This window comes from Callospermophilus lateralis, chromosome 16, assembly GCF_048772815.1.
Source record: "Callospermophilus lateralis isolate mCalLat2 chromosome 16, mCalLat2.hap1, whole genome shotgun sequence".
Classification (NCBI taxonomy): domain Eukaryota; kingdom Metazoa; phylum Chordata; class Mammalia; order Rodentia; family Sciuridae; genus Callospermophilus; species Callospermophilus lateralis.
Window position 1 is genome coordinate 47,523,449 of NC_135320.1, and position 69,892 is coordinate 47,593,340.

The 69,892-nt window shown below is 35.0% G+C and overlaps 1 protein-coding gene across 2 annotated transcripts; it reads left to right on the top strand.

Moving 5' to 3' along the window:
* Nucleotides 1-35,471: 35,471 nt before the first annotated feature.
* Osgin2 (oxidative stress induced growth inhibitor family member 2) lies at nucleotides 35,472-60,318 on the top strand. 2 transcript variants are annotated; one of them, XM_076835530.1, is made up of 6 exons: nucleotides 35,472-35,603; nucleotides 42,024-42,178; nucleotides 47,945-48,081; nucleotides 48,570-48,761; nucleotides 55,800-55,891; nucleotides 58,432-60,318. In XM_076835530.1, exons 1-6 carry the CDS (start codon nucleotides 35,560-35,562, stop codon nucleotides 59,462-59,464), a joined length of 1,653 nt encoding a protein of 550 aa, XP_076691645.1. In that variant the 5' UTR covers nucleotides 35,472-35,559; the 3' UTR covers nucleotides 59,465-60,318. The 2 variants fall into 2 exon arrangements, with proteins under 2 accessions (XP_076691645.1, XP_076691646.1); XM_076835531.1 differs by lacking the exon at nucleotides 35,472-35,603 and adding an exon at nucleotides 35,786-35,996.
* Nucleotides 60,319-69,892: the final 9,574 nt, after the last annotated feature.

Below are 69,892 nucleotides of genomic sequence, written 5' to 3' on the forward strand. Positions count from 1 at the left end.
AACTTTGTAGAAAAAATTTAAAATTCAGATATGCCAAATGAGGAAAATAACCTTACTGCTCAACTGTTTAGAAATAACTCAACTTTTTTTTTTTTTTTTTTTTTTTGGTACTGTGGATTGAACCCAGGGAAACTTAACCACAGAGGGCATCTTCAGCTTTTTTATTTAGAGACAGGGTCTGGCTAAGTTGCTTAGGGCCTCACTAAGTTGTTGAAGCTGGCTTTGAACTTGTGATACTCCTGCCTCAGCCTCTCTGAGTCTCTGGGATTACAGGTTTGCAACATCACGTCCTACTGATGCTTTCTATGTTAACATATACCTCTTAAAATTTTTGACAAAAAAATAGAATATTATTATTTCTAAACTCTCATATAAGCAATCAATAAACCATCCCCAACATTTCTAAACCTGAGTCATACTCCACTGTGTATTTAAATCATATTTATTGAAATAATTCATACTGTTGGATATTTAGGTAATTTTGTATTAGGGCTATTAAAAAGCTTCTTATAGGTATATGATTTATAAGACACATATTATTTTCTTATATTTTAGTTTCCTAATCTAAAATTCCAATTTTTATAGATTAAAACTTCTAATTTAAAAAAGCTAGTAAAGTAAAAATACATTCTTCATTTCCTCAACATCTAATGAAACATTGTCCAAATCTATTACCATTTTGATGAACCTCAAAATCTTAATATATCTTTCCAAACACTTATGCCAAAAAGCCATTCACACACAAACACAAACCACCCTATGTCATTTTGTTAAGGAGGCTCCCTGAGTCTCTGGCCTAGATCAGGTCTTTGTTATATTGTCTCATCACAATTTTATTTGTCCTTTATGGTATTTTTTCATCATTATAGTTACGTATTTCATAGAATGATGATTTAAGTCCACTTGTCTTTGAGATTCACAAGGGTAGAAATCATGTCTGTTAATTCAGTGCTTATCAAAAAGCATGCACTCAGTAAAACATTTCTTGAATAAATGGAAAGGTGAGGATTTTAGAGAAGAAAGTGACTGGGGACCAATGAAGTCCACCATCTTGGGTGGGCAAGTTATATGGTTTAATGTTCTATGTTCCAAGTCCTAACTCTACAGGACTCCCAGAAGGCTTAGCCTCAGTTATTAACTGTTTCCATATTTTGTCACTTCACCTCATATTGAGCCATAGTTTTGAGATCCTATATAATAGGGCCAAGGCTTTGAAGAAGGTTTTCTGTTCATTGATCGTCTATCTGCAGATATTGCCAATCCAATATTCCTCTCTGACCTCTTTAGATTTGTGGTTTTTCATAACTTCTGAGACATGTCTGAGACATGAGAATCTTCTTATTAAGCTGCCTCCATCACAAAGGTCCACATCCACAAAACACAATACTCAGTCATCTCTCTTTAGGCCTTTTCACCTCCCTAGAAGGTGCAGAGAAAAGTAAATTCTCCCTGCTCAGTGACCTTCGATTATCTCTGTCTTCTTCCACCACCAGCCTATAGAAACCTCATTATTGCTTAACTAAAACAGTAGAAAAATGGGCAAAAGTTAATAGTTTACACACACACACACAAAGAAAATACAATTTTTTTTTGTACCAGGAATTGAACCCATGGTACTTAACCACTGAACCATACCCCATCTCTTTTTTATATTTTATTTAGAGATAAGGTCTTGCTGAGTTACTTAAAGTCTCAGTAAATTGCTGAGGCTGGCTTTGAACTTGCATTCCTTCTGCCTCAGCCTCGCAAGCCGCTGGGATTACATGTGTGTGCCACCACACCTGGCACAAATGGTTCTTACACATATGAAACAATGTTAAACCCAAATTCCAATCAGAGCCATGAAAGTGAAAATTATGAGATATCATATTTTACTTTTAAAAATTACAAAGATCTGGAATGCAAGAGAATACAATTCTGATGGGAATATATATCAATCCCATTTTAAGGCAGATTAAAATCTGGTTGAAAATTCTTTCTCCCCAGTCCCAGTTGTTGTAGGACTTCCAGCCCAGGTGCCAGACACAGGAGTGAAGAGGGCTTCGGATGACTGTCCTCAGCAGCCATCTGTCTAAAACAAACATATGGAAACTCCGAGTCAAAACCATCCAGCTGAACTCATAAACAGAACAGTGAGAGAAAATTGTTGGGTTTTTATTTTATTTTATTTTAGTTGTAAATGGACACAATACCTTTATTTTGTTTATTTATTTTTATGTGGTGCTAAGGATCCAACCCAGTGCCCCATGCATGCAAGGCAAGCATATTACCACTGAGCCACAATCTCAACCTGGAAAAGGTGCTTTTTATTTAAAAAGTTGTATTAGTTCATATATATGATTTCATCCCAGAGTAAAGTTTTCAAGTAAGTCAGACTGGTATAATCTTCATTTTATAGATGAAAAAATTAAGATCTTAAAATAAGGTGACAGTGGCAACCCCACATCTTCTCGGTGCATAAGGCCTCGGAATGACAATCTGGCCAGGAGGACCAGTTTTATAGACACTGCTGTATAATCAGGTATACTGATTTTACTTAGACCACACATAACTCGAGTTGCTAATATCCTCCCAAGACCACCACCCCCACAACTTCCCCTGTACTCCATCCCATGAAGGGGCTTGCCCAACTGCTCCCAGTCACTGTGTCACAGAGCTCTCACTAGAGACAGAACTCAGCTCAGTCCTCTGACCATTTCGGCCTCAGATTGGCACTAGGTTTGTTTTTTGGAAATATTACACCTGTTGAATCGACACTATCTTTTTAGTGAACACTCTACCCTTAGTAAATCAAGAAAAATAATGCATTCTTTTAAAATAAGGTATTTCATCAAGAGTTAGTGTTAAGGTCTGTAAACAAGTCAGGATGGCACCTGGTATTTTGCCAGGGAAATGTTAGAGTCTGTAAACAAGTCTGTATGGTGCCTGGAAAAATGCCAGAGGGAGTGGTTTGTGAAGTAACAAAAGCGAGCCATTAAGTGTGGAGATTCCTTATTGGTTGACTGCTGTATCTATTTTATGCTAATTAGATAAGCTGTGTAAAATGTATAAATACCACTCCTGTCCTACAATAAACGGCTTCCACTCCTGCTGCATCAATGTACACAAGTTATTCGTCACCCCCCGGTTATTTTGCCCAGCCAGCCGGGCTGCGGCAAGTTAGGAAACTTTATTTTTTGACATCTATTTTGTCTACATAAAAGGAGTAACTAGTTACTATTATCATTGTTATTACTAGTACAAATCATAAGGCAAATGCAAGATTCATTTACTGATCTTTTTGCTCTGTGCTATGTAGTACAGTAACTTCTGTATACAAGATATGTCCATTCCTTTCAGCAGCAATGTTAGACAAATATCATCTCTCCATTTGATAGATGAGAGACTGAGACTTCAGAGAAACTAAATAACTTGTTTAAGTTCATACCATTCACTAGAACAGAGTCATCATTTAAAACCAGGTGTTTCTGACTATAAAGCACTACTATTTCTCCTGGATCACTCCACCTCCCTGGATTAATTGTTAATACTGCAATGACAAAAGAGACAGAATTTGTCTTACACATGAAATATATATGTGTCCTTAAACACAGTAGGTCTTATTCATTTTGTATCCCCCATATCTAAAAAAAACTCCTAACATGTAACCAGAGCTCAATAAACATTTTATTAAAGAATCAATTTTCAAATTTGTTGAATATGTTAAAATATATTTCAAAGAAAGTCTATTTGATGACATTTCAACTTTTCTGGATCAACAAAAGTCCTGCCTAAAGAGGAAAAAAAAATCTGTCAGGCAACAGTTTTTACAAAATATAAACCTTTCTTTGTTTCTAATAGCTGAGCTAAATGCAACTTTCTCACAGTTGGGGAAGGATCATGAGGCCACTCAGTTCCACCCTGGAATGGAATGCCCACTTGTTGCTTGTTCAGGGAAATGATGATGCCAACTATTCTTTGTCTTTGATATAATCAGACTCTGAAGTTTGTCCAGACCTCTCGGTTCAGGCTGCCAACATTGGCAGCATGGTTTCCAGATAATTGACCTTGGTTCTGCTGACTCGAAAGTCAACTCCTAGAGGCAGACAGGACTCCTATTCAGACGGGACCAATGTTCCTTAACCTTTTTTCTTGGGGGGATGGGGGAAAGTGAGGAGTGGGGAGTGTGCTCATGAAACTCTTTGAAATAAAAGGGGATTCATCTGAACCCTGAAGCCAATGTCCATGGATACCCAAAATAAGATTTTAAAACTATACTATTTTGCAAAATAAATAATTTCTTTTCCATCTTCTTAAATATTTTCTACTCAAAATGACTTGATTTGGGTAAGTCATATCTTCCGGTGGCTTCTGTAACAAAATGCAAGATAACAGAGTGATTTTTGATATTCTTTATATCCCCCAAATAATTTTTTCAGCAGCAACTTGCTCTAAACTATTCTTCACATTCTGTTATTAGACTTAAAACATTTGGAGAACGTTAGTATGCCCATCAAAGGAAATGTAAATTAAGATGAAAAGGTATTGGGGTCTGGAAGTTTGTATAATGCCAGTGTCTCCCACAAAGAAATCACAACAATACAATTTTACTTATGTGATTTTTTTAAAGGTTTATTTATTTATTAAAGTGCTGGGGATTGAATCTAGGGCCTCACATATGCCAGCAAAGTGCTCTACCACTGAGCCACACCCCCAGCAATACAATTTTATTTCTACTGACCAAGCTTGAGAAGGCATCACAAGCTTGGTCAGTAGAAATTTTCATACCCAAAGCTTGATTTAAAATCTTAATTATTGAAAGGTTATAATTTTTTTCTCACACATTTAATGGTGGCAATATGTACCGAGTAATGGAATAAGAAGTGCCTGCTCTCAGGGTCAAGACAGTACCCAGGTCACAATATTTACAAATGTTTTAGACTTTGTTAATATCTGTGGCTACAGATAGTACACATAGTGTCCCCAAGCACTTTCCTGGCTAAAGCAGTTTGGAAACTATCTTACTCACAAGGCATGTTTTTTTTTTTTTTTTTTTTTTTTTTTTTTTTTTTGCAACATAGAACCCTGTGAAGATTTGCAAGGCCAGGAAGGATTGTACCCTGTCTGGATTTCTAGATCAGAGGTGGAGTAACAAAGGCATATGAACTTACAAGATCATAAGACTGTAAAGATAAGATGTTTTATCAAGTAGTGTTGAAGCAAATTGTTAAAGGCCTCCTGTTTCTTCAGGTAAATATTATCATTTTACCATTTTGCAACTGAGGAGGCCAATCTTTGGAAAATTTAAGTAACTTCACCCAAAAATCACCTGGTCAAAAGTGAAAAAAAAAAATAACTCAACACATAACTCCATATCCTCAAACCCATATCAACCCCAACATACTTTAACTGAATATATGTGAAAAATACTATTATTTAGTTAGTTCAGATACTATGGGAGGCAACATTAGTGTGAATGATTCAAAATGTAAATTTAAAAAAGTGTTTTCATAAACTTTGAAATGTGTTTCTATAACCACATTTGGATATGAATGTTGCTAATCTGAAAATTCATAACATTGCCTTGTTCCCCAAAGCCAGGAGAAATAATTAGCTATCTTGATTTCAAAACAAATTTCATGTATTTTTTCCTTTGGATTTGAAGTTTCCAAAGCCCAAAATGATTTGAATGTATTTGTGGAGATGAAAGAACAGATTTGAAATCAGAATTGTCTGAAATATGTGGTTGTTCTTTTTGCCAAATATAATTTAGTATTATATACAGTAAAGACAATAATATTAACAAGAAAGTACTAGATTTGAGCAATTGAAATTTCCTGGGCTAAGGCAAAACTTTTTTGGATAAGTCTGTATTGTTCATGCATTCATAGGACAGAGCAGGTGACAATTTAGTGACAACATGCCTTGCTAATTCTAGATCACCGAGGAAACGAAGAAATGCTTGGAACTAAAAAGGCAGCTGAACTAATTTGCAATGGTGCTTTAAGACTGAAATGTTACATTCTCAGTAGTCAGCTAAAGATCTTGGGAAGGAGTAGACACATTAAACATTCTGATTAAATATCAGCAAATGTTCAAAAATCACTAAAAATAGCAGGTGATAACAATAGAAAACTTAAATGATTAAAAGTGCTTTATATAACGTGGGTCTGAGGTTTTCATAAGATAATTAAAAACCAAAATTATTCATCAACAACAAAATCAATGCATACTTTTAGAAAATCTAAAATAAATTGTAAAAAAAGAAGTTCCAAGCTTAATATTCTGAAAAGAGCAAAAAAAATAAAACCTCCAAACACAAATAATAACGTTTTGATGTATTTTCTTGCTGTCTTTTTACCAAACATAATGCTTGTGTATTTTTATCTACCTATAAATGAAATCCTACTGAACAACTGTTTTGTATTCTGTGAACTTATCATGTTTTATTTAACAATTCTCCTACAGCCAGAAATATAGAATATTTTAGTGTTTATAAATGTAAGTAAGATTGTTGTGAACATCTTTATACACAGACTTCTCTGCAGTTATTATTAGTTATTCAGAAAATATTCCTAGCAAATGGGTTGTTGCTAACAAGAGAAAGAAAAGATGTAAATCATTTAAAATCTTGTCCACCATTGTAAACCATATTTCATTTGTTCTCTAATGTACTTCCTTTTACATTTTCAAATTTTCAAAATTGAGTCATAGCATACAACCCATGGGTTCAAAGTGCCCTGCAGTGGTTGTCATTCCTTGTGTATTTGAGAACTGAGTGGGAATATATCTGGTGGGAACAACTGGACCACTGTAACCCTCAGAATTTTAGTCAAAGGGCCTGTTAGGAATCTTTTGAAGAATATAAGAATCTTCATTGTTATTTGAAAACACTCCATTGACATTTTTGGCAAGATCAAGAAAGCACATGTTTCAAAATTTAACCCAAATACAATGAGTTTTAGACACTTAGAGCTGTCTTTGAAGGAAGGATGTAGTATTTTACCCTAGATAGTATGGAGGATAAAACTGATGAAAAATGTGGATACTGGGCTGGGGATGTGGCTCAAGTGGTAGGGCGCTCGCCTGGCATGCGTGCGGCCCGGGTTCGATCCTCAGCACCACATACAGACAAAGATGTTGTGTCCGCCAAAAACTAAAAAATAAATATTAAAAAAATTCTCTCTGTCTCTCTCTCTCTCACCTCTCTCTTTAAAAAAAAAAAAAAAAAAAAGAAAAATGTGGATAAAACTCCAAACAACTATGACACAGAGTTGGATTCTGACTAGAAAGACATCTTCTTGTAGTTTACACTTTATACACACACTGATATTATTAATAACAGTTCATGTTTGAAGAATTCTGAAATAAAAAAGTATAAAACAAATGTTACAAATAATAAGTCACTGTGTCCCAGCATATGGCAGTTTTACTTCTTTCTTAGTGATAAATAAAGTTGCATATTAAGATTGAAGGAGGCTGGGGTTGTGGCTAGTGGTAGAGCACTTGCCTAGCACATGTGAGACTTGGGTTCCATCCTCAGCATCACATCAAAATAAATAAATAAAATAAAGATTGAAGGAGCTAAAAATATGCCATGCTGATCATGGTCAAATATTCAGGTTCAAAGCACTTGAAAAAAAGCAGGTGCAAAAGATTCACTCTGACCTTCATGCTATTTCTTATAAGCAAAGATGAGATTCTCTTGGGAAATATGCAACCTCCTTATTCTCAAGGACAACGAGTGGAAACCAAGAGAATCCTATTCAGAACTTATTATAACAACTCTTATCTTTTTAACACTCCCCAGATGTTTCTGTTGCTTCTTCAAAACTTACTTTTCTTTGTCCAATTCAAGGTGTCAGTAACTGGCTTCTCAGAGTCTTCATTTCTTCATGAAAGTTGACTTGCCATGTAAAACTTGTATTAAATAAATGTGTATGCTTTTCTCCTGTTGATCAGTCTCATGTGGGTTTAATTCTTGGACTCTGCTAGGACCCTGAGGGAATGCAGGTGGAGTTTGTGCAGCCTGTACAGGTTGTGACATTTTAGATTCTGAAAGCACGTTGTATGCCAAATTACTTTTCAAAGGTGTTATATCAATTTACAAACAAGCAATGTATGATGGTGGCCAATTCAACATTTAAAGTCATTAAATACATAATATATTAAAAGACAAAGATAAAATAGGATATAAAAATTTATTAACACATTTATACTTATAAAAAACTACTTCACAAATGTCCACAGATCTTTTACATTGTACAGATAGGTACCTAATAAATATTTGTTGATAATAATATACTTAAAGCTCTGATGGCAACAATTTTATAATATGGTACTCTTCATGTAATATTTAAACATTAAGTCTTTAAATATTAAAATTGCCTGCTTTTTAAAAATATTTATAGGAAAGGAAAACTTATAAACTATTTATCTTCATCTTCTTCACAATGCAGCTCGGCTTTTCGAAAATTGTGTCTCTTTGTCAGAATAATACCAGTTGAGTCATGGACATGAAACCGTGTTTGGAGGCTCTGGAGAACATGACAATAAAAATACAAAATAATGGCTGGAAATGTAGCTCAGTGGTAAAGCACACCACATACCACGTGCGAGCCCCTGGGTTTGAACCTCAGCACTATCAAAAATAAATAAATAAATAAAAGCAAAAACTCAATTGTTCCTGAAGGTAATGGAGTTGATAGTCATAGATAAAATCAGACAAGTTTAGGAACATAAAGGCAAATGGCCAATGAACACATTCTAAAATACTTAACCTTATTAATAAATGAGGAATTGCAAATTATAGTAAAATACCATTTTTATTTATCAGACAGAAAGTATTAAAAATATCACAATGGGGAGCTGGGGTTGTAGCTCAGTGGCTGAGCACTTACCTCACATGTGTGAGGCACTGGGTTCAATCCTCAGCACCACATAAAAAATAAATAAATGAATAAATAAAGATATTGTGTCCAACTACAACTAAACAATTACTAAAAAGATTATCTTATTAAAAAATCACAATGGAGGAAAGGATGCTTTTATGTAAGAATTTTGGTAGTATAAAATAATAGTAGCTATCAAAAAAAGTGAAAATATACATATCCTTTGACCTAGTAGTTACAGTTCTTAGTATTTCTCCAATAAAAATCATCACCCAAAGTGGTAAGGATATGTTTGAAAATATTCTTAACAGTATTTTTTTTAAAAAAATTATAAAGAGAATAAATTTAAGGAAAATCAGTTGAGGAATGTTTTTTTAAAAAGTGTGTTATACTCTTTCAATAGAATAAGAGTCAGACTTTAAAATAATAAAGTAGATATATACATAATAGAAGGATGTCAGGGTATGTCATTTAATAAATGAGGCAAATTACAGAATACTACATTAGTCATGATTATTTATGTATTTATGTATTTATTTATTTATGTACTGGGGATTGAATCCAGGGGTGCTTTACTACTGAGCTACATCTCCAGACTTTTTTATTTTTCATTTTGAGACAAGATCTCACCAAGTTGCCAAGTCTGGCCTCTATTGTGTTCCTCTTGCTTCAGCCTCTCTAGTTGCTGGGATTACAGGTGTGTACCATTGCCTGGCAACAATTTGGTTTTTAAAAGAAATATGTCTGGATTGTATAAAGAAGGGTTTAATAGGATAGAAACTAAATTTTTAAAAATTGTTACATCTAAGGAGGCAAAATTGCAACTCAAAGTAGATAAGAAACATGAATCTCAGTAAGATTTGGTAATTTTCAACCATTTCCAAATTTTCAAATGAAAATATTTTTAAATAAAAAGAGATAAACATTTTTTAAAGTGACCAAATATTTCTTAGAGAAAACAAAGTACACAGATTGAAACTAATTTGACAATGTCTCAAGAAGTTCAAATTAAGGAGACAGAGCTGGAAACTTTAGAGCTGGGAAATTTAGTCCAATTTTCTCTCAACTGAAAAATTTAACCCTAAAAACTGAGAGGTGCTATTTTTATTTATTTGATATTTTTAAAATTGTTTTTATTGAGTTGCAATAAATTGTTCACTTATTTAAAAAAGAACTGGTTTTAAATACACATTAAAGTTTTACAAGTTATGGGAAAAAATCACATTTTCTTTTGTTTTAAGTATATATGTGTAAGGGTATATATGTATATATATGCATATATGTGTGTGTGCATGTATATCATATATACTCATGTGTGTGTGTGTGTATATGTGTGTGTGTGTGTCTGGACATATGTGTGTGTGTGTGTGTGTGTGTGTGTGTGTGTGTCTCATAGGTTCAGGAACTCATCATTCATTCTTTCATGCACATTTGCACTTTAATAGAAATCTTATTCAGATGCTCTCTACCAAAGGGATAGAACTTTAATTAGGTATTAGCATCCTACCTCTTTCAAAGCACCGTATATCAGGACAAACATGTCCCAGGTCTCTCATGAAAGCAAGACACAAATAAGGTGAGATATTTAGAGTCTATACAAGTGTCCAGATTCCAGAAAATAAATGACTCGACCAGTGTGCTCATTCATATCTTGCCTGTTTGTTGACAATTCAATTTCCTGCTGATTTTCTATGCTCCAGACTGGGTTCAGTAACCTTACTTTTTTTAAAAAATATTTTTTAGTTGTTGATGGACCATTATTTATTTATTAATTTCTATGTGGTGCTGAGAACCGAACCCAGTGTCTCACACATGCTAGACCAGTGCTCTACCACTAAGCCACAACCTCAGCCCAGTAACCTTACATGTTTGGCTTTGATTCTGGTTGACCTACAAATTCTCCATTGTTTCTGCTGTTTTCACCTCAGCGCACACTTCTGCAGCATTTAGTTTTGCTCCCTTCATTGGCAATTGCTTATTCACTACAACCCAGACTCTTGGAATAACCTGCTAATCCTCAATAGGGACACCCAGAATTCTGCAGAAATTTGAAAGGAGAAAAAATATTTGGAGACTTTACGCTGTCCATCAGGCTGTCAAGAACCCTTTTCTTTGCCCAGAGTTGAATATGGTCCTCTACCCTTTCTCTTTCCTCACTGATTTTAAATTGGCTTGCTTCTTAAGGTGACTAGGTCTTTTGATCAAATTTCTAGCTGAGCAGTCTTTAAATTTGAGTCCAAGAGTCGGGGGAATGGCATTATAGACATCTATTTCATTTAACCAGTTTATTTCCAAACAGCACGTATGACTTTTGCAACATTTAAAATAAAATATATCAACTGAAGACAAAAATGGTGAGGTAGAAAGGCATAAGCCTTTTAAGGGAATCATTTGCCAGATCTTGATTTTCATCTTAAACTGAATCTTTCCTAGGAGTTCTTTATAATGACCTACTTCCCCTGGTACAGAACAAATGCATGCTTCTCAATCATCCCACATTGTACTATAATGCTTCAGGTATGAACACCCCCAGGAAAAACAAAGGGAAAGCATAAAGTATTGAAATTGGTGTTGAGAAAATGAATTTTTCTAAATATTGGGGAGCAAATTGACTTTACAGTTCTTTGATTTTATCAGAATTGATATAGGATCTAATCTATTAACTTATACTTATTTTTAAATAATCTTTAATAATAGATCATTATGAAGAGGGGTTGACATATAACTTAGAAAGACTTCAAAATGACATTGCTACAACAAACTTTTTACATTTGTATTGAAATACATTTGTATTTGCATTTATGAAAACCCAGTTTCTCACCATTTAAAATATATACTTAAAAAATAGAAATGGAATTGATACTGAATCTTGCCTCATTCTATCAACCAATACTATTCATCAATGTAAAACTGTTCTAATCTGAAAAATTGAAAAACAAAACAAATCCACCCACCTCCTTAAGTGATACAAAATTTTAGCTTTTGTTTTTCATAACTGTATAAATTATATGTAAAAGATTTCATTTGTCTAATAAATTATGATTTATTAGAAATTCAGTTGAGAAAAAAATTATAACACTCAGATTTAGGATCGTAATTTTTAAAAATTCAATTAATAAGGACATTGTTGTAGAGAAGTATGATAGGAAGATCAAAATGAGACTTTCAAGTATGTTACATTAAGAGGGTAGGATAGAGCTTAAAAATAGTGTTCTTGCCTAGCATGTATAATGCCCTAGATTCAATACCACAAATAAATAAATAAATAAATAAATAAATAAAATAACATTTAAGTGTGAAGAGAGAGTAGAACAAAAATGAAAAAGACAGGAATTAGGTAATAGATATTATCCTTAATAGTTTGTTCATTTGTATATAAATATCTTTTTAGTATAGAAATTTAAAAATACATGCAAAAGAGCAGAGGTTGTGGTTCAGTGGTAGAGCACTTGCCTCAACTGTGTGGAGTACTGGATTTGATCCTCAGCACCATATAAATAAATAAAACACAGATATTGTGTCCATCGACAACTAAAGTTTTGTAAAAAAAAATAAATGCAAAAATAAAATGATATGGTAAAACTTCATCACCTGGCTTCAACAATTACTAATATTTTGATCATCTTATTTAATCTATTTCATCACACTCTTTTCTGGGTGAAGTTTTTAAATCAAATATTAGATATCTTTTCATAGTAAATGATATATTTGCAAAGTGGGTGATAGTGAGTATCAATTTACTAATTGTACTTAAAGTTAATTAGAAACATTGCAAGAGAACACTAGGAAAGTTTATTTTTAAATATTAATAATGACTATAGGGCTGGGGTTGTGGCTCAGTGGTAGAACACTTGCCTAGCATGTGTGAGGTACTGAGTTTGATTCTCAGCACTACATATAAATAAGTTAATAAAATAAAGGTCCATCAACATCTAAAATAATAATAATAATAATGACTATATGCCTGCAATCAGTATTGATTATAAGATGTACATTTCTCAAGAAAGTAAGTACAATACTTATTCTTTTTCCTTTTAAAAGGTTTGGTTTTAAAAGAATACTACTTTCTAAAATATACATTTTATTTTACGTAAGTATAAATTATAATGAATAAAAATATTATATTTTACCCCTATATGGCTTATGGCATCATTATAGTTAACTTTCGTCAGTTAAAAAGGCAACTAAAAATGGATGAAATAATAAAATGTAAGACCTAGAATTATGAAATTACTAGTAGGAAATATGAGGAAAATGTTTTAGGTCATTGGAATGGAATTCCAACAGGCAAGGGTTTTTTGGTTAAGACAACAAGAAACACAGGTAACAAAAGCAAAACTGGACAAACAGGATTATATCAAAATATAAAGCTTCTTCAAAGGAAATAATGAACAGAGTGACGAGACAGCCTACTAAAAGTTTTTCATAATTTTAGCGTAAATTTACTAGGTAGCAAAATCCAACTAAGATGATGTTATTTATGGTTTTTATTTATTTCACTTCATATAAATATGTATCCATTTTGTTGAAAAAAATTGTTGTTTTAAAAATATTAATATGTTTGATTAGAAGATGCTGCCTCAGATCCTGATGGAAAATTACTTGAATGACAAAAAGCAGTTGTTTCAAAAAACCTTATGGAAGAAATATTACCTCAAGAGTTTTAGATAAGGGGTTGTGGGCCTATATTAATAACTTTATTTGATTTAGCTACAGAAAAATCACAGTCTGCATTTTTAATTAAATCTATTTTTCACTGATACATAAAACACAAAATTATACATATTAATGGGGTACCATGTGATGTTTCAATACATGAATATATTGTGTCATGTTGAAACCCATTTAAATACTTCTAACTCCTCAAACACTTATCATTTCTTTCTGGTGAAAACTTTCAAAATATTTTAAAATATTGTCTCAAATGACAGGATTCTATTTATGGCTGAATAGTATTCTACTGTGTATATGTATCACATTTTCTTTTTCCATTCTCAATTGATGAACCCTTAGGTTTTTGGCTAGTGCTAGAATAAACATGATAGTGCAGATATCTCTTGGACATACTGACTTAATTTCCTTTGCTTATATACCAGTAGTGGGATGGCTGGATTATATAGTAATCCTATTTTTAACTCTTATGTATCTTTCATATTGTTTTCCATAATGGCTAAACTAAGTTCCATTCCTATTATTAACATTTAAGATTTCCCTTTCCTCTACATTCTCACCAGGATTTGTTCACTTTTGTCTTTTTGATAAACAGGAATTCTAATTGGATTGTGGTGATATCTCATCGTGGTTTTGATTTGCATTTTCCTAATGATTAGTGTTGTGAACGCTTTTCATATACCTGTTGGCCATTTGCATATCTTTATTTTCATGTCTTTATTTAATAAATGTCTATTTCTTAAATAGTTTTTTACATTTTTGCTATCAAGTTCTTTGTGTATTCTGGATATTCACCTCTTGTCAGCTGTGTAATTTGGAAACATTACCTCCATTTGTCCATTTTTGCTTTTGTTATCTGTGTTTCTTGTTGTCTTAACCAAAAAACCCTTGTCTGTTGGAATTCCATTCCAATGACCTAAAACATTTTCCTCATATTTCCTACTAGTAATTTCATAATTCTAGGTCTTACATTTAATTATTTCATCCATTTTGAGTTGACTTTTTAACTCGCAAAAGATAGGATTCTAGTTTTATTCTTCTGCATGTGGATATCTAATTTTCCAGACATTCTGTACTTTTTAACCCATATATTGCATTACTTATTTTGCAGTTGGTGGTCTACTCTTAATAAGATGGAATATAATATAAAGCAAATATGCATATTTACACGACTAATGACCACAGATGCAGCAAAAACTATATTTATACTTAAAAAATACTGGAGTTTTTTTTAAAAAATGGAGCTAACACTTGACAAGTTCTTTTTTGTACCCCTTTGGAATTAAACTGTTTTCTCCAAAATAGAACCAAATACTAAAAGCTTGCATTTATTATTAGGCACACTTATGTCTGAAAATAACACATGATTGATGAAATAACTAAACAAGCTCCACAATGGAAATTTTAATCACCTAGATTACTTCCCCAGCTCTCCCTCACTCGTATCCAATATATCCCCCAAGCCTTTAAAGTAATCTTCATTGCAAATAATATAAATGGTATATTTATAGGTAAAACAAACAATAAAAAAAACTTTGTCTTTTAAGGAAAAAAAATGGATTTTTCTACAGGAATTTTCCAAAATAGAAGCAGTATGTCTTCCTCACATTTTGGCTCATGCAAACATTCTATTTAGACAATCTAAAAACATCTCAAATGTTCAATGTAACATCTAACAAACTAAGAAAACCAAAACCATTGTGTATGTCAAAAATACAGAAGTAAGCATGTAAATAACAGAGGAATCATTTCAAACTTATTTCACAATAAATATAATGTTAAAAAAAGAAAAATTAAAGAATATTTATACTAGAAGACTGGATTTATGCTTTTTCTTAGATGTTTAAAAAATCACTTCTAGGTCTTAATAAGAATTATATAAATGATTGGGTTATATTCATCAAGATACTTAAAATTTAGAAAATATCATCATCAGAATGTTAATCAAAATTCTTAAATTTTATGACTTTTGATTGGCAGGAGGTTTGGTTATTATTTTTATTATAATCGATCTCCTATCCCTGAACTGTGGCAATGACTGAATAGGTATGTGTAATAGTCAGTTTTCTGTCACTATGATAAAATACTTGACACAGGATACCTATGAAGTTTGTCCTGGCTCATGTTTCAGAAGGTTCAAGTCCAAGATCAGGCAGCACCATTAGTTTGGGCTTCTGGTGAGGGCAACTCATCATAATAGGAGCACATGTCAGATCAAGTGATCACACCTCAAGTCAAGAAAAAGACAGAAGACTGAGTTTTCACAATCCCCTTCAAGGTCATGCCCCCATGACTTAAGGACCTCCCACTAGGTCCAACCTCTTAAAGATACAAAGTATCTCTCAGCACTTCACCCTGGGGATCAAGCCTTCACATATGGACCTTTGGGGAACACACAACACCAATCACAGCGGCATGAGAATAAGAGGGAGGGAAAATAACATTTTCTCTTGTTTGTCTAGCCTAATTTCTGACTAAATTTCATGGGTTTTTTTTTCTATTATTATTCACATGAATACTTTTTATTGGGCTATACTTTCTCTATCCCTACTCCACGGTGGTAACTCTGTGCCTTCCTTACTCTCACCATTTGTACCTTTCTTACTCTCACCACCTACTAACATCTTCCCACTATTTAGTCCTAGTCCATGATAAATAAGGGACCATGGCAGTCAAAGGTGTCAGAGCAGATATAGTAGCAGCCACTGACTTAAAAACAACAACAACAACAACAGCCATGGCAATACATGCCTATAATCTCATTGATTGGGTAGGCTGAAGCAGAAGGATCACAGGTTCAAGACCAGACTGGCCAACTTAGTGAGACACTTAGTGAGTCTCAAAAAGGGCTGGAGTTGTAACTCAGTGTAAAGCACCCCTGGGTTCAATCGCTAGTACCAAAAAACATCAAACAAACAACAACAACAACAAAAACAAAGAAGCATACCATAGACCAAATTCTAAGTCAACTGAAGACATAAACAACTTTCTCTGGACTATTTCAACACCTTCCATCACCTTCCTTTTAGATTTACATGAGTAGGAACCAAGCAGTAAGAGATGCACAGCTCAGTGCTCACCTCTCTAGTCTTGTCCAAAAATATATATTCTAAAGAAGGCTGCAAAGGAAATCTGCATGAGGAGTTCCATCAGTAGCAAGAGGAAGTACTGATATGTCTTCCTTTAACGTGCTCTCATAACTGCTAGAACTTTATGCTTAAAACAATGAAAAATCGTATCTTGCAGTGTTATATATGTTTTATCATTTCCGACACTCAACAACATTCTAAGGTTAGTGAATCACGAGAAGGAAAACAGAGACGGATATCTGCGACTTACCCAACCATATGACTGGGAAGGACTAGAACTGAGGTTTTCAGAGTACAAGGTTTAGCAAGTGGACTGGAAATGCTGATTCTGAAGATTGAAATCTTGATTTCACCATTTCTGAGCCTCGTGATCTTGGTAAACGATTTACCCTCCCTGTGGCTGTACACTGAGCTACATAATCAGCCCTCAGTTTCCATGGGAGATAAATTCCTGGACCCCTCCAGACACCAAATTCACAGATGTTCCATTCCCACATATAAAATGACATATATTAGCACATAACCTATTCAATCTTCCTTTATATTTTGAATCATCTCTAGATTATTTATAATACATACATAAATACTATGAAAATAGCTATTATATTGTATGGTTTAGGGAATAATGAGAAGAAAAAAGTTTATTCATGTTCAATACAGATGCAACCATCATAGGCCTACCTACATATTTTTTATCTTTATTATCTCAGAGTTTCTGAGGTCATACCTTGTGCTATGGTTCAGGTCTATGTCCCCCAAAGATTTTATACTGGAAGGTTGGTACCCAATTTACATTGAGAGATGGTGGAAACTTTAGAGTTTGGGCCTGAGAGGAGGTATGAAATGATGGGAACATCACTCTCAGAAGGGATTAATGCTCAAATCATGGGAGTGGGTTGGGTCTTATGGGTCTATACAGGTGCTTGGAGAGTGGGGTGTTGTAAATTGGGACCATCCTATGTTTGGCCCCTCCTGCATGCCTTGCCTGCTGCTGCTCTCACATGCGCTACCACTGTGTGGGGTCATCCACTGTTATTATGACAAACCATGAGAACTGAGACACCTTCCCATTCCCCTTGCATAGCAATACAGTTAAATATTCCCTTTTCAAAGCTATATTTTATATTTTCCTCTATTGCCTGGATGAAACTTGAGGATGGGTCCTACTCTGCTTCAATTATGTCCAATGACTGATTACTATAATTAGAAATGAACTTTATAAAAAAATTCCTTGGTATTATGAGGCTTACATGAATTAATTTGTATAATACTCTTAGGAGTATCTGACGAGCATCCTATAAGTGTTATTTATTATTATGTGCCCTCTTCCTTATTCTCACATGGGGCCCTTAGAATCTGAATCTTTGCTTACAACTGCTTTCACCAAATTAACATAATATCTAAGGGATGGTGATCCCAACATGTGGTTCCATTGGCCTAACTTCCAAATTATCCCAGGTCTCATGAAAGATTCATTTAAGGGGGGAATCTCTGGAGAGAATCTCAGATTTGCAATTTCTAGGCTAGGCTGTGGGACATTAGAACTATTTGGAAGTGGCTATGTGTTCTTGGTGCAAATCTAGTCCCTGTCCTGGGGATAGACCCCTCCTCTAATCTCCATGGGGAGTGAAGAGGACTTGCTGAGGTCTTTGAGAAAAGAGAGTTGTGAGCCTTCTCTTCGCTCCCACTTCCCACCCCACCCAGCCCTTTGTGCTCCCATTACAAACCACATTTCTAAATTTTCATTTGGAGCCTTTCTTTTCTTCTTTTTTTGGTGGGGCTGGAGATTGAACTCAGGGGCACTCAATTTCACTGAGCCACATCCTGTTGAGAGCTGCCACATAGGAACCAGCACTCCTTAGCCTTGAGCAATGAGAATGTGGAGATATGGCAAGCCAGCCATTGGCTGCGTGTGTGAACTATGAGCACTGGGCACACAAAGTGGACCGAACCAACGTTGCCCTCTTTTTGGGCAGACAACATATGTGTCTTTTCACTGGCTCTGCCTAGGATCCCAAACAGCACATGAGATGGGCGTGGCCTTCCCAGATGTCAGTCAACCTGATGACAACAAGACATCATGAAGCTAGTCTCAACCCCCTGAAACCTGAGTCCTTGCCTCATTTGAATGGCTTCTCCCCAATAAAAGGATTCAGCATGTGCTCCTCGCTCTCTTTTCTTGGCCTGCCTTGCCCCCTTGTGAGAGCTGCAGCTGAGGAGCAGTCACTGAATCCAAAGAAAAGGTACTTTCTGTGTCTGTGTCTTTATTTATTCCCCCAAATTCACTTAGAGTGACCCTGACAAGTTTAGTCTTGTGACGAGACAACATCCCCAGCCCCATGTATTTTATTTAAGATAGGGTCTCACTGAATTGCTTAGCACCTTGTTGTGGCTGAGGCTGGTTTTGAACTCACAATCCTCCTGTCTCATCCTGCTGAACAGCTGGGATTCCAGGCATGCACCACCGCACCCGGCCTGGAGACTTTATTTTCAAACCCAGCTTATATAGTCTTATTATGCAATTATGAGGTCTATATTTCCAAAAATAAAAAGGAAATGAAGTTTTTAAATATTTTCCTTGATTTTTTTTTCCAGCTGGTGTTTCTATATCTACTTTCAAATCAGATTAGTTCTTTTTTTTTTTTTTTAATATATCCTCTGCAGCAAGTAAGACAACATTGCATCCTCTAGTTCTTTAATCCATTTCAAGATTGTTTGATTTCAGATAAGGAGCTTGCTTTTCTGGTAAGGAAACACTGACCTTATGTGAACTCCCTACTTGCAGCAATGACCAGCATGATGTCTGGTGGAATCTGTGGAAGGGTGGCACCCGTTAGAACTCAGCATGGTTTGTTTTTCCCTCTTTCTTTTGAAGAACTTTCTGTGAGTCCATGGCCATATTTGGAGAGAAGGAACAGAGCTGTAATAGAGATAGGGCCATGACCTTCCAGCTTTCTCCACAGAAAACTGGATTTGATACAAAAAGACCTCAATGCTGAGTCAACCCAAACTTGCTCTTCACTGAGGATAAAAATGCATGCAAAAGAGTGCAGAAAGGATTTTCTCTGGTTTAAATATTTGAGTTGCTAAATTCCATTTTTTTTTTTTTTGCCAAAATGTTTAACAGGAAGGAATACAGTTAAATATTCTAAGAAAAATACAGTGTATTATTAGGAAACTATTAAAGTATTTTGAAAGGATATTTAATGAAAGTAGGATTTTAAAAGTGTGTATGTAGGTATGCACATATCTATCTGTATTTATGAAGGTACATATGTTTATTGTAGAAAACAATGCATAAAAATATTAATTATGGTTATGCATAGTGGTAGGATTTTCATGATTCATTTTTAAGAGTTGGTATAAAGAAAAACAGTGGAATGAAACTGACCTAACTTTCCAAGGTACATATATGAATATACTACAGTGAATCTCTTAAGTATATCTGCAAGATATTAATTTTACAAAAAAAAAAAAGTAAATAGATCAGTAGAGTAAAAGAAAGAACAAGAGGAGGGTGGAGGGGATTGGTGAGGGTAAGTACTGGAGACTTAATTGGAGCATGCATTTATAATTATGTCAAAATGAATTCTAGGGGGGCACAGTGGTGCACGCCTGTAATCCCAGTAGCTCTGGAGGCTGAGACAGGAGGATCAAAGTTCAAAGCCAGCCTCAGTCACAGCAAGGTGCTAAGCAATTCAGTGAGACTCTCTCTCTAAAAAAAAAAAAAAAAACTGTCTCTGAATAAAAAACAAAATAGTGCTGGGGATGTGGCTCAGAGGTTGAGTGCCCCTGAGTTCAATCCCTAGTACAAAAAAAAAAAATACTAATGTTATATATAACTATTATGAACCAATATATAATAAATATGAAAAAAAACAATTGGTATTATGTAATATGTCAATTCTGAGATGCTTGTTAAGAGTCTTTTTGTTGGGGGGAGTACCAGGGATTGAACTCAAGGGCACTTGACAACTTAGCCTCATCCCCAGCCATGTCTGTATTTTTTATTTAGAGACTGGGTCTCACTGAGTTGTGTAATGCCTTGCTTTTTCTGAGTCTGGCTTTGAACTCACGATTCTCCTGCTTCAGCTTCCTGAGCTGCTGGGATTCCAGGTATGCACTACCATGCCTGGCAAGAGTCTTTCAAAGTCTTATTTTCATCAAATTGTCTTTATTTTTCTATAAGTTTCTGCCTCTTCTGTGGCTGCTATGTTGTATGGTGCATAAAGGTTTATATATGTTGTATCTTCAACAACAACAAAAAGAGTTGGTATTATGGTTTACAAACTATTATACTCTCTTTATTGCACCAGTGAATACTAAGTGGAATTAGTTCAATGACCCTTGAACTAATAGAGTACTGCTTTCTGATACAGAATTTGTTCTAGAATCTAAAAGTAAAAAACAAAAAACAAAAAATCAAAAAACTTAAGCAACTTAACAAGAAGTTATATTATATTATATTATAATATATATTATAATAAAATTATAATATATATTATAATATAATATATTATAATAAAATACTACATTTTGTTCACTAAAGAAGATATATGACTTGTGAATGAACAAAAGATGCTCAACAGTGTTAATTGCTCATGAAAAGCTAATAAAGGCACTATAAGAAGACATTGCATATATCATCAGAAATTTAAAACTACAAAGACAGCTGTGGGTTGTGGCATACAACTGTAATACTAGTGACTCCGCAGGCTTAGGCAGGAGGATTGTGAGTTCAAAGGCAGCCTCAGCAAATTAGCAAGGCCCTAGCAACTTAGTGAGACCCTATCTTGAAATAAAAAATAAAAAAGGTTTGGTAATATTGCTCAGTGGTTAAGCACCTTTGGGTTCAATCCCAGGTACAAAAAAAAAAAAAAACAGAAAGAGAAAGAGAAAATAAAAAAACCTAATAACCACCAAGTGTTAGTGAGGATACTGATCAACCAAAGCATACATGCATTTCTAGTTGGAATACAAAATGATTCAGCCACTTTGTAAAAGAGTTGGGAAGTTTCTTATAAAGATGTTTTAGTCAGTTTTTTCATGGCTGTGACTAAAGGACTTGATGAGAACCCATAGAGGAGGAAAAGTTTACTTGGGGGCTCATGGTTTTGAAGTTCTCAATCCATACAAGCAGGCTCCATTCCTTGGGGTTCAAGGTGAGGCAGAACAACATGGTGGAAGAGTGTGGTGGAGGAAAGTGGTGCACATGAGCATCAGGAAGCAGAGAGAGAGATTTTCACTTGCCAGATACAAATATATTCTCCAAAGCCATGCCCCCAGTGCCCTACGTTCTCCAGTCATGCCCCACCTGCCTTCAATTAATACTCAATTAATCCCATAACTCACTGACTAGGTTAAGACGCTCATAACCTAATCACTTCTCCTCTCAACCTTGCATTGTCTCACACTTTAGCTTTTAGGAGACACCTCACATCCAAACCATAATAAAAAGTAAGCTTACGCTTGCCTTTATACTCCTAGGTATTTTCCCAAATGAAATGAAAATATATCTATAGAAAGACCTGCATGCAAATATCTAGAGCAGTTTTATTTTTTTAATTTATATTCATGATAGCCCCAAACTGGAAACAACCCAATGTCTGCTAACTGGTACGTTATGGTAGTTCATATAATTCTACTCAGCCATAAAAGGGAGGACATTACAAAAAAGACAATGACTAGTGCAAAAGTTCAAGACAAGAATTAGCTTGGTGTACTAATGTAAATATTAGAATTTGGGGATCACCTGGAGGTTTTCTGAAGGGATAAACAGCTATTAAAATAAACTCCATACCTTGTATGCTATGCTGACTTAAGTGTTAGTTTCTAGGTGATTCCAACTTCTACAACTGGATTTAGATTGAATAAGACAACAGGCAGGTACTGAGATAAAATAGAGAATATCTGTTCACAAGTGCATGAACTGACATTGTCAAGGTACCCTAACTTATGCAGGTAGACTAGGGAGTCAGACAGGGATGTGAACAATGGCATCCATTATATTTTCTAGAAGGTGTGATTTAAACATCTAGGATTTAAATAAGTATACTTTTTCAACTAACCAAAGACTACTGAGGACAAAAGAACATGATATTTTCTTCTGTCAATAAGATAAATAAAGTTTTAAATCGTTTTCTCTAGATTTGGCTCCAAAGATGAAGCCAAGAAATTTAACACATAAAGGAATTACAGACTTTACAGATCAGTTTTCAATTTAAGAAAGTAAAGTTGGGTGCAGTGATATATGCCTGTATCCCAGCAGCTAGGGAGGCTAAGGCAGGAAGATAGGATTCCAAGTTTGAGGCCAGCTGGGGCAAGATCCTCAGCAACTTAATGAGACTCTGTTTCAAATTAAAATATAAAAGGACTGAGGATATAGTTCTGTGGTAGAGCACCCTGGAGTTCAATCCACAGTTTAAAAAAAAATCAACAAGAACAAAAGAAAATAAAAAGCTTAGTTGAACAAAGTCAACCAGGATGCATTGATCACAGGAGTATACCAGATGGAAATATAAAATAGGAAGAAACTGGATCATAGCTAGCAGGGAAAATTTGAGGCCCAGGAAGGAAGGCAGTCACTAGAACTGTTTACAGAAAGTCAGTTACAATTATGGAGCTTTATTGCCAAGTTCTATAATTTCACCAAGTCTCCCCTTGGCAGTCCTGAGTGCCCTGCCTGGGCCTGCAGCATCCAAAGAGATAACCAGAGAACCATGTTGCAAGGAAAGGATCTATGTCCAAAAGAAACAAGCACAAACAGGGGACTGAAGAGTAGGTGTTAGGACAAAGAATCAGCCCCAATAGGTTATAACTCCTTGTGTGAAAGCTTATAACCCACTTAGAATCACTTAATTTGTGGCTCTGCCATGTATGTCTAAATTCAGCACATGCATAGACTCTGCCTGATTTGTTCAGCTTGTCCATCTTGTGTCCCAATTCTGGTAACTGGGCTTTTATTACAAGCCAAAACTCTAGTGCCCACTTTGACTTAATTCAGATTTAAAAATAGGCCTACTTTGTTCCGAATGTCAATGTCACTTCCAGTTAGTCTTCTGAGTACTTCAGCCTACTGGAAGCCTTCTTAGTTTTTGCTAGTCCCACTTTAATGGGATAGAATCCTGACTTTGAGCAACAAGTAATTGGATGTAAATGCTACTGCCAAAATAGTTTTACTAGCTGTAATATGCCAAATAATAATAAAATATTGAGTACTGTGCATATCAGTAGTGAATTTAAGTGAAAAAGTACTAGTTAGATTCTTTAGAAAAGAAAAAAATGTTATTCTACTTTACCCTAGAAATGATGAACATTCAGAAACCACATATTAGAAAAGATTCATTCAACTATTTCAAGGTGATTAAAAAAAAGAAAAATAATCTCTGTTTACCATCTTTGTATCCATGATACAAGTAAGTGTAATTATAAAAAGGAAAGTAATTAATAAGCCCAACTAGAATTCACAATGAAAAAGATTATAAAGATTTTTATATATTAAATTCATAAATTTGGATTTATACATCAGCACAAGCTGGTATTAGAAGGATCCCTTCTTACCAACACAAACACATGAATCAAACATAACAAAGTATAATTTGGATACAGTGTCAAGTTAGAAATTGACAGGAAAGTCTCCAGACTGTAGGAATAAAAAAGGAATGGAAAACGTAAGGAATGGAAAAAGTGGGGCTGTGATTAGTGAGCAGAAACAGAATTCTGTTAAAATAGCTTAAGGTGACCATACATGGGCTTGTTTACCAAGGACAGGTTTGCTTTGTGCCTACTATTTCAAAGTAATTAATACTAATGTGCATTTTCAATTTCCAAAGTGCCCTGATTTCAATGATAAATTATAAGTTGGGATGCTTGATAAACACCTGCAAGGAGTATCCTGGCCAAATGTCCTAACTGTAAGTTCCCTGCATACAAGCAGAAGTCATGGGGGTGACTATTCTATAAAAGGAAAGAGTTAAGGATTGGCTCTGCCTAGGAAACTGTCAGAAAGCTCATCCTCTGTCTAGGTTCTTAAATGGGGAAAAAAATAAAACACCTACAGGAAGCCAGTCCCTTTACCTGTGGGTTCTTGTGTGGAATCCAAATTCCTCTGTTGGCTGGCACAAATGATCCTGAACTAACATTTCTATTAGAGCTGGTCCAGATAAGGCAAAACCCAACCGGTCTAAGTAAGGCCAATGTGAAATTGCCCTATGGTTAAGACTCTATACAGCCCACACACCAAAGTCAACCTCCCACTGGACATGAATTTATAGCCAGAGATTATAATCTGTTTGAGGATGTGAATCGCTGTGAGAAAGGATTAGCAGAACCAACAAATAGGAGAATTTGTTACCAAGGACAAGAAAAACTGATACAATCTAGTTGTAAAGATGCTTTGAAATAAATATTTATAAGGAAGAAAAGATTATAAATCATAATGAAAGAACAAAGCAGTATTTTAAATAAGAGCTAACAGATTTATAAAATAGCCAAACAAACCTACTGCAAGCAAAATATATACAATACACATAAGATAATGGGGGAAAAAAACAGTGGATAGAGCTTAAATCTCTTTTCTTTCATTAGTTTTATTTAAGTCTTTGTTATGTCATATTATTAACTGTGGAAATTAACTCTTGAATACAAAGGATTTTTAAACAGGAAAGAAGATTAATTCTTCCCCTATGAAATTGTATATGGAAGGCTAGATAGGTTTTTCATGCTTTTTTGGAAATTCATTTCAAACTAATTTTAAGCTTTGGATGTCACACTAAATTTCTAAAATATTTAACATAAGTTTTCATTGATTTCTACTGTGGTGCATAAATTAGCATAAAAATGCATAAAATAAGCACATTCCTTGGCAATTTGACAAAAGGATTCCCTTATTAAACATTCTAGAAACAGAACATAACAGGCAATTAGATTATCAAACAAAGAATTATTTTAATTATGTCATGACTGGTACATATTCTAAAACAAAATTTAAAAAATACTATTCACACTTATGATTAAAGGTATAACTTGTGGGATTTATAAATATCTGTTTTTGGATGGAGAACAAGAAAGAGTATATAGCTATTCTAGTCATTTAAATATTTGGTAATACCACTATTACCTAAATGTAAGTTATCTTATTATAAAATAGTTCTACAATTTTAAATGTCTTAAAATGTCAAGTAAACAATTTTTTTAAAATCATGTAAACATATCAAGAATAAATTACATATATCAAGAACTATGTAATGTTTTGAACAACCAACAATAAAAATTAATTTTAAAAAAAAAGAATAAATTACAGTGGTGGAAATTCAAGACTCTTTCCAAATAACCTTAACTCTGGTGCATTTGATATTGCAGTGCTTTCTTTCGATATAGGAAATAAATGCAGAATAGCAGTGGATGTTCAAAAAGTCACTTATTTGTTAAGTCACCTCTGAACTCCAAGACTGGAAGCAATTTAACAATTAATATGTATAATTCATGTACAAAAGAATTGCTATGTCATAAAATCCTTTTTGTTGATTTGGGAGATTAAACTAAAACAGAATAAAGTTAAAAACAAAATAACACAATACACTTAAAAGGAAAAAAATCAGTGCCCTCATAAAATAATATTCATTAGTGGCATAAATTTAAATTCTGAATTTTCTGCACTGAAATGTTGCAAATGTGTCCCTTTCCAAAATTACTTTGCCATACTTCTTAACATTTTTTCCTGGTTTAATGGGCAGATACCAGTACAAAGGATGATTAAGTAGAAAAGATATCTAAAATTGTATTTATTCTAAGTCTTGTTTTACAGATAAATGGATTAAGGGAAGGTAATGTGCTTTGCAAGATGCAGATTGGATATGCTTATATAGCATCAACCAAGTAGCAATATTTAAATCAAATAAACCTTGCTCCATCAAGACAAAGAACTAAAATCATCCATTTCTCTAGTCAATAATCTCAATAAAGGCACAATTACTATCATCATATCATCATTCAAATAGAATCTCATTGTGGCACTAAATTAGCCCCTAATTGGAATAAAATCAAATAGGAATATATCCATGTAAATTAATAAATCTAATTGATTAAATATTTCCCACTCTAATATTTTTCTGAAATATTAAAAAGGCTAACTATATGAAAGACATTAAAATGTTACTCTATTCTTATGAACATAAGAGGCTGAATATGCCAATGGACAATAGCCAGACCATATATAAAATAAGAACTCTGACCAACAACCTACAATAACCCATCAGGAAACCAAACCTCTCACCTACAATAAGCAGCCTAGAAAGCCAGCCTGATATATGTCAGACTTGCAGAAAGTCAGATTACTATCTCTAGTGACAATCCAGGAATCATAACAATAACTTATGTAATGAGAAACTAAACAGTAACTTGTATAACTTATTGTTACAGAAGTATTTGATTAGAAACTACAGATCCCCTAATTTTTGTTCCCACTTCCAACTTAGATCCAACTAGAGAAAACCAGTAACCAACTACATAACCCATTAACCAATCTTGCTTCTAGTGAGTTTGCCAACAACTTCCCCATGCCAATAGCCTCCACTTAGAGAACACCTGAACCTTTCCCACTCTTTGTTTGCCTTTGAGTATCTGCCAAAATGCAAGCATTTGCAAGAGCTGACTCCCTTGCAAATAGGTCCAAATAAATAGCTTTTGTTTTTCTCAATAAGCCCAATGTCTTTACTTATTTCTACAACCCATGCAACAGAAAGTGATGCTATGATTAGTATTTCATAAAAAGCTGATAGTAAAAAATTATTAAGCCCTTATCATGGACCATGAACTGTACTAAATGTTTTTACACGGATTATGTAATTTAATTTCACAATAAATATAATAATGCTTACTGAAATTGATGGCATTATTGCATTCATTTTACAGATGAAACATCTTAGGCTAAGAGATGTTGAATAACTTGTTGATACTTTCCTTTGATAATAAGTAGCTAAGAATGTCTTAAAATAAAGACAATCTGATGCCAAAGAGGTAACTCTTAATCACTATACCTAATTCAACTTGGAATATGAAGATATGTATATGTTCAACTTTCCTAAGAAAATATAAAATTAACACTTCATTTTATTTCAACCTCACAGTTGGTAATAAAATACTGCATAATAGAAGAGGAAAAGAATTTAGAATTCATTTATCCTTTCCTTTATAGATTATATAAATAAGTGAAATAACTTACCAAATATTATATGTCTAGTTAACAGACAAAATCAAAGCCCCAGTCTTCTGCTGGCTGTTCCAGATGCCCAGCAGCTTCACTGGGAGACAAATTTGCCTGGGGAGATTTAGAACTCCACAAAGATTTTATATAACAATGTAATGCTAGCACATTCCAAACACATATTATATAACATGACTAAACACATCTCTTTTATAATGAGCTAAATGTTATTGAAAAGGCCACTGTAGTTCAGCAAATATCTATTTGAGTGTTCAGTAGTTTTAGATACATTAGTTTCACTAGTGAACAAAATGTAAAAACCCCATCTTATTGGTTTGTATTCTAGCGGGCGTGAACAAACTAATAAAAATAGGCAAGTTATATGTTAGAAGGTGCTAAGTGCTTATGATAAAATTGGGCAAAGTAAGTTAGATTGGAAGTGACATTTCAAAACACAGTGCAGTCAAAACTTTTCAACAGGTGATCAAGGTCAGCCTCATTCTAGAGGTGAGGGAGTTGGCTACATTATATAGTTGGTACTCCAAGTAGGGGGAGCAGGTAGTACAAAACCCCAAGGAAGAGAATTTGCTTGGCATGTTTGGAGAATATGTTGGAAAGGGAGAAAAACTCGTGAGATCAGAACACAAATTAGGATATGTGTGTACAGGGAGACTTTTGACCATTGAATTAACTTCATTAATGAAATAAAAACTATGTATTTTATGTTTATGCCATTGCTATTTATTATAACACCAAAGAAGTGATTGTAGTTTTTTCTCAGATTTTTAACAATATTACAATTGTCAGAAGGAAAATGTTTGACAAAGTGTTTTGACACTTCAATTTGTTTTGCTAATTCAATCAATTGTGCAGAAATTGCATGTAGATTGCATACTAATGATTTGAGAGCTTGTTTGGAGGTTCTAGCAGGGGAGCATAGCTACTTGTACACCCATGATCAAAGAACAGTCCTCATCTATCCAGGAAGGTCGTCCTCTTTGACCCAGCCCACAGCTTCAGGAGGGACTTATGTAGAGCAGTGAGGAAGAAAGGAGACACCCAGCTAGCCAGCCAGATCAGCCAAATCAACCCTGGAGATCAATGGGGTGACAGAAGTCACAGCTAGATTGCCTTCACATCCTTATGATTTGAATCATGGGCCTGAGGTCCTTCCCTTAGAGACTTCTTAATCTATTTGGTAGTGGTGGGAGTGGGGAGAGGAGGAGGTTGCTAGACAAGTGCTCCATACTATTGTGCTACTCCTCAGCCTAGCATTTATGTTTTTTGTTTTTTTTCATGTTGGTTATGTTGACTTTCAAAAAATTTTTAATAGTTGGTCTTTTTAGTTATACATGACAATAGAATCTATTTTGCTATGTATTTATGTAAACTTGAGATATATCTTATTCTAATTAGGATCCCAGTCTTGTGGATGTACATGATGGTGAAATTCACTGTGGTGTATTTTTACATGCACACAGGAAAGTTGTCAGATTCATTCTACTTTCTTTCCCATTCCCATCTCTCCTCCTTTCCCTTCACTCCCCTTTATCTAATCTACTGAACTATTTTCCCCTCCTCCCTCATTGTGTGTTAGCATCCACATATCAGAGAGAACATTCAACCTTTGGTTTTTTGGGATTGGCTTATTTCACTTAGCATGATAATTTTTAGATGCATCCATTTACCAGTGAATGTCATAATTTCATCCTTTTTTTAGCTTAGCAATATTCCATTGTATATATACATCACAATTTCTTTACCTATTCATCTGTTGATGGGCATCTAGGTTGGTTCCATAGCTTAATTCTTGTGAAATGTGCTGCTATAAACATTGATGTGGCTGCATCATTGCAATATGGTGATTTTAACTCCTTGGGTATATACCAAGGAGTGGGATAACTTGGTCAAATGGTGGTTCCATTCCTAGTTTTTTGAAGACTCTCCATACTGCTTTCCAGAGTGGCTGCATTAATTTGCAATCCCAATAATATATGAGTGCACCTCATACACTCATGCATTGATGCTTTTTTAAAAAGCTTCCTGGTGATTCTAATATTCAGTCCTGGTTGAAAATCACTATGTGAAAAAGAGATTTTTGTTTTATTATTCCTGCTTTCAAGTAATCTGCTTAATGTGCTCCTCATTGTTGCTCCTGTACTGTCACTATCTGGAATGCCAAAACCAGAAATTCCCTCTGCAAAATTCTGGGACCTCTGCCACCCATTCCTGGGTACAAAAAAGATAGGACAGGCCACATTTCTCCTTTACTGCACCTTTGTGAGTTCCCCACACCAACAAACAAGATTTTGTTTTTGTGTGTTAGCATCCACATATCAGAGGACTACAAACTTTGTGTTAGAGAATAAAAACGGAAGAGGAATAATGAGAACAAGGGATAGCAACCAGTTGGCATCAATTGCCTAATAAATAATTTTAAAAACAAAGTTATCTAATATTCAATTTGAAATTTGGCATTGTTATGATAGAAATATCCTGTATCTCCAAATACTCAGCAAAGTCCATTTGAAATATTTATATGTGCCTGATATACACATTTTTATATGAATGAACAAATTCAAGTGGGCTCAATGCAAAAAGCAGCAGGTCCCCAACCAATCTTATTCATACCCTAGGAATTGTTTTCAAGAAACAATCACATCTCACTGGTTTTAGTTCCCTCCTATCTGCTTATAATACTATTTCTCAATTAGTCAATGTTAGATCTTGCATAACCAGTTCTTGTCATTATAAGGTTTTAATTACATTAGATCACCCCAAAATTTCCCTACCTACATGCAATACCTAATAAATTATGTCACTATTTAGTTTTCTCATTGATTATATTTGTGATTTTGAACACTAACACACATATTTCTGATTTCAACTATAAGCAGTATCTCTTCACTGTGTCAGTTAAGAATTTTTTTATTCCATAACCTTTCTTTCTTTTGTTCTCTTTTATGTTAACATACTTAACATTTACAACCTGTTCTGTAACCATAGTTAAGTGATTCTTTGTCTACAGGTGAACTCTAAATTTTAAAATCAGTAAACAATGTTTATATTACATCTATATAAACATTATTCACTGCCCAGGCAAATGGTATTCTATGATTTGGTTGTTTTTGTCACACAACCAACCCCACTAGATTTCAAATTGCCATTTTTAAAATCTTTTTTATATAACTTTATTTTATTTATTTATTTATTTATTTTTATGTGGTGCTGAGGATCAAACATAGTGCCTCACACATGCTAGGCAAATGCTCCAGTGAGCTACAATTTCAGTTCTCAAATCGCCTCTTTACTTTTGTCTCAAGTCTCCTTCCACGCCATTGTTAGAATAGGTTCTTCCAATATTTCCAGGATATTATCAAGTCTAAAAGTTCCTTTGTTTTTTTCCTTGTGCATAAATATGTATATATGTGTGTGTGTGTGTGTATGCATACACGTTTTTTTTTTTTTTCCTGCTCAGTACTCAGTAGGTTTTCTACATCTGCAGACTCATGTCTCCTTTTAGTTCTAAAACTTTTTTCTTGTTAATAACTTTCATCCAACCACTTTCTCTAATCTCATTTTCTGGAACTTCTGATACTAAAAATCTAGATTAATTCTTATGACTTATCTCTTATCATATGTACTCTTTCTCTACTTTTCCTTATCTTGTAGGATGCAAACAGTGCCTACAAATAGACCTTATAAACAATGAGATAGAAAAATCTCATAACTAATATTTTTTCCTTCCATTTAGTTCAAGGCTTACCCAACCTTGGCCCTGCTGGTTTTATTCAGTGAGTGTTATCTGATTTGTGTGTTGCTCCTATCAAAATCAAGATCTGTTCTCAGTGTTGAGTATACAACATTGAACAAAGAAAAAAAAATTCCTGACCTCCTGAACTCACTTTGTAGGACAGGGAGGCAGTGAAGGGAAAGCGAGGAACAAGAGACAGGTGAACAAGAAATGAAAGATGGAGACTATGCAGAGATACATATGAGAGTTTATTTGTCAGAGCTGACAAACAAAGGCTATCTCTCTATAGGAGAGAGAGAGGCAAAACAGGCTTGAATTCTGGGATTTTTATAGGGTAGACTCAGGAATCAGAGTAGGTGGGTCCTAATGAAAGCAGTTAAGGGTTGGGTTGGTATGAGGGTGGTGAGCCTTTCTCAGAAAAGCCCTTGGGTGGGAAAGTGAAACTTTTTCCTTAAAATGATGGCTGTCACTTAAGATGGTCATCCAGATGCTAAGCAAGGACCTTATAGGCAGATTTTTTTTTAAAAAAAAAGATTAAAATGTTACACATCAGGTATATATCTGGAATTAGAGACTGTCGCAAAATTTTCTGATTTGGCAGGCAGTTTTTCATGCACAGACAACAGTTCCCTTGGTGACTGCTCTTGCTTGTGACAGGGAATTTTTCCGAGTTCTACCTAAGTTTCTTTAGTCTTCCTCTAAGTCTGCAACTGAACATGACTGCTACAATATTCACAAAAATAAAGTGTTTTTTTTTTTTAGTGGGAAGCCACCTTGGTGTTTTTCTCTCTGTCCCCTGAGATCAAACTGTAGGAGCAAACGTCACTTTAAAGTCCCAAACATAGCTCCTGTCCCCAACTTTGTACTTACTCAGGGAAGCACTCTTATTATTTGCCATCTATATGGAACATTGAATTGATGAGAATTCCAAGCTGGCAGCTGAACAGAGGTAGTTAGTGTAAAAACAAGTATATCAACAGGCCTGAGGATAAAAAATCTGAAAGGCATCGGAGGTTCTCAGAATTTCAAGTTTAATAAAGGAGTAACTGTTTCTCTACAATGTTTTCTAGAACCACCTGAGTCTTACATTATCAATTTACCTTTTCTGGCATGGCCCACTGACTGATTTGCAGAGATTATGAACTGCAACCAGTTTATTTTGAATAGTTTACATTAAAAGTTTTGGTTTGCTTCTAGAAAATACAAATACATACTGTCTTAGTCATCTTGGGCTTCCATAATAAAATACCAAAGACTTAGGTGGCTTAAACAATAGAAATTTGTTTTCTTACAGCTGTGAAGACTAGGAAGTCCAAGATTAGGTGGCCAGGGAATTCAATTCCTGGTGAAGGTGCTCTGCTCAGCTTGCCCCTTTATCCTCTTTTTGAAGGAGAAGGAGCTCTATCTTCTTATAAGACACCAGTCATAACCCATTAGGGCTCCACCTTTATAGCTTCATTTAACTTTTATTATCCCCTTTTAGGCCCTGGCTCCAAATACAGTCACATTAGTGGTTGGGCTTCAATTAAAAAATTTGGGGGACACAATTCAGTCCACAGCATATACTTTTCAGAATTTTGCTTTTAGGAAATGTAAAAATACTTTGCAATATTACAAATAATACTGAAAAATATCATTCATTTGGCAACCAATAGGAGCCAGGCACTGTGATTCTCATAAATGTTCTATCATCACAACTGATGATGTAAGTTCCATTATCTTCATTTTACAAATGAGGATATGCTCTGAAATGCTAACATCACTTGCCCAAGATCACACAGCTAAGATAGTGAAGATTCCAGTATAGGATCCTCTTGGTCACTACACTATAATTTGATGTATGTATCAGTAACATTGTTTGGTAAGGAGTTTACAACTAGTTGACACTGTGGACCCAGAACTACCATTCACTGTAAATTAGATTGTGGTCATAGGGTACATTGAGTTCCTCAAATGCAAGTGATAGAGTTTTGGATTACCTACTGATTTGCACTCTCACCAACAGTATCTGATTCTATTTCCCCATTACTTCACCAACCATGGGTTTTATGCTTAAATGACATTTCACCCACAATTTCAATTCAAAAATATGTAAACTCTGATATGTCTCATTTGCCCTAATAAAAATCCTCTACACAGTCATTGTGGCCTGGTTTCACCACAAGCTGTTATCAAGTTTAAACCATCACAGCAAGTTCACAAGGTTAAATATAAACCAGATTAAGCCCCAAAATTGACATACCTACTTTTTATTTACTGTGAAAATACTGCAAGAAAACTAAAAATGAAAACAAAGCCATGAAGGAAAAATGTATATAATAAAACAGTGTAAGATCTGATTGGCATAGCTGTCAAGAATTTAGGGGCTTTTAAAAGGATAATGGTGTAAATATTAAACTTCATGCTTCACTCTTAGAACCAACATTAAACTGAACATGTCACATTTGTCAGTAGTTGAAAAAAGAGAAAAAGAGAACTTTTAATATTGGCAAACATACTACTCTTTGTATAAACCTGTTGGCAAGTTGAATCCTACAGTTCTCTTTAAGCACCACAAAACCTAAAATAACTGCAAACTGCAAGTCTGGTCAAGGATAATATCCAGCAAAATCCGAAAACTTATTTTAAAAACTATATTTAAAAACACAAACACGCTGGGCTCTTGGGCACTTGCCTCTAATCCCAGCAACTAGGAAGGCTGAGCCAGGAGGATTCCAAACTGGAGGCCAACCTGGCAATTTAACAAGACCCTGTGTCAAAATGTAAAATACAAACAAAGGGCTAGGAATGCAGCTTAGTGGCAAAGCTAGTGAGTTTTGCATTTCAGCGGCTCAAACCCCGGGGGTTAGGGGGAGTGGGTACGAAACACAAATATTGATATTTTAATTCCCCCAAATAATCGGGGCTTTTCTGGAGGCGGGATAGAATGTATTTCTGTTCAGTACAGTATGCAATCAATTCCTTCCAGTTGTCCACTGCCAGCCTCTCACCCCGCGCCTTTTAATTTTGACAAACACCAAATAGGGACACTCACTATTTCGAATTACCTTTACCTCCAAATCGCATCACAGTCACCTAGAGGGACTCCAACACGCACCCGGTCCGTCCCACTTCCCCACACTGACTCGGTAGGTCTGTACTGCTCACACTTGCGCGTGTCTGAGAGCCACTTACTGAAAGAAGGGAGGTTGACCCCTTCCAGGAATGTGGATTTTCAAAACTGCAATCTTTGGGGATGTGGCCCGGCACCAGTGGTGTGAGGATTCCCCAGGTGACTGTGATGCAGTGTCGGACGGCAGTACCCAGGAGCTCCGGGAGTCTGCATCCCGGCCAGTGCGAGCAAATGCTCTAAGGCTGCGCCGGGGCGGGGAGCTCGGGCTTTCCCCCACCTCGGCAGGGTGGCGAAGGCCGCGCGGGACGCGGGGACCTCCCCGGGGCCGGGTTAGCAGCGCCTCCTTTTCCGCTCCGGCCTCCGACCCCGGGGAGCCCCCAGGCTGCGTACCGGGTGCAGGCCGAGGCTCGGGAAGGGCCTCGCCGCCACCGCGCGGTGGGCCCGCTGAGTTCGGCAGGCGGCCAGCACAGTCTCCGCTCCATCAGGCCCAGCCCCTCGCCGTCGCCGCGGCTCCACCAATCGCGGGCCTCGCCCGCCGCCGCCGCACCTGTGAGGAGGAGCCCGCGCGCCTCGGCGCTGTCGTCGCAGCGTCCCCGCCCCGCTCCGCCCCCACCGCGGCGCCCGAGATCACCCGCCGCTGGCGCTCAGCTCCCCGCTGGCAAGGAGCGGAAGCCGCCACCGGAGGCGGACTCGGCGAGACTGAGCCCGGGCAGCCGCGGCAACGGCGAGGCGCGGGGCGGGGGCGCCCGGCGGACACCGCGACCCCGAGCAAGCGGGCGCCCCGAGCGGGCAGCCCCGCCGGGGGTGGCGGCGGCAGCGGCCGTGGTGGCCGCGCTCGGGCGCCCCTCGCGCAGCGCTCCATGCCGGTGTGGTGCTGCCGCTGCTCCCTGGCCGGTCATTTCAGGTGACTTCTCCGGGGACGGGAAGGGGGCGGGCTGGGGTGGAGCGCGGCGGGGGCCTAGGTGGGCCGAGCCGAGCCGAGCCGAGCGGGCGGGGAGGACGGGCAGCAAGCGCTGCGTTCGGCCGCCGCTGGGGTCCCGCCGCGTCGCGATCCCGCCTCGACTGTCCTGCCGACGGGCTCCCTGCTCGTCCTCCTTCCCTCGCCCAGGACCGCGGGGGTCACGGGATGGACTGCGAGACCGGCTAGGCCCGGGATGGATCGGTTACGGCGGGCTGAGACTTCCAAGTCGTGCCAAGTTGTAGCGACGGATTCCCGCGAAGGGCCTCCTTAAAAAAAAAAAAAATGTTACTTATTTTATTTTTTTTCTGATAACATAAGTTACTGGGTTGACCGAAGGTAGGAAACTAGGTTTAGCGTCGTGATCTGGTTACGAATAGGTTCTGACTTAAGATGTTGCTTATGATCAGTCTAGAGTAGAAATTTGAAAAAGTGTCACAGTTTTATACTCAGTTATGGGGAGAGTTTTTAAGGAATGAGAAAGATAATACATTTAAAAAATAAAAGTGGGTGTGTTTTCTATGTCTAGCACAGTTGATCAGAACTTCAGTTGCAAGGGAGAAGACCAAAGACACTAGAAATGGTTTTAACCCAGGGGTGAAATTTACACGTTTGAATGCTCCAGAATGATGATGCTTAACACTTATTTTGGGGGGGTAAGCTATGAAACTCTAAACAAGAGTTTTAAATTGGGGTTCATAGGATATAGGTAGTCTATGAACTTGGACCGAAAATATATTATTTTCACAAAACTTCAGTTAGGAGTATAAGTAACAAATCAAAGTAGTATTTATGATTGACATCAATGTAAATCACAAATATTTCCCTATCACATTAGTTGCAGATATCTAGAAATACTGTTTATGCTTAACATTTCTTCAGAATTATAGTAATTACTATACATCAATGAATTGTTCTTTAATGCACATTTACTTGTATGTCACAAGGTTTTTTTTTAAATATTTTTTTTAGTTGTAGATGTACACAATACCTTTATTTTATTTATTTATGTGGGGCTTAGGTTCAAACCTAGTGCCTCACACATGCTAGGCAAGCACTCTACCACTGGGCCACAGCCCCAACCGCATGAGTTTTTTTTTTTTTTTTAAATAACTATTTTAATGGTTTCCTTGTAAGTCCTATTAATGCTATTATTCAGAGAAGAGGTCCTGAGGCTTTACCAGATTTCGAAAGGACATAAGGCACAGAGAAAGTTCAGGACTCCTGTTGTACTAGCAATAAGCTAGGCTTGCCCAGTGAGTTTTGTGTGAGTCTCTAAATTCTGGATATTAAAAAATCAATAAAAAATAAAAAAGTATGTAATAGATTGCTTTTGTAACTTCAAGACAAATTGTCATCTACTTAACAAACAGGGTTTTGAGAGTATCAGACACATTTTGGAGAGTTGGAGAGTTTTAGAGAACTGGTTCCCTAATGAAAACTTGTTAAATTTAAACCCCTGAGAAACTAATATCACTTTTAGAAAATACTATCCCAAAGCTTTTTGATAACCTTTTGTATACAGCTGAATTCTTAAGGTGCCTGGTTGGGATTTATATCCTTTCCTCAAATACTAGGCAGTAAATACCATCTGCTTATCTCTGTGCACTGAAATTTTGCATAGGGACTAAAACCAAAAAGTATTGGGCTACATTTTGGTCTTTAAGAGAAAGGACAATAAGGCTGCAAGCTTTCTGCCTCTAAAAAAGAAAAAAGGTCACCTAAAATTTTTTTTAGGAATGTTTCTCACTTACTAATGCTGTCTTTGTGCAGATTCATTAGAAACACATTTTATACAGATTGTGACAAACTACATTTTGGGATTTGTCTAATATTTGAATTGATATGTTTAGTGAGAGAACTGTCTACTAACTTTACAGAAAAGAAAACCTTGTACTTCCTATTCTGGCAGATGACAATTGTGACTGCCTTTGTGACTTTAAAATTTCTTTTCATGTGTTAGTATTGATTTGGTAGAATTTAGAGTTGTGCTTCCAAAGATTATAAAAATTGAGGTATTAAAGCATTTCATTTTAATCACTTAAAGAGATATTGCTGTAATGTGGGACAAGTCTTTTTGTTATGTAGATATTTTGCCTACACTATCCTTTTAAATTTGTTTTGAAATTTGGGACAGTAATGTTTCAAAAACCAAAAAATGGGAGGCTTCTAAAGTCCTCTTAGTTATCTTCTTTGATACTGAATGTTTTGGTAACTGTTTTTGCCTGTGTATAAAATGTTGTTCTTTACTGTTTTCTAAATGTGATTACATATTTTTCAGTTTAACTGATGCTCTAAATAGGGAAAAGTTGATTTTTATTTCTCAAAGTAAATTCCGGTCTTTTTTTTTTTTTTTTTTTTGGTACTTGGGATTGAACCTAGGGGCACTTAACCAGTAAGCTGCATCCCCAGCCCTTGTTTATATTTTGTTTAGAGACAGGGTCTTGCTAGTTGTTTACGGCCTTGCTAGGTTGCTGAGGCTGGCTTTGAACTTGTGATCCTCCTTCTTCAGACTCTGTGTGCCTGGCCCATAAATTCTGGTCTTAAATAAAGTTTTCATAAAGTTGGAAAATCTAAGTAGAAATTAACATTGTTCACAGTATATGCATATCCTATAAAATATGTACAGCAATACTAAATTTGTAATGTAGGCTCTGAGTATTTTTAGAAAGAATAGCTACTAATTGGCTTTTGTTTCATTGTTGCTGTATGTAAAATCAGTTAACCATAGTTTTATTTTATTTTCCTGTTGACTCAGGATTTTTCCAGTCTCTATGAAACCACTATTGAGTTATCAGATAGCATGCAAATTTATTACAAATAGTTGCCACACAGATAGATTACACCAGTGATAATAAGAAATCAAAACAAATTATTTATACTGTGTAAATTTAGGCAAGCTAATATATAGAAAACTTAAATAACATGAAACTTTGGCTCTTGTTAAGGGACCTGAGACAATGGGAAAAGAATATTATCTTCAGTGAATTTCAGGGCAGCTGGATATCTACACATAAAAAAGGATGAAGTTAGGGGCTGGGGCTCAGCCATAGAGCGCTTGCCTAGCACGTGCGAGGCGATGGGTTCGATCCCCAGCACCACATAAAAATAAATAAATAAAATAAAGTATTGGGTCAATTACAACTAAAAACATATTTTAAAAAAGAAAGTTATACGTGTCTTACTCTATGAACAAAAATTATGGTGGACAAAAGGCCTATTAGTAAGAACTACAATTATAAAATTCTTAAAATGTAGGAATAAATATTTGTAACTAGATCAGGCGGCGGTTTCTTAGATATGCCACCAAAAGCATGGCAACCAAAAAATAAATTTGATTTGGTCAAAAATTTAAATTTATTCATTCAGAGGACATCATCAAGAAAGTAAAAGGGCAGGTCACAGAATGGGAGAAAATGTTTCCAAACTATCTGAAAAGGGACGTTTGTCCAGAATATATATATACATACAAACCTTTTTTTTAAACAACAACAACAACAAAAAACAGTTAAAAACAGGCAAAGGCTGGGTGCCATGGTGCATGCCTGTAGTCCTAGCAGCGTGGGAGGCTGAGGCAGGAGGATAGTTCAAAGCCAGACTCAGCAAAAGTAAGGTGCTAAGCAACTCAGTGGAACCCTCTCCAAATAAAATACAAAATAGGGCGAGGGATATGGCTCAGTGGCTGAGTGCCCCTGAGTTCAATCCCTAATCCCCCCAAAGCAAAAACAAAAAAACGGGCAAAGGGTTTGAATAGATACTTTAATGAAACTATTCAAATGGAAAATAAGCACCTGAAAAGATGCTTAACTTTAGTCACTGAGGAATGTAAATAATTGTAATGGCAGCTGCTCTGGAGGCTGAGGGAGTGTTGTAAGTTTAAGGCCTATCTGGATAAAATAGCAAGACCCAATATTAAAAAATAAACAAAATTTGCAGTTGAGATGCCACTTCACACACACTAGGATAGTTAAACTAAAAGACTTAATAGTACTGGCAAGGATGTGGCAGTTCCTCAAGATGTTAATATAGATAGAGTAAATGACCAAATCATTGCTGTATATTCTCTGGGAATACTCCTTAGAGAAATGAAAACTTGTCAATACAAAACCTTCAATGAGTGTTCATCGCAGCATTATTTATAATAGCAGAAAAGTGGAAAAAACCTGTGTTCAACAAATGATAATAAACAAAATGTAACGTATCCATGTATAACATATCCATTGAATATTATTCAGTCTTCAAAAGAAATTTAAGTACTCATACATGCTCTAACATGAGTGAATCTTGGAAACATGGTAAGTGAAAGAAGCTAGACACAACAGGCAACATGTTTTGTGAGTGGTCACATTCATATGAGATGTCCAGAATGGGCAAATTCAGTAATTCAGAAAATAGTTTAGTGCTTGCTAGTGGCTGGGCAAAGGGGAAAAGGAGGATTATTGCTAATGAATGTACTATGTTAGGGGGGTGATGGTTGTATAACCTTGTGAATATATTGGAAACCATCAAATTGTACACCCCAAGGGTGAATTTTGTGTATGAATTATAATTCATTGAAAGTCTTTTAAAATTTTTTTCTAGTGTTTCCTCTGTTTACCTTAATGTAAGTCTTGATCAAATAACCTATTGTCTTATGTTTTTGAGCTTTTGAAAGCTATCTTTTTTTCTTGATTAACAGAAGCCCACCAGAGGGCATTTTATTTCTGATTGTCTTAAGCTCTTGACTTACTTTTCTAAATAAACTGATTGAGAGGACAGGTCCAGTGAAATGAAATATAGTTGCTTATATTAGTCTATATATAGAATTTATAGACGAATAAAATTCTAAGGGCTTGCCAGAAAAATAATTGGAGGCAGCTTGACTTAGAATATTAAATGCTCCCTAAAAATGAGTCCTGTAGAAACTGAGTTCTACTGTAACTTTAGGTGAAAGTAATTTGTAGTTTCATGAGTTATGGTTTATTCTTTTAGCATTTGAATATTACATATTAATTTCACAGCATTTATTTGTAGACTTAAAGTTATTATTTTCCAGGTTATATATATAGAGAGAAGCAACAGTGTTTGAGGTAGGGATGTCTGGGAGATTAAGGGAGAAGTCTGCATTTCCTTAGAATTGTGACCACTACAACAATAATGTTTATTCGGCCTGGGTAGCCAAAATGACTTTGGTCAGAAGCCTCCAACAGGAGCTGGACTTGTCCTTTGCACACACTTTGGAGAAGTATCAGGAACATACCAAAGTAGAAAATACTCAGGTTTAGTGTAAACTCAAAGAAGCTGAAGTAGGCAAGACAGCAGATACATCTGGATCTGATCAGAGGCAGTAGTTAGAATGCTCTTCAACGGGATGGATTGATCATAAAAGATACTTCCTTCCAGGGATAGTGTCCTTTCAGTGTGAGGAGGGGCTTTCTTTAGTTGCCAGTCCAGAGGGTTATCTATTTTGGCAATGTAAGATGAGTCCAGATATTTAGGGGTAGACATTACTTTCTTTGGTTTAAGAAAGCTCTCATAGTATTTTGAGAACTCTGCCCCATCTGAAGGTAGATTGGGACCGCTGAGGAATACACAGAAGCAGATTTTGCTGTCTCCATCTAATTCTTTTCATTTGCCAACCTCTTCTGGGATCAGTGAGTTGACCCTTAGTCTTGTGAAATAGCTGATCCATGTGTCATTTATCATTCGGGGAATACTAAGAAACATATCTACTCGTGGGTCTCAATACTTCCAGACATGATGACTATTGCTGACTGTATGAATATGGAAAATAATTTAGGAATTCTATTTCAAAGTAATCCACAAAATAGTACAGCATTAACCAATGTTCAGGGAATACTCCATTTAGTGTGTGAACATGCCACAGTGCTAAAACTAGTTTCTAGAGAGACAATTGGGAAATAAAGATTGGCGATCAACATTAAAATCATTCCTTATTTTTATATTTTCTTGATAATAAAAGTGTATAAACCTCTTTTACCAAATACCCAATTTGTAATATTTAACTACAGTAACTTTTCCTTAAAACATTTATGACTGTATATTTTAACGCATTCACCTTTTAGTTAATGAGAAAAAATAGAGAAACTAGTCATCATAGAAGATCTCAGAATTATAAAATCACTAATGCTGTGTCTTTGATCATTAAAGAGAGCTTCTTGAAAAAGCTTGCCTACAAGATAAATAGCTACTTAGAACTTCTGGCCTTCAAAGTAGGATAGGTTGACATACAGCTAAACTACTAATTTCAAAGCATTGTGAAACTATTAAGTATTTTATGGCCTAAATAAAATATGAGTAAAAAGTGACTTTTATGTCAAGGCTATATTGACTCTGTCTCTATCTCTCTCTCTCTCTCTCTCTAAGAAATTATAGTGACACTGAAACTGAAGGAGAGATTTTTAATTCCTTAGTGCAATATTTTGATGATAATCTGGGGCAAAAAGTTAAAGCGATGCCATTAGTTGAAGAAACTTCTTTACTCGAAGATTCGTCAGTGACTTTGCCTGTGGTAATAATAGGTAAGTTGTTTTATTTTGTTAAAATTTTTTACTACCCTTACTACTCTAATAAATCTGCAGTAAGGCAGTGCAAGTTCTTAGGATTATGTTAAAAAGTAGTCTTATTTCAAAATGGCTAGTACAGAGAATTTTTAGTGTCCTCAACACAAAGAAATGATATATGTGTATGGTGATAGATATGTCAGTTACCATGAGTTGATCATTAGACATTGTATACATGTGTTGAAATGCCGGAGTACCTCCATGAATATATACAGTTAAACTATGTGTGAATTAGAAATAATTTTTTAAAATAGCTTTTAAGGAGAATCTGTAGAAAAGACAATAAAGGAATTAGTTCTAATTTAAAAAGTTCTAAAGTTGTTTTATGTGTTAAAAAAAACTAATAATCAAATCTTTGGAGGAAGTAATCTGATATTAGTGGCTATGTTAGAATTCAATACATTTCACTGGAGATCTGATAATAAGAATTCTATTAACTGTATAGTAGTGTCATGGTAGTGATAATAACCAGTATTAGAGATCTGAAGTGAGCATTCAGTGTATATTATTAGATTATACCTTATAACCTTATTGCCCTCTAATGTTGGCAAGGGACACACATATAGGGAGAGACTCAAAACAATGATTTATACAAGTTAGTAACCCAATTTGTAATATTAATCCTTAATTGGCAACATTGTAGTACGCTGTTATGATATTTAAAATTCCCTTAACCATGACATTACTGTTGTATATCCTTTGTACCTTAATTCAGAGTTAGTAGGAAGGGAATTAAAGCTGTGTTCTCTGATTAACATGTGGAGATACTGGGAAGGAAGGGAGGGAGATGGGCAGGAGAGCAAGATTGTTCTTCTATACTAGATTCTCCTCTAGGAAATAGATCCAAGATAGATCTCAGGGGCCATATCCTGTATCTGACTTTTTCCCCTTTTATATCCAATCCTGATTTTTCATCCAGGAAGACAAGGAACCATATCTTTCAGAAAACTACCTTTATCCACATCTGTCTACCCTGTTCCTCCCAAAACAATCTATTCCTATTTGTCTTATCTAACCTGTGAGTTGCTTACCCTAATGTACGTAGTTCCATTACTATTTGGAGTAGCAATACCTGAGCATAGGTAAAGAGCTGATTTCCTTAATATATGTAAGGTTTTTATGTTCCTGTTATAACAACTTACCACAAACATGGGGCTTTAAACAATATAAATATATTATTGTTGCTAGGTCAGAAGTTCAGAGCTGATCTTACTTGGCTAAAATTAAGGTGTCAGCAGGGCTATGTTAGCTTTTTGAAGGCTACAGGGAAGAATCATCTCCTTGCCTTTTCCAGTTTCTAAAGGCTGGTCATATTACTTACTTTTAAGCTCCCTCCTGCATCTTCAAAACCAGTAATGTTTGCTTCAATGCTGGGCAGCCCGATTCTCTGTTTTTAAGGACTCAGGATGATTGTATTGGGTCTACCTATATGATCCAGACTACTCTCTATCACAAGGTCCTTAATTAAAAATAGTTTTTTTTTTTTTTTTGGTGGTGGTAGTGATGGGGATTGAACCCAGGGCTTTGTGCATGACAGGCAAGCACTATACCAACTGGGCTAGATCCCCAGCCCCCAAAATGTATTCTTTTGCTAAGATAACATTAGAAAGTTTTGGGAGTTAGTACTGAGACATCTTTGGGATGAGGGTGCATTCTCCCTATTACACTGTATTTCTCTGGATTGCCTTTTTGTATTCTTTGCCTATTTACTTTTGAGTGTTGTACCTTTTTCTTTCAAGGAATTTAGTAACTTCTGCTGGTTGGCTATTTTAATTAATAGACTTTTTTATTAGGGCATTTTCAGTTATAAAAAAATTGAGCAGAAAATAAAGAGAATTCTCATATTCTCCTCTCTCTGCCTCATTTTCTCCTGTTATTAAAATTAGCATCTTGCATTGGTGTGATATTATCGCTATAGTTGAGGAAACGATTTTGGTACATTATTATTAACTAAAATGTTTAATCTACATGAGAGTTCACTCTGATAAGTAGTTCCATGGGTTTAGCAGAATGTATAATGTCATGTATCTACCATTACAATATTTATAGAATAGTTTCACTGCCCTAAAAATCTGTACTCCACTTATTCATACCTTTCCTTCAACCCCCAATTACTAGAAAACATTGATCTTTCCATAGTCTTCCAGTTTTACGTTCTCTAAAATGTATATAGTTAGAATTGTAGAGTATATAGCCTTTTCAGACTGGATTCTTTCACTTAACAATATATATTTATGGTTCCTCCATGTCTTTTTGTGGCTTGATACCTCACTTTTTTTTATTACCAAATAATATTTTATTATATAGGGTACCACAGTTTGTTTATCTGTTCACCTTTTGAAGGGTATCTTGTTTATTTCCAAATTTTGACAATTCTGAATAAAGTAACATTTATATACAGGTATTTGCATATTTACAAGTTTTTAACTTATTAGGGCAAATACTTAGGAGTATGATTATTGGGTCATATGTTAAAAGTACGGTTAGCTTTTTAAGAAACTGGCAAACTGTCTTCTTGTGTAGCTATATAATTTTGCATTCCCAGGAGCAGTAACAAGAATTCGGTTAATCCACGTCTTTGTTAGCATTTTCTTGGCCTTTGTTTTGCTTTTCAGCCTATTAGGTGTGTAGTGCTATGTTGTAGTTTTAATTTTTAATTCCATAATCATGTATGTTTAGCATCTTTTCATATGATTATTTACCACCCATGTATTGCTTTTGGTAAAACATCTGATTAACTCTACCTCCTTTTACACTGGGTCTTTTTGGGGGTTGGTGGAGGTTAGTTATTAACCTTAAGTTTTAAAATCTGTGTGTATATTTTGGATGCAAGTCCTTTATCACATATGTATTTTCCAAATATTTCCTCCTAGTCTGTAACTTGTCTTTTCATTCTCTGAGCAGTGTCTTTTTAAAAAAATATTTATTTATTTATTTTAATTAGGTATATATGACAGGAGAATGCATTTTGATTCATTGTACACAATTGCAACACAACTTTACATTTCTATGGTTGTACACAATATAGCATCACACCATATGTGCAGTCATACATGTACCTAGGGTAATGATGTCCATCTCATTCTACTATCTTTCCTGCCCCCATGTACCCTACCTCACCTTCCTCCCCTTTGAGAGCAGTGTTTTTTGCAGAGCAGAATTTTTAAATTTTAATTTTTTCATTTGCAGACCTTTCTTTTGGTATTATATCTAAATATTCATCACCGAATCTAAGGTCATCTAGATTTTCTTCTAAGTTGTCTTCTGGAAGATTTATGGTTTTGTATTTCACATTTAGGTCTATGATCCATTTGTAAATAATTTTTGTGAAAAAATGTAAGGTTAGTATCTAAAGATTTTTATGTTTGCATGAGAATGTCCAGTTGTTACAGCACCATTTGTTGAAATAACTGTCCTTTCTCCATTGGATTGCCTTTATGCCCTTGTCAGAGATCATTGACTATATTTTGTGGGTTTATATTTGGGCTCTGTTTTGTTTCTTTGATATATTTGTTTATTCTTTCACCAGTTCTATACTGTTTACTGTAGCATTATAGTAATACTTGAAGATGAATAATGTCAGTCCTTTAACTTGGTTGTTTTTTCAAGATTGTGTTATCTCTTCTGGGTCTTTTACCTTTATATAAATTTTAGAATCAATTTTCTGAAATCTATGTAGTGCTGGGATTTTTTTTTTTTTAATTGGGTTTGCATTGAATCAAGTTGAGAACTGACAACAATATCAAGTCCTCCTATCCATGAACAGGGAATATTTTTTCAACTTAAGTAGCTGTTCTTTGATTTCTTTCATTAGAATTTTATTATTTTCCTCATGTAGATCTTATATCTATTTCAGTAGATGTATACTTATATATTTCTTCTTTTTTTGGTGTAAATATAAATGGTGTTATGTTTTTATTTTCAGGTTTTATGTGTTTATTGACAGAATATATGAAAATAGTTGACTTGCATACTGACCTGCATCCTTTAATCTTGCTGTCATTGTTTGTTAGTTCCAGAATTTTTTTTTTTAATCAATTCTTTGGGATTTTTTACATAAATGTCATGTAATTGGCAAAAATATATATATTTTTTCCTTCTCAATCTGTGTATCTTTTATTTCCCTTCCTTCTCTTATTATATTAGCTAGTACTTAGGTTGTGATATTGAGTAAAAGTGAGCATCCTTGTCTTAATTCTGATCTTAGAGGGGAAGTATCTAGTTTTATACTATGATGTCACCTAAGGTTTTTTTATTTGTTTATTTTGTATGTGGTACTGAGAATTGAAACCAGGGCCTCATGCATGCTAGGCAAGTGCTGTACAACAACAGCTATATCCCTTTTTGTTTTTTATTTTAAGATGGAGTCTCACTAAGTTAATCAGACTGGCTACAAACTTATGATTCTCCTGCCTTGTGGCCTTTGTGTATTAGGACTGCAGACGTGTACTACCACACCCAGTTTGTAGCTTTATTATAGATGATGTTTATCATGTTGAGGGAATTCTCGATTTCTGTTTTTTTTTTTTTAATTATGAACAAATGTTCAATTTTTTCAAATGCTACTCTTGCTTGTGTTGATTAGCATGTGATTTTTCTTTAGTTTTTTTTTGTCTCTGATTCAAGGAAATTAGCTTTTTGACTTCTACTATTTGTCACTTGTTTTTAATTTTTATCAAGTCAAATGGTTTATTTTTCTGTCTGTCTTTTGGGTTTTCTGTCATGCTTAAAGCTTTTTCATGCTAGCATTATATGTAGAAATATTACCTTTTCCTAGTATTTTTATGGTTTTGCTTGTGTCTTTTTACTTATGTCTTTAAGCATATTTTATTTGAATAAATGGACAAAAAAATGATTTTTTTTTCCGGATGGCTAGCAATTTTCTGTGTTGGATTAAAGTTTTGATAGAGATTCAAAATAGAAGTGGCAACCTAGGCTAACAGACTACATGAATGGAAGTAGTTCAGTGGGGTTCATCAAGAAATCCAATTTGGCTTTAATTAAAATATACATACCTATAGGAAGGCATTATTAATTGCTGATAATGGAAAGATGGTTGGGACCAAAATGTGGAAACACTGAATAGTCAGAAATAAGCAATATTGCTTTTAGAATAGAGGGATAACATAATGAGGACTATGTGTTACTAAACTTATGTGGATGCAGTATGTCAAATAGAGTAGGTAAATCTCAAGGAGAAACAGAAGACTTTATTCCTCCTTGTGAAAGTACAGAAGTGATAATAGAAAAGACAACTGATGGAATATAGGTGGAAAATAGATTTAGAATCAGAATTTGATTAATTCAGGATTTTGCTAGTACCATACTTGGAGATGGGTGATGGAATTTAAAGCAAAAAACACCTACATGAGGGGACTCCTGTTTGCTTTTGAATACATCATGTTTGTTACTAGTAGGTCAGTCAGGTGGAGTGAGGAAGTAGCATATGGAAATGTGGGATGTATTTGGGGGAAGAAGTTCATCTAGAGAACTAATTTTGAGAATTAGTAGCATAAAGAACTGAAACTTTCAGTAGATGAGATTCCCAAAAGAAAATAGAGAGAAGCAAAGATCAGAATCTTTGAGACATCTTGTTTTGTGAGACAACTTTAAGAGATTAGAGAAGAAAGAATAAGTGAGGGAGAAGAGCCATCTTTGAAGTAGGAGGAAAGCCAAGTGACAAGAGTATTAATAATACACCTCTTTCTACCTTTTTCAAAATAGGAAATGGACCCTCAGGAATATGCCTTTCTTATATGTTATCAGGCTATAGACCATATTTATCATCAGAAACAATACACCCAAATGCAATTTTACATAGTAAATTAGAAGAAGCAAGACATCTTTCCATTGTTGATCAGGTATTGTTTATTATGTCAATTTTTAAATTTTTTATGCTGATACAAAATTAGTTTTATTTATATAAGCATTGTTTCTTAGTTAAAATTTTTCATTCTAAATAAAACTTTGTTATTTTATTTTAGATTCATAAGTGTATTCTGTGAAGTTATATCTATTTATGTCTACCTATTTTATGGAATTTATTAAAGCATAATTTCCCAAATTGTGTTCTAGTGGAATTTTAATAGTTGCTGTATGCTCACATAAGTTTGAAAGTGCTGCTTTTTACATACAAAAGCCATCTTCAACTTTTCCAGTGTAAGGATCTGATTAGCTTTGTGGAAACCTAAATTTTACCTGTATTATTTGACCAAAGAATCCATTAAGATCTCAAGGAACATCAGTATTCTATAACTCACTTTCTGGAAAATGCTTAAGAGTAATGGTTTTTACTATAATTATCATGGTCATGACTTTTTTCAGACTCTGCCCTTATTTTTCCATTCAGGACTTAGAATACTTGTCTGAAGGCCTTGAGGGCCGATCATCCAATCCAGTTGCAGTACTTTTTGACACACTTCTTCATCCAGATGCTGACTTTGGGTATGATTATCCATCCATTTTGCATTGGAAATTAGAGCAACATCATTATATCCCTCACTTAGTTCTTGGTAAAGGTCCACCTGGTGGGGCTTGGCATGTGAGTATATTGTTTTTAGCCTTTTCATGTACATGAATTATTATTTGTTGTCCTGATGAAATCAATTTGATTCAAGCATTATGATGATAATACTGTTGTATATGTTTACTGCATTTTTATCTGAGAAGAATTTTAATGCTCCTCAGTTTGGTTAAATATCAGTTAATTGCCTATAGTAGTTAAGGCCAAATTTTTATTATTAATACAATCTTAGAACTAGCATTTTTCTATAGTATCTTACAAGAATTATAAAAACAAATTTCAGAAATGTTTTACATAGCAAAACTTATTCATTCATTTATTTTCAAGTTATCAACATCTTATTTCAAAACCAATATTTATTATTTCCAGACATTTTCAAGATAAAAATGAAAAAAATATATCAAGAGAAACAAGTTGTATTAGTTTGTTCAGCTGCTATAACAAAAACTGGGTGGCTTGAACAACAGGTATTTATAGCTCACATTTTTGGAAGCTGCATAGTCCAAATTTAAGGTACTGGTTAATTTGGATCCTGGTAAGAGTTGTCTTCTTGGCTTTCAGGCACTTTCAGGCAGCCACCTACATTTTCACTGTGTCCTCACATGTACAGAGAACAGTCGGTTCTTATAAAGCCATTAATTCCATTTAGAGGGACCTACCTTCATGATCTCACCTAAATATCATTAATCCCCAAAGGCCCCCTCTATATGACATCACATGGAAGATTAGAACTTCACCATAAGAATTTGTGGTAGGAGGACTATTTAGTTCTTATCAGAGGTTAAACAAGAGAACCAATAAATTGAAGATTCATCCAGTATATTTCATTACGTAGGGGGCCAATTATTCTTCATTCTTATATCCCTAGTTAACACTATGTCTAGAATTGTCAAAATGTAATGAATGGTCATACATTATACAAATAAATGTTATTTATTTAGTTTGGCCAGGCGTGGTAGTGCACGCCTGTAATCCCAGTGGCTTGGAGGCTGAGACAGGAGAATCGTGAGTTCAAAGCCAGCCTCAGCAAAAGCAAGGTGCTAAGCAACGCAGTGAGACCCTGTTTCTAAATAAAATACAAAATAGGTCCAGGGATTTGGCTATTACAGCAGCTGCCCTTGAGTTTAATCCCTGGTTTTTACCAAAAAAATAAAAAAAAAAATAATTTAGTTTGTTGTTATGAAATACAGCTTTATGAGAACTTCAGCATGTTAAATAATCAAATATTTAATACAGATTTCAGTTTGCTATTCCTATTAGTACAATGTTACACATCTAAAAAGTGGTTTACATTTGTTAAGTGACTATGTCAGGGTATTGATATATTCCTATATAATATATATGACTAATAACTTTTAAAATCTTAATTCTTTTTATAGTATTAAGTAGAAACTGCCAAACTATCTGTACCTTTTCATTTAAGATTTCTGTTTTATTTTTAATATTAACTTTATTTAAGAATAATTGATTTACAATGAGCTGCATTTGTTTAGTGTATAATTTGATGTTCTGTAACAAATATCTGTAACTGTGAAGCCACCAATACAAGATATGAAAAAATTCTGTTATTTGCAAAGCTGTGTTTATATTTGCTCTATGAATGGTACTGTTTTCCTTTTTTATGTAATTGATATTAGGGATTGAACCCAGCCTTTACACAAGCTAAGCATATACTCTACCACTGAGCTCTACCCTGACCTGCTGAGAAGAATTCTTAATGAAACTTTATTTCTTGAAAAAGCCGTAATGTTTTATGTGGGGAAGGGTATTTAGATTGCCGTCTTCTAAATTCCTGTGGTTTTATTGTATGCTTAACTTTTTCTGCTTAAAAAAACTGTGCAGGGAATAATTGATCTCTTTTTACTTCATTTCTTTTACTTTCATGTAGAAAAGTTAAAGTCTGGATAAACCATCATTTCTAAAAGCGTATTTGAGTCATAGGTAAAGTTTGAAACATACCTAAAAATTCCTTATCTTTTCTTCAGGAATATGTTAACTAGAATATTGATGTAAATAACTGGGATTCGAACTGTGATACATTTGTCAAGGATACTTCTAATGAGGATTTCTGATTTTTCCAGGCATAATTATTTTTTCCCATCTGTCCATTCCATATCTTAATCTTAATCTTTCAGGGCTTGCCTATTGTACTATTGATGTGTTTATACTACTTTCCCTATGCCATGTGCTCCGCACATCCTCGCTAGCCTTAGACATCTGCCCTCTCTCATTCTTATCTCCATATAGTTCTCTTCTTTTGTGATCTGGTTTCTTACCACTCTCTTCTCTTCCAAGCTTTATAAACTGTGTCTCTAGAACCTCAGTGATAAACCCTACATTCTTAACTATTTGAGTTATATGGTGCTCCTCTTCCCTTTCTTGAAAACTTGCTTTTTCCTAAAGATACCTTTCCCATTACAGCCCTCTGAAGTGAAGCCTGTTCATTCTCCCACTTCCTCATGTTTTATCATTTTGCTGGTGAGGTTGGAGTTCTCTTTACTTCTCATTGCTCTTTTGTAAATTCCCATGTTCCTTTGAACAGGTCATCTTCTAGCTCCTTTACCTTTCCAAACTATATCCATTAATTACTCAATTTGTGACATCTGGCTCATGGTCTTTGATTATTATTTCCGAAATTTTATTATCACATTGAATGACTTTACTCTACATACAGGATGCAGAACCAGCACCTTAACCTCATAGTCCCTTCACTCCTCATTGCCAACAGTTTTTTCTATATTAGTTCCAGCAGCTGCACTATGGATCTTATCTCTTTCATGATCACTCAATTTGTGAAACCAGTCCTCAAACATCTTACTTTCTGAACACAATTTCTGTTCTTAGAGCTGCATCACTCAGTTACTTGCTCTGAACCTCAAAAACAGAGTGATCCAGCCCTGATCTTCACCTTCTTACCCAGCTTAGGTTCTACAGTCTACTGATTTAACTATTTTCCTTAGTTAACCTCCTTGGCCATTGTCCTTCTATTAGATGGGTTTGGCAAAAAGGCAGTTCATCTAACTGTGTATTTAAGCTGTTAAACCCCCTGGGGGAAAAAATCATACCACTCTGAAAAGTATTGTCCATTTGGGCCCTAAACACTTTTTGGTAGCATTTGGTGTTTCCTTGCAAAAGTTACTAAGTTCTTTTCAAACTCCTGTCTTTTGAGTTCTCTTTTATACTTAGATGTGCTCTTGGTTCTTGTTTTACAGAGAAAATAGAATCAATCAGTATTGAACCTCCACAGTTTCATAGTTTACCCTACAGACTTACTTGTGTTCATGCTAATTCTTTGTTTTTTGTCCCTGTTATAAGGGAAGATGTATCACTTCTCCTATCTAAGGGGCACCTACAGCTATATCTGGACACTTGTTGTCTTAAGGACAGTCTTTGATCTCCTCTATCTTCTTATATCATTAGTTCTCTGCCAGCTTTTATTGGTCAATATATAAATGTGCTAAAATTATTTCTGTCTTTAAAAAAAATTAGGTGTTAGCTTGTCTTATCCTTTCCTTTAACACATCTTGAAATGATTACCTGTACATACCATCTTCCATGCCTTTGCCTCCTGAGGTTCCTTAGTTCCCTGACTGTAGCTTCTGTTTCTGGTTTTCCATAGGAACTATTCTTTCTGAAGGTCAATAATTTCCTTTTTTGCTTAACTTGATCTTCTCAAAATTTCCTGACATCTTGTTTTAGTCAGCCTTTTCACTGCAATGGCCAAAAAAAACTGACAAGAACAATTAAAAGAGGATAGCTTATTTGAGGGCTCATTGTTTCAGCGGTCTCAATTCATAGACAGCTGGCTCTATTCCTCAAGACATGAGATGAGGCAGAACATCATGGTGGAGGAGTGTAGTGGGAAACAGAAGCTGGAAGCATGGCACCAGGAAGCAGAGAGAGAGTGCATTTCCCTCATGGACAAAATATGTCTTTCCCTCAAAGACATGCTCCCATCGACCCATCTTTTTCAGCCACACTTTATCTGCCTTCAATCACCGCTCAGTTATTCCCTATTGGGATTAATGCTCAGGTTAATGCTTTCATAACCCAATCATTTTGCCTCTAAACTTTCTTGCATTGTCTCACACATGAGCTTTTAGGGAATACCTTCCATACAAACCATAACAGATCTACTGCATTTGACAGTTAAATCTAATATCTTTCTTATATTTTCTGAACCTTCAGTCTCCTTGATGTTCTTTCTCTTTGGTACTCCTTTTCAGTTACTTTTGTGGACTCTTGTTCTTTAAAACTGTGCTTCTGTGACCTCTATCCCAAGCCAAGGTCTTCTTATCATACTCTCTAGGTTATTTCATCTAGTCTAACGACTTGCATATGGATGCTGCTTGATTCTTAAATAAAAATCTCTAACCTATATTATTCTTTCTCCTACATCTAAGTTCTAACCCCCTTTTTTTATTCCAAAGGTGTCCTGAAACTCAGCATTCCTAAAATTGATCATCTTAATCATCTAATTTCTTTAATTTCCTTATGATTAAATGACACAGTCCTGTAGTTACTGAAGCCAGAAACCTGGGAGTCTTCCTTAATGTCTCTTTCTTCAACTGCCACTTCAAATTTATCACAAAATCTTTTCCATTCTTTCTTTTCTTTTTGGGTGCTAGGCATTCAACCCATCATCTCTTGTATATTAAGTATATACTATACACTTAGCTGCACCCCCAGCCCTAACATTCTTTATCTCAGAGACATATTTTGAGTCTGCCTACTGTGCTTCTCCCTATCATAATTGTAATTTTGCAAATACTGGCTATCATTATCTTTTGCCCAAATTATTGCAGAATTCTTTCTAAATGCCGTTTCTACTCAGCTTGTCTTTTTCAATTTTTTTCTTAATACCAAAGACAGAGTTCTCTTACTAAAACACAGTCTGAGATGTTATGCCATGGATAAAGCCATTAATTTCTCCCCCTTTGTCAAATGTATAGTATACAAACTTCCTGATATATTTTACCATATTCCATGTGATTTAACTCCTATTTAGCTTTTTTGTCTTATTCCCCACACTCTCATTCCATGCTTTGACATTTTCATGTTGCAGAATCCAATGTTCAGGCTCTGTGATGCAGTAGTGTTCACAGGACTCATAAAATGATTTACTCATGCTTACAGTTTATTGCATGAGTGGATATAGATTAGCATAGCAATGGGAAAAGGCTCATAGGGCGAAGTCAAGGAGAAACTAAGAGTATGCTTCTAGTAGAAACACATAGGGATGTGCTAAATCTCCCAACAGAACAGTGTGTGGCAACACATGTAGAATTGCCAACAAGGGAAACTCACTCATGCTTAGTGTCTAGGGATTTTTTATGGACCAACAGTCATATAGGCCAGCAGTGCCTGTGTGTCTGACCTCAGCCATCAGACCTCTGCCTCCAGCGCAAACACTGGTATTAACTGTAAATCATATCGTTAGGATAATTTTACATGGCCACACTGGTAGAACATGGCCAAGGCCTCAGGCATGAAAAAAACAAAAACAATACTTTAGGGGCTTAGAGTAATCTCTTAGAAGGGAGTAGACAAGGCCCTGTCCAGAAGACAAGCCTTTCTTAATATATTAAGGGTTGGAATAACCCAAGCCTGCTAAATTTTATTTTTAGAAGGCTACTTAAGTTCTTTCTCATTAAGCTGTTACATTAATTTTTATTTTGCCTGGAATATTCTCCTTCTAATTGTGCATTCCTAGAAGCCCATTTGTATGTATCCTTGAAGAAATAAATACTTTGCATATGTTCCTATATTGTACTTCTATCTGGTTTGCCTCCCATATTACACTACAGTCTCTGTGAGAACAGACATTCATGCCTTATAGGTTGCATAGAACAAACAAACAAACAAACACTGATTGGTAGAAAAGTAAGATCAGAGAACTAGGTCTCTCAACAATGCTACCTCTCAACCTCTTGAAGGTTGAGTTCTGCACGAGGCAATTATGGCTCCAGAAAATCTCTGATTCAGTAAATTTTTAACAGTTCCTTTTAATGATGATTCATTTTCTTGATTCTGAACCTATTATCAAAGCCAGTCTGCCTCAAATCATGTGCATCTTGCTGCATTCTCTACCCGTAGTGGTGATCTGTATGCTGTCTCAGATAATGCACCATAGGCTTTGCACATGGTAAGTTAAAAAAATGTAATATAGGCCCACTCCCAGTTCTGGGCCTTATAAAAACAGGGTAAGAAGAATAATGATGTCTAAAACAGTGGGATGAAAGAGATTATTGGTTATTGGGATAAGTGTTTTGACCCTTGGACATTTATTCCTTTGTATCAAGGAGAGCAGAAGTAAGTAGGTCCAGGAACTTGAAGTGCTTACCTCTTTGATGACAGCATTAACTCCAGCAGTGAGTTTGTTTCTCAGGAAACCACTGCTTATTTTTCTATTTGTAGTAAAAGATGTTGCTATATCCAAATCAATCTAGACTTCAGAATTAAAATTGATGGAGGGTAAAAAAGTAGTTTTCTAATTTTTAAAAGGCTGTAAATGAGGTCTGGGCTCAGTGTAGAATGTTTGTCTGGCATATGGAGGCCCTAGGTTTGATCTATAGTATTGACAAACAGAAAAACTGTAAATAATGTTAAAATGGAAAAATATCTTAAGTTTTAGAAATTATTGAATTTTTTTTTTGTTAAAAACAGTGGAAATAGTGACTTATAACAGGTACATCTAAATTAACGTATCCATCATATGCCAAAGCTATCAACATTAATATGTACACATGATTATCATAATAATTGTAAGCTAAAGCTATCAATATTGTGTAGACATTGGAGAATCCTCTAAATATGTTTATGATTGTATAACTGTATAAAAGAAGATATATAAATGGATAATACCAAATGATGAAAATATGTAAAAGTTTATTGGAATAAAATTTTGGAGGCAATTTATACAAACATTTATGAGTACATTGAGGACAACATGTGTAGAGTCTTAATTATTATAAATGGAATTTTTAGCTTTTATAAAAATCCATGATATGTCTAATAGTGTTTTGTTTTTTAACTACTACTTTTTAATTTTAACAGAATATGGAAGGCTCCATGTTGACAATCAGCTTTGGGAACTGGATGGAGCTTCCTGGACTTAAATTTAAAGACTGGATATCTAGCAAACGAAGGTAATGATCAAACTATTTTAAAATTCTTTGTTGTAAAATGAAAAAGACTGGAAAAATTTCACAATATTTGTGATCCTGTCCTGGATGAAGAATATAAATATACATGTTTTTCAGATGAAAATATATCCTGGAAGCAGTAATTATGAGCTAGTTTCCTTTTAGAGATGTTATAGAACTAAGCAGTAAGAAAGTGTTTATAGATTTTTTTAAAAGTTTGTTATCATGAATTTCTTTCCTGTTAAATCACTGTTTGGTTACTTTCTCAGCTACCCACATATCATTTTCTACACTTTCAACCACTCATTTTTATGAGTGGATATATAACTTCATTTATTTATATCTTGTGTACATACCCAAAGTGTTTGATTTTCAGGGTAAAGAGTGTATATTGTATGATTGACTATGTAGAATGATGGAATAATTCAGAATTTGGGATATGGTTGGCTACTTGGGCATGAAAGTAAGTCTTTAATTAAGAAAATATGAAAGTAGGAATAACTGAGAAAAAATATCATCTTGGAAGAATATACATTTTTTTTATTTTGAGGGAAAGAATCCAACAGTGAAAAAGGAAAAATATGGAAACACTATTGTTTTCACGGATGATAGATATTAAATTAGAGAGGAAATACCAATAAAGAGAATCTATTCCACTTTGACTATTAATGGAAATAAGTTAAAGCAGGAAGTTATTTAACCTTTGTTAGAATAGGGATGTGACATTTGAGTAATTATCTCCCTGATGGATAAGAATTATTTTATCCATATAAGTTTTCTTTCATTTGAAATTTAAGATGAACAGCTTTAGAGCATGAGTAATTGAGATTAAACCTTTAAATTTAAAAAAATTTAAATGAAAACCTTAAGTTTCATTTTTAGGCTTTTTAAGATGGAATTATATATGGGTTTCAAACAAAGTTACACAATCAGGCAGGTTATACCAAGTTCCCTATTTTTTAAAGTAAACAAGCCAAATTGCTCAGTACATTCTTCCTTTGTAAAACAAGTAAGAGAAGGAGCTTTGTGATTTTTTTAACAGAAGCATTTATCTTTTTATATTGTGCATATTGTATCTTGAATATTATGTGAAAATTAGTCTTGTGATAAATATTAGCTTTAGCTCCTGCTCTTAGTGTTAAGAGCAGATTCATGTCTCTTAAAAGATTGGCAGGGCTTGAGTCCTTCCCTTTTTTCTTTTTGGATACTGGAGATTGAACTTAAGGGCATTCAATTGAGCCACATCTCCAGCCCAAATTTGTGTTTTTATTTAGAGACAGGATCTCACTGAGTTGCTTAGTGCCTCATCTTTGCTGAGGCTAGCTTTGAACTCGATATCCTCCTGCCTCAGCCTCCCAAACGCTGGGATTATGGGTGTGTGACACTGCACCCGGCTTGACTTTAACTTCTAATGTAGTGGTCTCAGGCAAGTAACTTCAAGAAGTTGTGAATTTTCTATTCTGCAAAGAATATAAATAATAGGAGATAGTAATAGTAACCATTTCATGGGTTTTCTGTAAATGTTAAGATTTAATGTATTCTAAATAAATTATAGTAAACTTTAAAAAATTTTTATGAACTTCCGTTTACAAGTAATAGTGCATTATGTTTAATGATTTGGTTTGTTTTTACTGCTATCTATCTCTAATTTGGGCATGGTTGTTGGGAATGTTACTGACCATTTGTTTTACAAGCCAAGTGAAAAATGAAAGATGTACTAGTGTACATCTTTCATGAAGAGCAGTTTATACTTTGAGTTCTCTTTCCGAGGAGGAAAACACATTGAGCAAAATATAATATCTTACTTGCTTAGATGTAAAATTATTTTGTACAGCAGAAGACAGATGAATTATTTTTGGTCTTTTAGAAAACTGTAACTTTAAAAAAAAGTCAAATTGGGCCTGGTGCCATGTGCCTGTAATCTCAGCATTGCAGGAGACAGAGGCAGGAAGATCACCAGTCAAAACTAGCCAGAGCAGTTTAGCAAGGCCCTGTCTCAGAATAAAAAATAAATAGGCTGGGATGTGGCTCAATGGCTAAGCACCCCTGAGTTTAATACCTGGTACCTTAAAAAAAATTAAAAATCATGGCAGGATGGTATTATATAAATCTTTCAAGAAGCATAGATATTACAGTTAGAACTGTAATTTCTTAGTGATTATAATCTATGTAATTCAGTTAACAGTTACACATTATAATTGAGATATAAAATAGTCTAATTTTCAGATATCCACATTTTAATTCCTTCATTTACTTAATAAAAGTTTATCAAACAACTTAATTTGAGCTGACACTATGAATGGCGCTGGAGGAACAAAGATGCATTAATGTCTCTGCCCTCGTGTCTTCTTTTGTTGATAAAACTTATTCATTAAAAGTTTTTAATTAAAAACAAAAACAGGCTTTCTTTATAAAGCTTTAGGATAAGTTTTAGCTAAGACAGTCCAGAATAACTAAAAAGATATAAATACTTACTAGAGAAATAATAAATGTGGCAACTTAAGTACTCTCTTCATAGGATATTTTTTCTTTTCTTTTTTTAGGAATCTAAAAGGGGATCGAGTTATGCCAGAGGAAATAGCTCGCTACTATAAACATTATGTAAAAGTCATGGGTCTTCAGAAGAATTTCAGAGAGAATACTTACATAACCTCTGTATCAAGACTCTACAGAGATCAGGATGAAAATGATAGTCAAGACTCAGATATTTCAACAAAGCATTTACAGACAGAGAAGTCAAAATTTATCAAGAGAAACTGGGAAATCAGAGGTTATCAGCGAATAGCAGATGGTTCTCATGTTCCCTTTTGCCTCTTTGCTGAGAATGTAGCTCTAGCAACTGGAACATTGGATTCTCCAGCTCATCTCGAAATTGAAGGGGAAGATTTTCCTTTCGTGTTTCATTCAATGCCTGAATTTGGAGCTGCTATAAGTAAAGGAAAGTTACATGGCAAAGTGGATCCAGTGTTAATTGTAGGTTCTGGGCTTACTGCAGCTGACGCAGTACTGTGTGCTTACAACAATAATATCCCCGTGATCCATGTTTTCCGCAGACGAGTAACTGATCCAAGCTTAATTTTCAAGCAGCTTCCCAAAAAGCTTTATCCTGAATATCATAAAGTCTATCATATGATGTGTACTCAGATATATTCTGCAGACTCAAATCTTTTGTCTGATTATACCAGTTTTCCTGAGCACCATGTGCTTTCCTTTAAGTCGGACATGAAATGCATTCTTCAAAGCATCTCTGGATTGAAGAAAATATTTAAGCTGTCTGCAGCAGTGGTATTGATAGGGTCTCATCCTAATCTTTCTTTCCTAAAGGAACAAGGATGTTACCTAGGCCATAATTCAAGCCAGCCAATCACATGTAAGGGTAATCCTGTGGAAATAGATGCATATACCTACGAATGTGTTAAAGAAGCCAACCTTTTTGCATTAGGCCCTTTGGTCGGAGACAATTTTGTTCGATTTTTAAAGGGAGGGGCATTGGGTGTTACACGCTGTTTAGCTACAAGACAAAAGAAAAAGCAGCATTTGATTGTTGAAAGAGGAGGAGAAGATGGGGTAGCTTAAAACAAGTTTACAAAGAATTTAAATGGACAGTTTACTATTAAAGATTTTTAATAGTGGTTTTGCAGTGTACTGGCCTGAATATTCTGGACTTGAATTAACTGGAGAGAGCCTCAAGCTATAGTAACTTCATTTTTTATATCTACCACAACTTGGCTTACTGATTTATATTGTAATGTATCCGAGATGTCAGACAAATAGAAACACTGCCAACTTGGTAAACTTCAAGCTTAACTAAAACATTCTTTTCTTCCAAGACTTATTTTTTGTGATCATTTTGGGTTATTTATTTGATTGCAAAATATTACAGCCTGGAGTCCATAAAACCACACACTTGTTAGGCCAGACATTGTCCTAGTGAGGACATATTTGGGTCACCTTGCTGCTCCAAGGGTGGTCCAAGGATCAGCAGCATCAGCTTTATCTTTTGCTTGTTAGAAATGTACTGTTGGGCCCCACAATATACTTGCTTAATCAGAAATCAAGACATTGGTATGCTTATTAAAGGTTGAGAACACTGGCCTAAGTGAAAATGGGGATATAAAATATGTATACTAGGGCAGGGTAGGGGGAGGAGGCATTTTCAACTCAGGTTTTATTTATTTTGAAATTGTCAGTTTTATAAATAATTTATTACCAAATATGATGGTCTTTTAAAAATATTTTTATTATTGAATCCTTGAGAGGTACTTCATTTTCTTAACTTCTAATAATTTAAACATTCCAATAATATTAGTAAGCACCTTGACATACAAGAACCCGCTGTGACATTTTTCAGGTTTATTCTCTACTTATAATCATCGTAACATCTAATTAATCTGATTTATAATTCAATAAATTGTGGATGGAACTACTTATCTTTGTGTGAACATTGAGTAACTAATTTCTGTCACTGAAACTAAGATGTTTGGATATGGTAAGAACTTCCTAAAATTGTAATAGCATTTGGTTATTGTCAGGATCATTAAAGGTTAATTTGGAAAATGATTATTTTTTATTCCCAAGGTGATTATTACTTTGACATCTCTAATAGTGTTTGTTCATTGGGTTTATCTGCTGTAGTAATCCTGATCTATATTTTTTTGTGCACATGTCTGCATTTCCATACATTTGCCAGAATTTTTAATGTTAGTTTTTTGAAGTTCTTCTTGAAAAATTAAATTTTTTAGCCTTTTTTTTTTTTGGTACAATTATTTCATCTGGAATGTGCTCATTGAATTTCAGTTTTTCTTAGAATTAAAAATAATGCACTAATGTGTTCATATTTTTCTTTAAATTTTTTTTAGTTTTTGATGGACTTTTATTTTATTCATTTATTTATATGTGGTGCTGAGAATCGAACCCAGTGCCTCACAAATGTGAGGCAAGTGCTCTACCACTGAGCCACAACCCCAGCCCCCTTTTTCTGTTCATTTTATTGCAGTGCTATGTGCTTAGTTTACAGGATCATAATTTACCTTAAATGATTCAGAATATATTCACTTCTTCCCAATTGATTGCTTCAGATGAATTCTTAGACTCTTGGTAATTGTCAAGTTTAACTTTATTTTATAACTGTAATCCAGTTTTAGTTCAGTATTTTGATGGTAACTTTTTTCAAACTAATTTCACTCTTTATTGAAATAGTGTAACATCTTATGACAGCACGTGATTCAAAGTACTGTTATGTTTGCTTGTTTTTGTTCTCTGAATGAGTTGGACTGGATAAATTTAAATGACTGTTATAAAGATGGTTTCTAGGGAAGGATGAGACCTGTAGACATCTCCTTACATCTCAGAAGGCTGCTTTAACTGAACCAATGACATTTTTGTAACGAGAGTATTCCTTTTCTAAAAAAGGATTCAGGAAAAGTAAAGCTTCAGTGAAGCCCTAAGTAAACCTGTTGGGTAACTTCATCTCTGACAATCTCCAATATCCCACCTCTCCCTCAATCCTAGCTGTCCTGTGCAACATATAACGTGTAAATCTTTTTTCTGATGTATTATACTGCTCTATTTTTAAACTTCATTGAATCTTTTTTTTTAATATTTGCTTTTTTTTTTTTTTTTTTTTAGTTAGAGGTGGACACAATATCTTTATTTTATTTCTATGTGTGTTGAGGATCAAAGCCAGTGTCTCACATGGGATAGGTGAGCACTCTACCTCTGAGCCACAACCCTAGCCCCTAAACTTCATTAAATTATTTTCCATAATTCCAGATCTCCTTACGTTTCAGCATCAGCCAGGTATTAAAGGAAAAGAAAATTACTAAATACTCGAATAGACGTGGAATGATGTGAAGATGTTGTCTTTCCAAGTTCATCTTGGTATATGGCAAACAGTCCATACTTGCTGAAAGAATGTAATGCACAATCTATTGAGGATTTTAAATATATATATAAAATGATAAAAGTCAGATTTAGTTACAGCTTTCAGTGTCTTGGGTATGTGAACTCATCCAACTGTACTTTTTTACAGAATCCAAGTTTTATCATGTAATATGTTTCCATGGCATCAAATTTTAGTTAGCATATTTTTTAAAAACAAAGGCATTTTAAAGTATGTAAACAATAGGAAGTGGTGAAAAATTCAAAATAAACCCTATTATTAAATAAAAGCAAGTTCTGTTAAGTTTCACTTTCAGAAACTGGAACCCAGAATGAAATGAAATAAGACTGAATTTAAGTGTCATTTTTATCATCTAATGTTTTCACAGGACTGCTTATTGCATAAAGCTGTTTTGACCACATCAGATCAAATAGTCTTTTAAAAACTCCATTCTGTACATTCTTGGTGGGGGTAATGATCCTGGTCCTGAAGGTGAGCCTGAAGAGAGGATGTGGAAAGATAAAACATCCTGCTGATCCTGAATTAGCTCTCCACCCAGGTTATTCAAGAACAATGGTGTCTTTGAGGAAAAAAGCAGGGCAAACACAGAATAAAGCAAAAAAGAGAAGGAAAAATAATCTTCAATTTTAAAATTAGAACTAACAAAATTACTTCCTGATTCCATTTATGGATAGTCAACTATGAAAGTCTAATACATATAAAGCAGTATTTACAACATAGCGATTCAGGACCGATTCTTAAGAGAAATGAGATTTTTTTTTCCCCTTTAATTATCATGACCCCCTGCCTGTGGGCACTTTGCAAACTAAAACACAAAATAAAATGTGTGCAATTTGCTGAGCAGAGTACTGACTGGAGAGGAGAAAGCTACACAGAGAAGCTCCAGAAATTAACAGTGATTTCCTTACATCTGGTTCAGTACTACATAAACTGAGTGCAGAGTGGGAAACATGGAGCCAGGACAACATGGAGATTCTGGAGGTATGTGGTTCTGGAAGACAGGAGTGCTGACCAGCCAAGGGAGACAGACTTTGCTGGACCCCCCCCCCCCAAGGCATTCAACTGAAAATGCTAAAAAGCCATGTCTTGAGGATAGGGTTACTGTAACCTTGCCTAAAACTTAAGCCTCAACAAGATTTAGCAGATCTGACAATACATTAGCTACCTGCCAGCACAAAACATTCTTTAAAGGAAGATAAAATCCAGACTCTGAACATAGGGTCCACAATATCCAACACACAGTAAAATTATTAGGTGTGCAAACAAAAATGGGACAATCAACCAGGAGAAAAATTAAGCAATCAAAACAAACCTAGAGTTGATAGAGATGTTGGAAATAGCAGATAGGTCCTTTAAAAGTTGATATAAATATTAGAAAAGGTTGATAGTTACTGGAATCTCAAATTTTTTAAAATGAAATTTTACAACAAAATTCTGAGCATAATGTAAAGGACAATGCAAGAGATGATGTACATTAATGGCAGAGGTTAAAATCTTTCAATACTGAAGTACAGAGGTAAAAGGATTGAAAAACAATTAGCAGACAATGACTTAAGGGATAATCTCAGTGATTTAATGTTGAAATTCAGAGAGAAGATGAGAGATGAGTATCAAGAAACACTCTATAATGTTTTGAAGTGCAGAGATAAGAACACAAAACTAACATTGTATATCCAGTGAAAATGTCCTTCCAAAGATGAAATAAAGACATATTTAAAACTGAGAAAATGTGATACCAAGATGCCTGCTCTATATGAAATGTTAAAGGAAGTACTTCACATTGAAGGTCCATGATACCTAGGGAAACATTTATGTGAAAGGAAAGAGGAGTGCCAGAAATGGTAAATAGAAGTTTTTTGAATTATTTAAAATCTAATTGTTAAAAAGGAAAATGTTTAAACAGTTTAATAGATTTAATAATTGAAGATTTAGGATATATATAAGATATCTGACAATGACAGAAAAAATTATAGGAAGTATACTTTATAAGGTATATACAGTATACATGAAGTGGTAGTTGATGATAAACTGTAATAAGAATGCATATCCTTATAGCAACTACTGAAAAAAGACAACTAAAAGGTCAACAGAAAAGATAAAATGGAATACTAAAAAGAAAGCAGAAAGGAAAAAAGAAAAACAGTCTAACAGTACAAAGAGAACAAGTGTGATAACAGACTCTAGCCGTACCATACCAATAATTAAAATGGATATATGTGGATTAAGCATCATCAATTTAAAGGCAAAGATCAGACTGAATAAAAAGGTCTCACTTAATTGCTTAGGGCCTTGTTAATTTGCTTACATTGGTTTTAAATTTGGCAATCCTCCTGCCTTAGCCTCCCCTGTCACTGGGGATTACAGGCCTGTGCCTCTGTGTCTGGCTGAATATAAACTTTCAACAATATGGAAGTAACAAGAGAGTCATGTTAAAGAAACCAATCCTTCACAGGTAAAAGGATGGGAAAAGACACCATGCAAACAGTAATAAAGACTTCAAGAGAAATGTTACTAGAGATAGGTGTTTCATAACAAAAGGTTTATCCGACTTGAATATGTAGCTTATTACTGATTTTTAAGATATATAAGCAAAACAAAAAATAAACTAAGAAGAAAAACTGATAAAATCTATAATCACGGAAGATGTTATTATTCCTGAGTAATAATAATAAAATCAGAAAAGATATAAGATTTCCAAAGCATTATCAACCACTGCCCTGACAATTTTAGAACACTTACTTTCTAAGTTGTAGAATACACATAGAATATTCACTAACACAGAACAATCTTATGCTTCTCACAAACAAATTTCAAAAAATTTCAAAAGATTAAAAACTCACTGAATATAATCTTTGACTACAGTGGAATTTAATTTAGGAATAGAAACATAAAATACCAATTAACTTACATTTTTTGATGGATGCGAAAATGTGTAAGCTACATGTGTGAATGAGAAAATCAGGGAAATTAGGACATTGTGAACTGAATATCAACAACAAAAAGTACAAATTTGTCACATTCAGCTAGAGCAGTGATAAGTGAAATTCATAGTTCTAATACTGATAATTAGAAGATAAGTTTAAAATCAATGATCTCCAGGGGCTAGAAAAATCAGTACTTGAGGGCTGAGGCTGTGTGGCTCAGTGGCAGAGCACTTGCCTAGCATGAGTGAGGCACTGGGTTTGATCCTTAGCACTGCATACAAAAAATAAATAAAATAAAGGCATGCTGTCCATCTACCACAACAAAAATAAATAAATAAGTAAGTAAATAAATAAACAAATAAAATCAGCACATGAAACCCAGAGTAGAAGAAAGGAAATAACATAAATGAAATAAAACAAAACAACAATGAAATGCTTTTTGGAAAAACCCTAGCTAGACTGGGGGAAAAAAAACCCACAAAGCTCTGATAACAAAAAAGAAAAAGGAGATAAAATTACATATCAAACAGACATGAAAATTTCAACAGGAATATTATGAATAACTATGCCCATAAATTTGATAACTTAAAGAATGAATAAGGCCCTTGAAAGACACAAACTGCCAAAAGAAATGGAAAATCTGAGGAACCAAGATTAGAATAACATGCTTAACATTGTTCTGATGGTTGTAACCAATGCAATAAGGTGAGAAAATGAAAAGGCAAAATAATTGTAAAGGAAGATGTAAAGCTTTCTTTACTGATTACATAATTGTGTGTGTAAAAATCCTGAGGAATATGAAAAAAAAAAACTAAAATAAAGGTAAATTAGCAACTTCACAAACTACAAATTCAATGTGCAAATTGGCTTGGTATAGGCACCAAAATAGACATGTAGACTAACGGTACAGAAAATACAGTTATGTCATACTAGACAAAGGTGCTAAAAACATACATTGGAGAAAAGATAGCCTCTTCAACAAATGGTGCTAGGAAAACTGGAAATCCATATGCAGCAAAATGAAATTAAACCCCTATCTCTCACCATGTACAAAACTCTATTCAAAGTGGATCAAAGACCAGGAATTTGACCAGAGAACCTATGCCTAATAGAAGAAAAAGCAGGCCCAAATCTTCATCATGTTGGATTAGGCCTTGACTTTATTAACAAGATCTTAAAGTGCAAGAAATAAAATCAAGAATCAATGAATGGGATGGATTCAAACTAAAATCTTATTAGCAAAAGAAACAATCAATGAGGTGAACAGAGAGCCATATTGGGAGCAAATTTTTACCACCTGCATAACAGAGCACTAATCTTTAGGATATATAAAGAATTTTAAAAACATAACACCAAAAAAAAACAAAACAAGAACTCCAAACCACCCAATCAATAAATGAGCTATGTGGAACTGAACAGACACTTCTCAGAAGGTGATATATAATCAATTAACAAATATATGAAAAAATGTTCAGCATCTCTAGCAATTAGAGAAATGCAAATCAAAACTATTCTTAAGATTTCATCTCACTCCAATCAGAATGGCAGCTATTAAGAATATAAACAATAAGTGTTGGCAAGGATGTGGGGAAAAAGGCACACTCACACATTGCTGGTGGGACTGCAAATTGGTACAATGAGTCTGGAAAGCAGTATGAAGAGTCCTTGGAAAATGTGGAATGGAACCATTGTTTGACCCAGCTATCCCACTCCTTAGTTTATGCCCAAAGGTGGTAAAAACAGCATACTATAGTGATGCAGCCACATCAATGTTTATAGCAGCTCTGTGCACAATAGCTAAACTACGGAACTAATCTACATGCCCTTCAGTAGATGAATGGATAAAGAAACTGGTATGTGTACACAATGGAACATTACTCAGCATTAAAAGAGAATAAAATCATGGAAGTTGCAGGTAAATGGATGGAGTTGGAAAATATCATGTTAAGTGAAGTAAACCAATCCCCCAAAACCAAAGGCTGAATGTTTTCTCTGATATGTGGATGCTGATCCATAACAGGGGTGGGGGTGGTGCATGGGAGGAATAGAGGAACTTTAGATGGGGCAAGGGAGAGAAAGAGGAAGGGAGGAGGGATGGAGGTAGGAAAGATGGTAAAAATGAGAAGGACATCATTACCTTAAGTACATGTATGAAGACACAAATGGTGTGACTCTACTTTGTGTACAACCAGAGACATGAAAAATTATGCTGTATATGTGTACTATGAATTGAAATGCATTATGCTGTCATATATAACAAATTAGAATAAATAAATATAAAATAAAAAAGAAAATTGAGAAATTGAAAACAAACAACAACAACAAAAACTTAACACCTCCCAAAAAACCCAAACAACCCAATCAATAAATGGACTAAGGAACTGATCAGATACTTCTCAGAAGAAGATATTCAATCAATCAACAAATTTATGGAAAAATGTTCAACTTCTCTAGTAACTAGAGAAATGCAAATGAAAACTACACTGAGATTTCATCTCACTCCAGTCAGAATGACAATTATCAAGAATACAAATAACAGTAAATGTTGGTGAGGGTGTGGGGGAAAAGGCACCCCCATATATTGCTTGGTGGGACTGCAAATTGGTGCAACTACTATGGAAAGAAGTATGGAGATTTCCCAGAAAACTTGGAATGGAACTACTCTTGATCCAATCATCCCACTACTAGATTTATACACAAAGTATTTAAAATCAGCACCCTACAGTGACACAGCCACATCAAGGTTTATAGGAGCTGAACCCACAATAGCCAAACTATGGAACCAACCTAGGAGTCCTTCAACAGATGAATGAAGAAAATGTGGTATATATACACAATGGAACATTAGCCTTAAAGAAGAATGAAATTATGACATTTGCTAGTATATGAATGGAACTGGAGACTATTATGCTAAGTGAAATAAGTCAATCCCCCAAATCCTAAGTCTTGGCCACAGCCTGCTTGGGGAGGGAGTAGGTAATTGTCACAGGTGAGGGCTGGTTGAAAATAAAAGTTTGAAATAAACAGGGCTGGGGGTGTGGATCAGTGGTAGAGCATTCGCCTAGCACGTGTGAGGCACTGGGTTCGATCTTCAGCGCCACATAAAAATAAATAAAGTCCATCAACAACTAAAATAATATTTAAAAAAGAATAAATAAAGGGCTGGGGTTGTAGCTCAGTGGTAGAGCATTTGCCTAGCATGTGTGAGGTACTGGGTTCAATCCTCAGCACCACATAAAAATAAATAAACCAATAAATAAAGTTATTGTGTCCATGTACAACTAAAAATAAATAAACAAACAAAAAACCAAAAGACAAATGTTTTCTCTGATATGAGAATGATATTTTACAAAGAGGAAGGGACTAGGGAGAATAGTTACTTTATTTATTTTTAAAAAATTTATTTATTCATTCTAGTTAGGTATATATGACAGCAGAATGTATTTTGATTCATTGTACACAATTGTAGCACAACTTTTCATTTCTCTGTACAGGATGTAGCGTCCCACCTGTATGTGCAGTCATACATGTACCTAGGGTAACAATGCCCATCTCATTCCACCATCTTTCCTCCCTCCCCTTTACCCAAAGTTCCTCCATTCCTGACCTACACCACTGCATTATGGATCAGCATCCACTTATCAGAGAAAATATTTGGCCTATGTTTTTTTGGGATTGGCTCACTTCACTTGGCATAATATTCTCCAACTCCATCCATTTACCTTAGAATGCCATAATTTTATTCTCTTTTAATGCTAATATTCTACTGTGTATATGTAACACAGTTTCTTTATCCATTCATCTAAGAATAGTTACTTTAGGTAGAGGGGTGGGAGGGGAGGGGGTAGGAGGGTAAGGATAGTAGAATGACTCAGATATTATTACCCTATAAACATATAAAACCATATGACTTGTGAGATTTTATATCATGTATACCAGAATGAGAAGTTATATTCCATTATATATGATGTATCAAAGTGCATTCTACTGTCATGTATAATTAATTAAAACAAATATAAAAAATAAACACCAAAAACTAATAACCCAATCAATAAATGGGCTAAGGAAATGAACAGACACTTCACAGATGAAGAAATTCAATCAATCAACAAATATATGAAAGAATGTTCAACATGTTGTATTAAGAATGCTTAATTTATAGTGAAACACCAAAGGGATTCAGTGAGAAGCTTCTTTAGGAAAACAGGGTGAAAATGGGGAAAACAAGTTGTTTGGGGTTTGGCAGGTTATGCCCATCTCTGGGCTACTTCATTTGAACCTAGGGCTGTGAGCTAAGGCAGGATGCCAGCATGATCTGGGCTTTCTCAAACTGGGGAATTTCACCCAGGAATTCCCAGAAAAGCAAACTCCCTGCCTTATGATGGCTCAAACAAACCCATAATTCATATACAGCTTCCAATGTGAATGCTAACTCATAATAGGCAGGGGGAAGGGAGGAGTGGAGATTCACCAGATTGGATGGGTTGGCGGAGGGGGGGGGGGAGAAGGGGAGAAGGGAAGAGGAATAGGAATGGGAAAGACAGTAGACTGAATCATACATGACTTTCCTATGTTCTTACATGATGAATACATGACCAGTTTAACTCCATATCATGTACAACCACAAAAATGGAGAGTTAATACTCCATGTAATGATATGTCAAAATACATTCTACTGTCATGTATAACTAAAAAGAATAAAAAATCAAACAAAAAATCCAATTAAAGTGTTCACAATACCCTAGACTATTTCAACAATTTTTTAATTGATCATTATGCCTATAGTAGAAATTGTAGGTTGGCTCACCCCATTCCATTCTCTAGCAAGGCCAAGAAAGCTTATAAACTATGTGACAAGAGTTCTACCTGCAAATAGTCTGAACTTGCAAAAATAGGTTAATTAGGTTCTGGCAAATAGAGGGAAGGTGAAACCAGCTTCTTGTCCCTTTTGCTATTTCTAATTATAAGGGAAGTCATGGCAGTAGCATTGTTCCATTCCTCTTTCTCCAGAAAACTGATTAGTAGTATTGATTCTTTAATGGAGTTTCCTTCTCTCTAAATCATAGGTACATGGAGGTATTGTTGAACTTGAAACTCCATTGAGGCCTCAGAGGTAACAATTACTTACATAGGTCTGTTCAAAAATTTTCTGGGAATTTTAAATGAAGACCCTGAATA

Bases quoted from the DNA above. Each gene is read 5' to 3' on its own strand.
- Osgin2 (XM_076835530.1), top strand. From the start codon at position 35,560: ATGCCGGTGTGGTGCTGCCGCTGCTCCCTGGCCGGTCATTTCAG. The intron at 35,604-42,023 runs GTGACTTCTCCG...TCTCTCTCTAAG, and splicing joins TCCCTGGCCGGTCATTTCAG to AAATTATAGTGACACTGAAA. The intron at 42,179-47,944 runs GTAAGTTGTTTT...TTTTCAAAATAG, and splicing joins TTTGCCTGTGGTAATAATAG to GAAATGGACCCTCAGGAATA.